This window comes from Sprattus sprattus (assembly GCF_963457725.1).
Source record: "Sprattus sprattus genome assembly, chromosome: 7".
Classification (NCBI taxonomy): Eukaryota; Metazoa; Chordata; class Actinopteri; order Clupeiformes; family Clupeidae; genus Sprattus; species Sprattus sprattus.
Window position 1 is genome coordinate 18496446 of NC_137926.1, and position 72089 is coordinate 18568534.

General features: G+C 43.3%; 4 protein-coding genes across 4 annotated transcripts; 2 read left to right on the plus strand and 2 right to left on the minus strand.

The window, feature by feature from the left end:
* Positions 1 to 22495: 22495 nt before the first annotated feature.
* Positions 22496 to 25399, minus strand: rxylt1 (ribitol xylosyltransferase 1). Its single transcript, XM_080842291.1, has 6 exons — positions 25242 to 25399; positions 24739 to 24936; positions 24473 to 24575; positions 23913 to 24227; positions 23305 to 23475; positions 22496 to 22906 (listed from the first exon to the last, which is right to left on the minus strand). Exons 1-6 carry the CDS (start codon positions 25381 to 25383, stop codon positions 22504 to 22506), a joined length of 1332 nt encoding a protein of 443 aa, XP_080698417.1. The 5' UTR covers positions 25384 to 25399; the 3' UTR covers positions 22496 to 22503.
* A 316-nt stretch (positions 25400 to 25715) lies between these two features.
* LOC308368346 (cytochrome b-c1 complex subunit Rieske, mitochondrial-like) lies at positions 25716 to 27925 on the plus strand. Its single transcript, XM_080842514.1, has 2 exons — positions 25716 to 25954; positions 27219 to 27925. Exons 1-2 carry the CDS (start codon positions 25792 to 25794, stop codon positions 27827 to 27829), a joined length of 774 nt encoding a protein of 257 aa, XP_080698640.1. The 5' UTR covers positions 25716 to 25791; the 3' UTR covers positions 27830 to 27925.
* Positions 27926 to 28133: 208 nt separating this feature from the next.
* Positions 28134 to 30261, minus strand: LOC308368347 (protein C19orf12 homolog). Its single transcript, XM_080842515.1, has 3 exons — positions 30126 to 30261; positions 29577 to 29737; positions 28134 to 29326 (listed from the first exon to the last, which is right to left on the minus strand). Exons 2-3 carry the CDS (start codon positions 29734 to 29736, stop codon positions 29061 to 29063), a joined length of 426 nt encoding a protein of 141 aa, XP_080698641.1. The 5' UTR covers position 29737; positions 30126 to 30261; the 3' UTR covers positions 28134 to 29060.
* A 378-nt stretch (positions 30262 to 30639) lies between these two features.
* On the plus strand, positions 30640 to 38599 carry uri1 (URI1 prefoldin like chaperone). Its single transcript, XM_080842698.1, has 11 exons — positions 30640 to 30991; positions 31802 to 31836; positions 32022 to 32100; positions 32353 to 32488; positions 33443 to 33534; positions 33794 to 33854; positions 34500 to 34710; positions 35100 to 35346; positions 35885 to 36030; positions 36470 to 36713; positions 37170 to 38599. The coding sequence occupies exons 1-11, from the start codon at positions 30920 to 30922 to the stop codon at positions 37350 to 37352; spliced, it is 1506 nt and encodes a 501-aa protein (XP_080698824.1). The 5' UTR covers positions 30640 to 30919; the 3' UTR covers positions 37353 to 38599.
* Positions 38600 to 72089: the final 33490 nt, after the last annotated feature.

The following is a 72089-nucleotide window of genomic DNA, read 5'->3' on the forward strand; positions in this document are numbered from 1 at the left end:
CCCAAACTGTCTCCCAAGCAACCATTGCCGGGGGCAATGTTGCATGGAGACGTAGCATGCCATGGCCCTTCTCCTTGTTAAACAGATGAGGCCAAGCCCATAACTGATTCTCCCATGAAGACAGAGCAGGCAAAATTACCACCACTGAGGCACTCCTCTCCTGATAAATATGACAAATGCCACACATTAAAGGCTTTATATTACACAGTTCATCTTCATAAACATGGGCCGTTAATTCCTCACAGAGGGGCAAACGAGAGGGGAAGCCATGCCAGAGAGGCTTGAGTCACTAATGCTCTTCGAGCCACTCGACAACACCAGGCACCCTTCCACCCCCCAGTGACTCTGGATTATGAGGCCCGAAAGTGAGTGCTTTGGGAGGGGAGGCCTGGAACAGATCCAGGCCCTATCCAACTGTAAACAATGACAATAATGCAACCCGACTGTCTACTTGTTGATTGTGTGCGTTTGCCATGCCCAGTCATTCGACAGAGCAACTGAGGGTAGCTCCGGTGGCCCTATCTGAGGAGGGTTGTGTGTGTGTGTGTGTGTGTGTGTGTGTGTGTGTGTTCATGGCAGCCCAACACACATCACTCAGTGTCATTTCACACTAACAAGCAGCAGGTGGAGATGAGACTGTTTCTGAACAGCACTGAGGGCACATCTAAAATTCCATATTCTGTCTATGTGTGTGTGTGTGTGTGTGTGTGTGTGTACAAAATGTGTGTGCTTACTATGTGTGTGTGTGTGTGTGTGCTTGTGTGTGTTTGCATGCATGTGTGTGTGCGTGTGTGCGTGTGTGTGTGTGTGTGTGTGCGCATGTGTTCTCAGTGTGAGCTGACAGGTCATCAGGCAGCTTCAAATGAAGGGCTGGTTGCAGAGGGACCCATCTGGTCTCCTCCATGAACTCGCCTCTCCCGAGACACTAATTTCCTGATGCAAGAAGACACGCGCCGAGCCAGAGAGAGTGACGTGCTGTCAGTTATTATCTTACCCTGTTGCATATCCTTAACCTAAAAATACATTGACAAACTTTGTTATATTTATATATAAGCACATACATACATGTGAAATGCAATATACTAGCCACACATTTCGTTTTTCTATGCATTTTATCATGTTACATCTCAGTGTCCATCACTTTAAAAGAATGGATGTGAACAGCAGCGTGCCAGCACATTTTCTAGGCGGGCATCTCCAGGAGGCAGCCAACTCTGGCTCACAATTGGTCCTCCATCAGGGCTAGATCCCCTCGGAGCCAGGAGGCACAGTCTGGGCTGTGGTGATGTGGTTTCATATTACTGTGTAAGGCTCCCCTGGTGTCCATTCTGGAAGAGATGTGTCTGACCCACAATGGAGTTGAGATGGACTGGCCAACAGACAAGACACGGGCTAAGCTACGTCTACTCTGAAAATGTCAGGCAGAGAGTACACAGAGCCACACTACATGTACATTTGCGAACACACTTACCCCACTAGAAAACTTACCTCTAAAATATACAATACATATTTTTCCAACATTTACTTCTGCTTTGCCTGCTTTTTCATTGCATTACTTTCCTTCCCCCCACATCCTCCTCCTTTTCTTTCCTGTCTCTCTCTCTCTCTCTCTCTCTCTCTCTCTCTCTTTCTCTTTCTTTCTCTCTGGCCTTGGAACTGAATGAGTGGTTACTATAGGCACTGAGTTCAGTCAGCAGCTGGGAGGAGGCAGATCCGGTGTGTGCCCCAGCACCAGCCCCACCCCCAGGCCCCCACAGAGCTACTGCTCTCCGTGAGGAGCGCACAGGCTCCGGCTAATGACAGGGCTGGGACAGAAGGGAAAGATGAGAGGGGCCCTTCGCTAGCAGGCCTCTCACTAATGGAACAGAATTAGCCGTCCCTCACTTCACTTCACTGAAGGAACTTTGTTGACAGAACGTCCCTTTTAGACCTTAATTTACAAGAATGTCCACAAAGTGTATACCTTAACCTTCTCCTAGAACACTTCCATTAACGGTTCTTCAGCAAACACATTTTTGGGCATAATTATTTCTTATAATTACACTACTTACCATTATCTATTCAGTAATGTCTAGTGCATGTCTCATTAGCTACATTCACAGTCTTCAACAAACATGCATGTGAAGGCAAAGTGATGACAATCAGGAAATGGCAGGTTGGCAAGAATGCCTTTAGGGGGTATGGCCTAATAAATCATAGTGTTCACAGAAGTTTCAAATGCCTGTCAAAGGACGCTCACAGTCTGGGTGGCCGTTAAAGTTTTGCATGTTTTGCATGGTCTAGAAAAGTTCCCCCAGGCCCTCACCACTGGACTGTTAACACACGGTAGTTCACAGCAGGAGAGGCTGTTAGACACACACACACATATACACAAACACAAACACACACACACACACACACACACACACACACACACACACACACACACACACAAAATCAAGTCTGCTCATGTCTATATCCTGTCTCAACAGCCAATAGAGTTTTCTGGGGCGTAGATGCTGAGTGTGTGTACAAAAGGCCCACACACATACACACACACACACACACACACATACAAACACACACATACAAACACAAGGGAATATCTCAGTCATATTCAAACCATTCTTTTTCTTAGTAAATCAGGAATGTTCTATTGTGGCTCTTGGTTTACAACTTCTAATCAGCGTCTTTGTAGGACCGGCTCACATTGTCACAAACCTCCACTATCCTCACACTCATCTATGCAAAAACAAAGTATATCCTCACATGACAAAGAGAGAGAGAGCAAGAGCGAGAGAGAAAAAGAGAGAGAGAGAGCGAGAGAGAGAGAGAGAGAGAGAGCGCTCATCCTCAGTGTTGTGGTGATGGGGTGAAGCCATCCCGGAGGAATCAGCAAGGACAGGGCCATAGAAGAAAAGCAGGTTGACGGGGGAGAAAAAAAAGGCCCAGCAAAGAGTTCTTATCTCAGGGCACAGATGGGCACAGGCACACAGAGGGAGCACAGCTGGACTCGCAAGAAACACACACAGAGACATCCACACACACACACAGACAGTGTAGCTTTACACACTGTTGTACGTATATTAAGGTGATCATGCCAGACTAGGTCTATAAAACTTTTTTTTAAAGTTGTCAAACTTTGTCTATCAGACTCTGAAGGGCGAACCTAATTTTCTGTGCACATGTGATGCGACCAGTAAGGGAACAGCATGGGTGACAGTACGCACAACATCTCCTTGAAAAAAGGAATTAAGAGACTCATCAAGATGGGAACATGTCTCTGGGGAGAGCGGGCAGCTGGCTGGGCCAAAGGCCAGCAACCCGTCCTCTCAACCAGCGTACCACCCCGAACCACAGATCGCCCTTTCAGAGAAGGCCAGCCCAGCGTCTGAGAGTGTGGATTATCAAAATAACACGTCAGCCCTCTGTTAGTTATTCCCCTTATCCCTGTACGAAAAACGAATGTGTCTCATGTGTCGTTTAGGTAACTGTAATCCCAGGTGAGACAACCCCCCACCCCACCTCCTCCTCCTCCTCCTCCTCCTCTCTTCCACTCATCTTTCTACCCATCCATTCCTCCCTTCTCATTAATCCTCCACTCCTCTGCCTCAGGCTTCAAGTCTCTGCTGTATCCTTTTCTTTCTCCTCTTACCCAGCGCCTCCTTTCTCAGAAGTCATATCCTGTGGCTTGAGAAGCTAGATGTATGGAACCAAATTCTCAGGAAGAAGACTTTGGTGTGAGAGGGTGTGTGTGTGTTAACAAAGGAGAGGAGAAGAGCAAAGTCTAGCTGATCACAAACACTGCTTTTGACTGAGAATGAGTATGAATCCTCCTAGATACACACACACCTTCGATTATACATGCCTGTGTGCACACACACACACACACACACACACACACACACACACACACAAACACTCTCTCACACACACACACACACACACACACACACACACACACACACACACACACACACGTGTTCTGTCATTCTTCCTGGGCTTCCATGGCTACTCATCGTAGAAACGAACAAGGAGGAAACGGCCAAAGCCACTCCCTCTCCTGTGTCTAGCGCCTGTCCCCTGAGGCCATTCTGCAGCCTTCCCTAAACAACAAAGACACACCAAACAATGCTGCCATAGGTCCTGCTCACTAATCCAGTGGTGTCAATAACAGTCACAAATACTGAAACCATGAAAACTATGGGACTAACTTAACTAACTTTTACTCCATCGCACCAGTTAAGAACAAACCTCACATATAGGGAGAGACAGATGAGTGTGTGTGTCTGTGTTTGTGGGTGTGTACCGGAAGCCGTACCCTGACCAGACAGTGCTCTCTATGAAAGCGGGCACAGCTAAGTCCTGCTACAGGTGTTGCTCTTACTGAGTTATCAGTCAACGCCATCGCAGGCCCAACACCACTACACTGCCCTCCAATCACACGCAAGACACTGTGGTAAGTCCAGCCATTCATCATGGCCAGATCGTGTCACGTGATTTATACAACCAATCGTGTCACAGCAGGAGATGACAGAGTGTTGAATTAGGTAGATTTAAAAAGTGAGGAACAGCTCTGGTGGAATCCATTGGTACACACACACACACACACACACACACACACACACACACAAAAAGGTCACAGGGAAAACATAGGGCAAGTCTCTGTGTATATGAATTCTGAATCATTATAACATACAGTACTGACAAGCACACAATGGTACATGGAGCGGCAGCAAGAGTTTTGTCTAGTTCCTGACTCTAATGTAAACACAACCACAATCAAAAGACACAGTGGTTCCTTAAGGCTTGTAGAACCTGATAATGTAATAATTTCCTGATAACGTAATAACCCTGATAATGTAATAAAAAATCCCTCATAAGTCCCTAAAAGATGTAATAAAACCTGATAATGTAATAATATCCCAATAATGTAATAAAGTGCATTTCCCAATAATGTAACAATCGCCATACCAATAATGTAATACAATGTTACATTAATTGGAAGTTATTACATTATCAGGTTAGCCTCAATTTTGCAGAACCTGATAATGTAATAAATTCCTGATATTGTAAAAACTTTGGTCAGTGCTGAAATGTTGGGACACCAGTTATTCAGACCAAGTAGTGATGCTGTGTAGACAACCACCCACTCTTGCTTTGCTCATATTTTGATCCCAATGGTATAGGCCTTTAGCCTTGCAAGCCAAACCTGTACAGCAAGAAGCTGTACAAGGGTCTGGCACAACACGATTTTCAGTGTGGGCGGGATTAACGGTTGTCTGTTAAGTTGCCTCTGCACGCAATGCCACGCAATAGGAATGGCGCTACAACCAATCCGAGCGACTGACGAATGACAAAAGATGATTTGATTGGCCTGGTACAGTTTGGATTTTCAGCCGCGAAAACGACGACAGTTGACCAGATGGTCCCTGGCGGCAAATTAAATTTGCTGCCGCTAGGGGCGTCTAGATTTCTAGGCTAATAGGCCCCCTCATGATTGCTTGCCATTATTATAGTGTAATTTTTAAGGGACATTGCCACACAAAATCAAAAGAGAATTTGATATAAATCAAATAGCGAAATGTCAGCTATTGATGATCAATGAGGACTTAGAAACTCAATGTTCTATGTGCCCATTAGCTGCCGGTCTTTAACATACCAAAATGTTCTTATTTCTTCTCTATTAGTTGATTACCACTGAATATCCCTTTCACCATTGTAAAAATTGTGCATTCGCAATCATATAAAATATAAACTGTATCTGCTAATAGTGAAGCAGCAGGTCTCTGGACAGCTTCACTGTTTGGACCTCTGAAACTGGAGACCTTATGCTACAGCACCAACCAAAGTTATTACAATATCAGGTAATTATTACATTATCAGGTTCTGCAAAATTATTGGGAAATGCACTTTATTACATTATCGGGGTATTATTACATTATCAGGTTTTATTACATGTTTTAGGGACTTATGAAGGAATTTGTATTACATTATCGGGAGTTATTACATTATCGGGAAATTATTACATTATCAGGTACTACAAGGCTCATTCATCATCACTCTTTCTTCATCATCCCTCTTTCAAGAAAACTTACCAGAGCAGGTCCTCCCTGCCCTAGGGAGATGAAAGCCTCTAAATGGGACATCATTTTAACATGGCAACTCATTATGCCATATAGACACGTAAGAGGACGACTGAATGGAATTAGACTCTCACCAAGCTCCAACATCAGGGCATCAGGGATGAAGTTGTGTGTTTTCCCCCCTAACTCTCTTGCTACCCCCACAAAAAAACAACACCCACCCTCCACACACACACACACACACACACACACACACACACACACACACACACACACACTCTCTGAGCGTCCGCTTCTCTCCAACCCAGCTGGGCTCTTATGTGGATATGTGTAAGCACAGAGGCACTCCAAACCAGAACTCGGAGTCAAGTGCAGGCTATTTTCAGACCTCTTCTCTCTGCTGCTCTTCTCTCTCCACATACACACACACACACACACACACACACACACACACGTCCTTGAGTGCTATCTCCAGTGTGGAGCAGATTGATCACGCCTGTGTTAGCTGCTAGCTCAGCTTCTCCATCAGGCCAGTATTACAGGAACAGGGCAGGTGCATCGGGAGGCTGAGGGTGCTGGAACAGCTAGTGTTGGTTAGTCTCGACAATATACAGGCCAGATGTGCAACATACCACATAACAACGACACAGGGTAGAATGGAATTATGAAATTTACACAACTGAAAAAGACTCTTAGAGAAGAGAGAAAGATAAACGGAGGAGGCAGACAGATGGAGAAGTCTGATGTGGAGGTAAGTTGAGGTCCAAAAAGAGACACGTGCCTGGGGCTGGCCTGGGGCTGTTCATGCAAAAGCAGTGGGTAATTACCCAACCTGACGTTAAGACAGGTAAACGAGAGATGAAGAAATGATTATTCAAGCAGGGTGGCCACAGGATGTTCCCCTTAACAAGAGATGGGATACACAGCAGGAGAATGAAAGAAAGTAAGAGGGCAAGAAAACACACAGGGCGAAAGAGAATTCACAAAAGAGTCTGTGGAAGAACGAGATCAATGTGCAAGAAAGAAAGGAAGAATTAAAGGAAGAAAGAAAGAAAGAATCCCAGAATGAGGAGAGAAAGGGAAGAAAAGAGAATGAGAGAAAGGCATCAAACCAAGAACAGATCCTTGTTCTGTGGCCTCTGCACCCTCTATGAGACTTGCATGTCTCCATAGGGCCCAACCTATTCCACATTAAACTCCCCAAACACCTACACAGCCATCACAGACAACACGGTGACATGGAGGGTCTGGAATGGAATAACATTTGATATCGGGAGTCATGCATCATGGCGGCCGGTCAAGACTCAGATGCAGTCATGTTTTAGATTGGAGATGATGTCACATCAGAGACGGAGGTCATGAGAGAAATGGATTCATTTGCAATGGAGTCACGCTTGGGCTCAGAGACAAGTCTCAGATGGGAGTCATATGCAAGATGGAGTCACGTTTCGCATGCAAGTTCTATCCCAGAGTCACACTCGGGTCCCAGCTGATGCTGCCATGTGCTAAGGCAAGCTTTTGAGCCTTTTCTCCCCATCTCCCCATTCCAGAGTTTATTGCGGAGAAATACAGATGCTTCAGTGCCGTATGAGGAATTTTTACAAGTCCTGTGAGGGTGTGTGACAGGCCTGGTGTGTGTGAGAAAATCTGTAGAGGGTCTGCAGCTTTTCTTCCGTTAGGACACTACAGAGGAATCAGACAAGAATGAAACAAAACTCAAATTGCAAATACTACTATGTCTTTCATGAGTGCCTTATTTATTGAAGAGTAAAAATTGCTTTGCTGAATGAACTCTCCCTGTTCCCCTTTTCCTTACATAAACAGACATAGTAAACAAGGCGTCTCACTTGGCATGCAATGGTCAGCGTCCTCATCCAAGCCAAAGGCGCCGTCACCACAGGAAATGACATCAGCAACACAAAGCACGCCCCCAAGGCGCGAGGTCGCCGTTTCTCCTTGTTGTGGCACAAAGGAACCAAGAGGTTTCCCCTCTAATAAGAATCATCTGGCTATGGCGGAACTCGTATTAAACAACACAAATCCTGACAAAATAAGCTCCATGTGCTGATGCCGTTAACGTCTCACACAAATCCAGACATGAACCTGCTTAATTTGTGTGTTTGTGTGTTTGTGTGTGTGTGTGTGTGTGTGTGTGTGTGTGTGCGTGTAAATAAGGTCAGGCTAATAGCTCACTTGTGTGAGAAAGACTTGGAGCGTGGAGCTGAGATCTCTGAATGAAAGGCCTTTTCTTGTTCCTCTCTCGATCTCTCTCCCTCACCTTCTCCCTCTTTGTCTTTCCCATTTTGCTTTTTTACTTTCCTTAAGTCTCTCTAAGCGTTCACCAGTGTCAGCTGTGCAGTTGATGGGATTTGCAAGGCAAGACAGTTGGCTTTTAGCTAGTTAGTTCACTTGTTCGACAAAAACACTCCTTGCTGCTGCTTTAACCTGGCCATCCTTGGTATGCAGTGAAATCCCTCAGGGTGCTGGGACTTTACAGCCAGTCTCAGACCGTCTTCCTGAAAATAATAAGACCATCACACCCCATATCCCCAAACTCACTCAAGTCTGAAACACACACACACACAGACACACACACACACACCTCAGCCCTAACCAAACTGCCACATAACCCCCCCACCCCCAACCATAACCCCACAGGAAACCCAGTAAGTACCCAGCACTGCACATCTGAACACAGCTGTCGTGACATGGCTTTGTGTAGTTGGTCTGTGTGTGTGTGTGTGAGTTGGGGGGGAATGTGCAGGGCCACGCCTTGGCCTCAAGTGATAATCAATCAAGCTTAAACAGACAAAGGAGCAGAGGCTTTTCTCCTGGCACTTGACTGACCACTGCTTAAAAAAAAGGATCAAATCAATCCCTCCCCTCTCTCTTTCCTCCCTTTCTCCCACTCTCTTGATTTCTCTCAACCATTTACACTCTCTCTCTCTCCCATTAACTCTCTGTCTCTCTCGCTCTCTCTCTCTCCCATTTACTCTCTGTGTGTGTCTCTCACTCCCATTTTCTCTCTCCCATTTACTCTCTCCGTCTGTCTCTGTCTCTCTCTCTCGCTCTCTCTCTCTCCCATTTACTTTGTGTGTGTGTCTCTCTCTCCCATTTACTTTCTGTGTCTTGCTCACCCTACCATTAACTCTCTCTTGGTCTCTCTCACTCCACCATTTACTCTCTCTCACTCTGCCATTTGCTCCCTCTCTCCACATCTTTACAGGCTGTCTCTCAGAAAGCTTGGCTACTAGCTATTGATCAAAGACATCACTTGAGGTCACCAGGTCAAGGTAGGAGGGGGATGGGAGTGTCAGAGGTTGCAATGGTAGTAAATGAATCTCCATTCCCTGGCGAAGGGGGTCATATACACACACAGACATGAGTTCAGATATAATGGCACACAGTTTAGTTAGCATCACATAATTAAAAACACAAACGTCCAAACTGGTATGATAACATTGCACATGAGTCATATGCAAAGTCACAGGCAAACACATGTACAAAGGCCTTGGGTTCCATGGGAGAAACACACGGCTCATATCCAGAGGCACATACAGATTCAACATGAGAACACCATTTTGAACTCTTCAGAAAATATAAAAACACCATGAAACATCGGATTAAAGCAGAGTTTCTGTGTGTGTGTGTGTGTGTGTGTGTGTGTGTGTGTGTGTGTGTGTGTGTGTGTGTGTGTGTTAGTGTTACAGCAAATGACACAGCTCAAAGCTAAACACCCAGCCAAATCCTCACTGCATCCAGACTGAAAACGGCATCAGAAAATCTCAGCCACTGACGCAGACAAATGATTTTCCTCTGTGCAGAAAAATAAAACCTCCACTATCTGGATTCCCCCAAGGGTAAGAAGAACACAAGCGTGAGAGAGAGAGAGAGAAAAAAAGAGAGAGAGAGTTTCAAACCCCTTTTTCCATGAGGTGGCCCTGGAAGCAGTGCTGGCACAGAGCGCACTCAGAGAAACTAGAAACGGAGTGAAATGATTACGGGAGCACAATGGCGCACATTCAGCGTCTCCTGGGCTCGGCCATTATGGCTGGGCTTTGTCTGTTGACTCAGGGAAATATGAGCGGGCGTTTGATGGGGGCAGACATGGCCTGACTCGTCGGCCCAGGGATAAAAAGGCTGCTCTGTTGTGGCCTGGGCCAAACATCTGATTGTTTGGAATTGCATTAATTTGAATGGGAGGCAGAGACAAGAAGAGTGGCTGGGCTGAGCGCCAGTGGCCCGTCCGACACGGAGGAAATGGCAGAGGGAAGGAAGGAAAAGAAAAAGAGAAAGACAGAAAGAAAGAAAGAAAACAAAGGCATAAAAGAAAGAAAGTAAGAAAACTGAAAAGACTAAAATGGTACACAGACAGACAGACACAAACAGACAAACAGACACACACACACAGACACACACACACACACACACACACAGACACACAGACACACAGACACACAGACACACACACACACACACAGACACACACACACACACACACACACACACAGATCCTGTGGTATGAATGCTATTGTGATAGCCAGGTGATCTCCTGACAACCTGATGCTGAGGCAAACCTCTCAACACTACACAAACATGAAACTCCAGTTGCTCTGCTTGAGTAGGTGTACACAATTTGCTAGCTTACTTAACTCAAAAACACAGGACGTCAAAAGATTAAAACCAATTATGGAAGCAGGTACATGAGACAACAATACATTATGGATGTATGGCTAACAGCCATTCCAGTTGCATAACAGTGCAACACATGTCATTTTTTTTTACTGGCAAAGAGACAGAGGGAGCAGGTGTTGATGTTTGGGGAGGGGGCCCTTATTACTCTTGCATCATGGGACATGTTATAAACAGAGTAGGGGAGGTGATGAGTGTGTTGTAACCATGGTGACATGCACAACAGCGCACACCTGCTTATCTTTTCCGGGAAGAGTGCCCTGATGGGACACAGAGCTGAGGTCCTAAAACCCCACACCTCAGGCTCCTTTTCCTTCTATCTGACTGGACCGGTGTGATGTTTATGTCACCACCAATCTCTTACAGTGTGCTGCGCTTTGAGTAGCACTCCAGAGTAGTAACACTCCAAAAACAGTGCATTGTGATTACAACACAGAAGTGAAGCACCTAGTCAACACAGAAAACCAAATTTAGACAAATCAACGAGTTATCGCCCTGTACCTGTAACTGATGTGATCGCTATGGGAGCTAAGCTTGAGCAGCTTATGACAAGGCCAAACAGCTAACTGGTGTTTCTGTGATGTTAATAACAAGCAGGTTGCCAGTGACTCCTTTTGTTTCTGCATTAGCTTGTCTCAAAAGCATTTAGCTAAGCGTTGACAATTCCTGAAAAATACGCTCAAGTCAATCATCTCTACCTTCAGATAATGGCTTTCCAGCTAGCGGTGTCATAATCATGACCAAGGGTGAGACTGTGTGGTACAAGCCAGAACTTGGGAGTAAAAAAACAAGGTGGAGAATGGAGGATTACCAGAAGAGCCATACACTAGGCAACACATTACACCACAGCTTTATTGGTTAATGTGGTACTGCCACACACACACACTAACATGAATGGGAGTTGCACCCGAACATGTACCAATCAGGCAAATCAAGAAGATGCTAAATAATTGATTGGAAGCATTTCTACTGCAATCCAATGCTCCGGTTTAAAAAGCCCACACAGAACCAGATGTCAATTTGTCTGCATGACTCATCACTGAGCTGATACTGGGCCTCATCCTCATGCACAGCGTCTCAGGCTGCAGCTGACGGCAGCGCGGAGCTGTGCCCGGTCCGGGCTGCAGGCGTTCCAGAGCCGAAGCCACTATCAGGGCAACATCTTCCAGTCTCAGCAGAGCTGCAGAGTAATAATACCCATTCAGAGATACGATCGCACTGACTCAGGAAGGCACAAGAGAGACAGGACAGATGCTCCGCAGTTTTCAGCCGATCCGAATCAGATGAGAGCCAATTAAAAAAAAAGCTGGAACATTTGCCTGTGTCTATGTGTCTAAGCAACACCATAGAGATACAACACAGAGATTTCAGTGATACACCCTTACTGTAGCCTTTCGACTGAAATTTCCTGCTGTATCCTTCAGGATCAGTGAAGTTTGTGGCAATCAATAAGTCAGGTCCTGGATCAGTCAAGTGTTGCAGAGCTACAATAGAGGTTAAAGCAGGACAAGAGGACCTGTGTGGACTGGACACACCGCCTAAGGAGGCCATGCCTCACGACTCATTGAGGCTAGTCAGGCTTGTAAAAATAGCAGGCAAGGCCATCCAGACAGATGTCACAGTGTTCATGCAAATAAACTAACTAACAGAAGAGGTGTGTGTTGATAGTTTGTCTTTCCAGGATGTTTACAGTCACCTTCCATTAGAAAACACAAACAAAGCTTGAGGGAGCTGCCCATGTGCTTGTGTGGGCTTGACACCAGTGCTGCCCAGGGGCTGAGGGAACAGGGGTGCTGTGAATGTGTGACCACGTGACCCCTGCCTACACCGCCCATCCCCTGAACATCCATTGCTTCCAGCTCAGTGCCACTCATCTGCTGTTGCCTCCATGTCTCTCTCCATCTCACACACACACACACACACACACACACACACACACACACACACACACACACACACACACACACACACACACACACACACACACACACACACACACACACACACACACACACACACACACACACACACGACTGTCCTTCTGTCCATCTGTTTCTTTCTTTGTGCCATTTCCTCTCTCGCGCTCTTTTTCTAGCCGTTCTTCCTGCTGCATGTGCTTGTTTTCATTCCCTCACCTAACCCCTCTCTCCACTCTCTGCCTGTACTTCCTCTCCCCCAGTCAGGTTTTTTCTACACCTTCTGCTTTGATTTGTTTTCATTCGCGCTGTGTCTTCCTTTCCCTTTACTCTTCTTTCTCCACTTCCCGTTGCGTTCTCTCCGCCTCCATATCTCCCTCTCTTTCCTTTCCTTTCTTTAACCTTCAAAGCACTTTGAGCGACACTCTCGCAGCAGCCCTCATGGTTAGCTGCACTCCTAAAGGATTCAGTTACCTGTCTGATGTAAATAAATATTTTCTTGTTTTGGTGTGATCTGGTTATTCTTTTGGTGCGACCTGTCACACTATTGCGTAGATGCGATTCAGCTGTGTCGGTGAGTTGCGGTTTGTGTGTCCTAGCATGTGTGTGCCACCCCCGCCCCGTGAGTGGCTAGTCCCAGTCACAGGCTTACAGCCTGCCTAATGGCCAGTCCTCTCCCCTGCAGGCCCCAGCTCCAACAATGGGATCTGAATTACGGTGGCGTTGTGTGGCTTTGTGTGGGGTGCCGGGGGTTGGGTCAGGGGCGCCGGGGTGGGTGCTGGCTTTTGTTGGGGCCACAGTGAAAAACACCGTGGGTGGGAAATGGCAGGTTTTTTTGGGGGGTAGTGGTAGTTTGAGAGAGGGGGGGGGGGAGGAGGTGTTAGCTGAGTTTATTAAACAGGAGAAACCAAGAGTGACCACAGATGGTCCTGTCAATAACGTTACACCCCTACTGCCTTCACTTCAACACACACACATACATACACACACACACACGCACACACACACACACACACACTTCCATGGCACCAGTAGGGAGAGCACCCGGCATGGGTTAGTCAAACAGATGGTATGTGTGTGTGTGTGAAAGAAAGAGGGAGAAAGAAAGACCGTAATATAGCCTATTAGGACACACAATAGGAAGAGGAAATAAGCATTAGTCCTTCAAAACCAAATACACCCAGTCAATACGCTCACTTTTTCGAAGGGCCAAACAAATTATGACTACAAATGCATCCAATATAATTAATGTCTGTCCCAGAATCGGGAAATTGTCACACAAGTTCAAATGGCAAACTGACATTTAACCATGACAAGACATTGCCATTAACCCAATCCCCAAAACAGTGCCATTCATTTCACACTGCAAAAGGCCTGACACAAACACCTCAATGACCTCCATTTCAAATTAATACACCCTCCCATGCCAATTCACGTCACATCACTGATTCATGCACCACTCGATGCGGCGTTGCCGTTAGCAACAGCATCAACATTATTGGAACCTCTGACCCGACCCAATTAGCACTTTCACAGAGTCGAGACAGTGAGGAGAGACAGCAGTGAGTCTATTAAGTACAGGAGGGGTAACTCAGCATTGTGTGATAAAACAACCTTTGCAGCTACCTCTGGCTTCTCTGATCGCCTCGTCCAAGCCGCCAGATCTAACCCTCAAGTACTGACAACGCTTTGACCTTAAAGTTTAGCAAACCTAAAGAAAATGTTGTCTGCTTAAAATACAAGGAGAAAATCAACTCATTTATGTTGTTTTCTTAAATGAATTTTCAATGGAGATTTGCCATGCACAATGTGGCCATTACATTACCTTCTGCTCATTGCCTTAAGATACATGCATGAAGTGTTTTAGCTTAAAAACAATAGACTCTGGTAAGAGGGTCTCTTCCCTAAGCCATTAGAGAGTGTGTCCTTGTCACACACACACACACACACACACACACACACACCAACCCAGCCAAATAAAACAGGCGGTTGATGGAAAAAAGATGCAACCCTGACATTCAGTTCAGGTTTTAGCCTCAGGGCAGAGAGAAGAGATGAAACTCCTTCTTTTCATGTGTCTCTCATTTCACAGAGAGAGAGAGACAGAAAGAGAATACTGACTACCAGCATTCCAATAAAGACGACAGACAGGCAAATGGTGTTCAGGCGCTTATATGGACATATTGAGCTATGTAATCCCCTCAGTCTATGCATGCATGGACATCCCGTACACACATGAGAGTGTATGTATGAGGAGTCACACCAACACCAAGTCATAGTCAAAATGACAGTCACACAGAAAAGATGGCAGATACGATTTTCATCTTGGTCTGAATGTTTGTGAGGAGAAAGAAAGTTGATTTGTGAGTGATGTGCTCAGATGGAGTTCAAACTCAGTGAACAGCCTAGCTAGTTATAGGCGATAGCGCCTAGCTCTGAACATGTGACTGAACAGAGACAGTGAAGCAGGTAAAATGGTTAACCTTTCACATGACTATTCGTATGATGGTCATCAAGCCCCTGTCTCACTGGCCACATGATACTTGATGTGGCAAATATTCATTGTTCTACAGCCTGTTCAGTAAGCTAACCACCTACTTGGTTTTTCCGTTGAATACTGCTGAGTATTCTGGCCAACAGACCAATGAGAGCTGGACACACTGCTCACAGGCACATCAGACACACTCCACACACTAGGAGCCTGGCAGATGGTGGGACACACACACACACACACACACACACACACACACACACACACACACACACACACACACACACGTCTGATAATGAACACACAGAAAGATGCATGTTACTCTATGGATGGGAGCGGGGTCATTGGGTCAAACTTTATGATGCTCAGGGACAGGAGGCCTGTCAGCAGCCTCTCCAGAGGGGGCCAGGGTGTCATGACACCCCACCCGAAAATGACAGGGGGGTGGGGGGGTCACAAAACACTTTAAAGGCACTGACCAAGTGAAAACAAGCAGAGTCATTTCTCCTTCAGCTGGCCAGAGGAGGGCAAAATAAAACAATAACAACTGTAGCCTCGCCCAGCCACCTGGCACCACACTCACACGATGAGTGGGAGAGCGAGGGTCAGAGACAAGGAAGAGGACTGACGCAGAGAGAGCAAGAAAGAGAAAAAGGCAGAGATTTGAGTGAGAAATAGCGAGATAAATAGATAAATAACTGATAAATAGAGATAAAGACAGGAGGCAGGAGTGGAGGTCAGAGGCAGAGAGAGTGCACGGTGCATGAGTACACGTGCCATGAAATTCTCTCTCAGCTGACGGCTGCCAAGGCCACTGTTTCCAGGACTCACTACCAGCTTAGTAAAAGAGGCATGCTGCCCGCGTCTGAACTGCACAGAGGTTGACAAGAATTTAAGTGAAGGTCAGAAAGACAGAGAGATAGAGAGAGGGAAAGATAGAATCACATGGAGGGGGGGGCATAGCAAAAACGTTGTGCCAGGTCGCCGGCACAGTTTCCCAAAGTTAGGAAATTGGGCCATTTCAAAGTTTGGTATCAGTGCTCCTCTTCAAAGCTGTTCTGTACCGTGGGAATAGCAAAATCCAGAACACAGCGTCAAGCCTTACAGAGTCAAGCTACCTTATAGAGCAGCACTTCCATTTAAATGCGCACACACACACGCCTTCAGTTTCTGAGGGGTTTATATCCAAGAAAAGTGCTAGGAGCTTAAGTAAGTTCTGAATGCTTGTGTCAGCTCCATTGGAAGATCGGCTGGCTGATTGCTGTCAGATAAAGGAAGGGAAACGGAAAAGAGAGGTGAAGAGAAAAGGGATAGAAGGAAAAGGAGAGCTAAAGGAGAGCTAAAAAGACTTATTTAAGACAGACAGAGAGAGAGGTGGGAGAAAGACACAGCAAGACTTTGTGAGAGCGATAGACAGAGAGAGACAGACAGACAGACAGACAGACAGAGAGAGGGGGAGAGAGAGGTTGGACAGAGACAGCAACACCAAGAGAGAGTGCAGTGGTAGAGAGAGCACAGAGCACACTGGAGAAAAAGAGACTGAGAGCTGCATGACATTTTATTTCCTCTGCCTATGTGTGTGGAGAAATCCCAGAGGTAGGGTGTGAGCGTGGCTGAGTGATGGGGCAGGCACGAGGGTTTCCTGAGGGGGCAGACGGAGAAGTAGGGGAGCTGGCACTGGCCCTTGAGTGTCAGGGCAGCATCACACACAAACGATCTGCGCTATCCCCCCCTGTCACCAGCTCTGCATCTCACTCTGCCTAACTGTTTTCTTCCCCATGATTTTAAAGGATATTTGTACTGGAACAAAAATAAGTTGCCATTACCAAACTAAGTCAAGTCAAAAAAATCGAAAGTGTCCTGTCCCCCGTCCCCCCGTCTTTCTGTCCATCCCTCTGGTCTCGTTGCATGAGTAGCCAGTGACTCACACTCATCTCTATGAGAACCACAACTATAAAACGTGTTTGGGGTTTTAAAGTGAACTGGCTGTCTGCCCTACTGATAGGACATTTGGGAGATGCTACACAGTAGCAACATGTAGACACTGGAGAGGAGCCAAAACTCTTAAGTGGCATATCATGGCCTTCAAACAAACCAGCACAATAATAACAAAGCCTGTTCAGCAGGAGAGCTTGTCTAAGTAGCCGAGAGGCTGTCGACCTTCCTCACACACGCACACAGACACATCTCAAGACCGCAAAACTGACAACGGAAGCCTCAACCAGCACAAGGACTGAGGCAGTTATGGCAGTGTTTTAAAACTCCACAGACTTTTACCAACAAAGGCTTAGGAGGACTAATTGGTTAGAAGGCCCTGAAATTCAGAGAATACAAACAATTAACACCAACAAACACACATAAACATACACACAAACAAACGTAATGTATGGCCATCACCCACACAGATATACACGGCCCTGCTAAGTGTAAGCTTATTAAAAGGGATTTCAACCTCTACCTAGAGTATCAGGGCTAGAATGCTGGTCACCATGAGGTCATCGATACCTGACATCCAGATTACTCAACCTTAATCCTGTGGCCCTACAGAGTAGTTAGGAAATGAGCCTGTTGGCCTTCTTCTCCGCAAAAGGCTCTTCATGTCCCTGCTTATAAACCGCTGATCCTTTCAGCTTGACATCAGATGCACCGTAGTGTTGCGTTTTGACCTCTAGGCCAGCAAAGGGTCTCTTCAGTAGGAGAAGGATTTATTAACACACATGGATTTTAAAGATCCCCCTTATTTGAAGATTCTTCTCTTTATTTACAGGACAGTGGGTTGAGGTCAATGGTATAAAAACATTACACTGTTGTGGAGGTGTTTACGTGTCAACTGAAAATGTTTTTTCTCAGAAATATGGTCACCTTATGCTGGACGGTACTCAATGCATTTTAACCTTTAACGTTTAGTTAACAGTTTCTGGTTACTGTGGTAACAATCACAGTGCATTGGGAACAGTCTGAAACCACTCAAAATGCGGACAAGCACAAGAGGATGAACGTTCCTCTCGTGGGATGTGTGCTGACCGTTAGACACTGCACATCCTCACTCAAATATACATAACTGTAAACAGTTTAACTATATAAAGATGATCGTCACCTGTCCAAACCATCGAATGGTCCAGAATAAATCATGATGGGACTGCTCTGCTAAGTGAAGCATCATTCAGATGTAGTGAGTGTCAAGTTATACATATCCTGGAACAAGCGCAGTAGGCCTAGGCCTACTTACCAGAATTTGAGGTGGCAACCACCAACGCAAACTTGATTGTTGATCTCAGCAATGTCCTTCTATTATTATAACTACCATGCCTCTTCCTCTCCCTGAACCCCAACAAGAAGTTTCCACCCGCCCCTACAATGACTGTGTGACCGTGCATCATAGTACTATTAAAGGCCTGAGTCATCGCAAGGGAGGGGGTCTGCACATTCCTGCCAAATGAAGGCCTCAGTCCAAGCATACACAAACTCAACTCTCTCCCTCTCTCAGCATGAATAAACAGTATTTCAATCTGAAACAACCATGGAGACGGTGTTCCCGGACACCAGCCAATCCCCGGGGTTACAACAGATCAGCAACGGCTTCAGGCATGAAAAGGTTAAAATAAGAAAGCGAAGGACAGAGAGGCAAGACAGCAGAAGTATTCTCAGTTTATGAAGGACGGAAAGGATCAGCGGGGAAGTTAGGAAAACGTTTGAGTGTTTACAGCTCCTTGCCGTCATCAGGAACTCTGCAACAACATTTCATTCTGTCCTGTCAGCTGACCGCAGACCCACTCTGATTCAGGCAGACAACAGTTCAAAAGCCAGGGGAGCTATTTAAGACCGCTTGGTGTTCTTCAGATGGATTAAGGCTTTAAATAAGGCACTGCGGTTTTCTAAAAGTCTGCGACACAGGGGGCAGCCAGTGACCACTGCGAGGCCTTTTACTTTTCAAATTAGAATTCTCTACTATATGGATATTTAAACAGGTCGAAATGGGGTTAAACATACAGGACATGGGTCCAGAACAATGATATGTGCTCAATTAAACATCGTTCGGTCAGGCTCAGGCTATAAGCTGTCAAGTCACCGAAAAATCAACTCTGCAGACATGTTTATGATTTGATTCCCCCGACAAGACTCCTTAATGCACTGCTGAAAATACAGACACATGTCCTCTGAGGATCTCTGTAACGTCCCCACAGGACACGACTGCAGAGTTCTGTAACCAGAATAATAGCTACCAGATGCAAGCTAGTTTGTTTAGATTTTTTTAAGACATTTTGCACAAATAAAAATACGATAAGCTGTCTCGCTGCTTCTTTAGCCTGGACAAACGTGTTTGAATGATTGAAAAAACATTCATTAGGCTACTGGATTCGTGTAAACGTTTCAAAGGTTCCAAATGGTAACTTACCTTTTACTTGACTCTCGTATTCCGCGATTATTTCTTTATCTTTCTTGAACTTCGGGGGATTAGACATTTTAAAGTCTTTTGTGAGCGCCAAAGAGCAGCTTAGTTATCTGGAGTTCAAAACTTGCCAACAATTCGCCCTGCTGCCCGCCTAGTAGAACAAGCGTTGCATCCCACCCGTAGAAAAGTGGCTACATGAAGAAAAAGGAAATTCGTGTTTGTCTCAATATTTTGAAACTAATACCAACAAACACGATGGCTACTGAAGTCCATTGTTTTCGAGGCACGTTTGATAAAGCCGTATGCACTCTCCGAGCCCCCAGAAATCTGCTATCAATGAAATCACGGAGAGAGCAGCAGCAGCCTGCAAGCAACAGCAGCAAACTGAGCAAGCCAGAGCCACAGAATCTCCAATTGGCACAACAACACTGTACACTCTCCAATCAGCCAACTGGTCCTTTCTGAAGTCAGAAGAGTTCTTCGTGGAAGGAAAAATGACGCATAGGCGCAACATTCATTGTGTAATATGTCGTACCAATGTAGCGATTAACGACTGTGGCGAGGCTAACATTTCCTCCCGTGCTCATAACCGCTGCCCCGTCCCACACTTCCCGTCTTTCGCCGTTATTGCTCAGTCGGTCTGCAGCGCAGCTGTCGGATTGTCCCTGGAAATGGGAGGGATTGGAGAGGCACTCGGCGGAAACATGGAATAGATTGACAACTTCTCTCACCAGTCGTTCTGAATAGGTCGTTGAATGAAACTCTCAAGGGGGTCTCCTAGAAATACTTCCCGTCTTACTGTTGGCTCAATTCACTTTAATTGTGGTATCCAAGTTTTATTTTTGTTCAGATGCAATAAACTGTAGTTTAACTTTAGGAACATCATAGCACTTGATATTCAACAATTAGGAAGGTAGGACTATGCTTAACTATGACTAAGTGTATTTTTAATTCCAGATAAGTGTGGCCCATGCACTAGCTACTTGTTGATTTGTCTCTAACACCAACAGCCAAAAACTGTGTTTGATTGATAGGAAGTTTGACTAAAAATATATCAGCCTCTGATTTTTTTAAAGCTGTGCTTGGATTTCAAGAAATGTTTTGTATAAAAGAAACCTATTTTAATCACGTTGCGTGCTTTAGTCTGTCTTGTTTGAATTCAGTTTAAGCTATTGATATATAAGGTAAAAGGTTTCATTCACGCTGCAGCGGGCATTTACTCTGCATGATGGAAAGAGTATAACGAGTGATACTGTGTAAACGCTCAATAATTATTCACATGATCTGACTCCGACCAGATTCTTACTATGCAAAGTAAACCTACAATCAGAGAACTTCAGCCGTGGTAGTAGCCTACAGCCATAATAAAACAGTGCATTGGTGACTCCTAGTGGCCTTTTTTTGAAAATACAAACCGCTTTAGCCGCATTGGTCGGATTTCATTAAAGATCAAGTTTGCGGTTCTTTCCAAAAGATTTTACGTGCACTTACTTAAGTACTTGCTCTCTTTTTCACATATTTCTGTGGTTAATGTCATTACCAGTAGCTCCCAGACATTCACCCTGTACAATTGCTTTAGGTGAATTATAGCTTTGAGAGTCTTTGAACAAAGTTTGTAGTTTGTAAATACAAATTTTACATTTCTTTAACTAATAAAAACAGGCACATTTATTTAGTATTAAAAAATAATAATTTAATGTGCTGCATTCCTTTCAATGCACTCTGCTATTCATATCAGCAATGACAACTTCCAAACACAGGAGTTGCTGCAAAACTTGGCACATGAAGGCAAATGAAAAGAACACGAATTTGAATTGATGACTGACACATTTTAAAATGTATGCATCAGGCCTTTCTTTGCTCATTACCTCCTCAGTGTGATATAGCCTTTGACTGAAATAAACCTTAATACAATATGAAAATGAATTTCATGTAGTGTTAATCACTCCCTAAAATACACAAACACACAAACACACACACACACACACACACACACACACACACACACACACACACACACATATATACACACACACACACACATATATATAAATATAAACAAACACAGCAGTGAGAAAACAACTACTCTTGCAGGAAATATAAACACTGATACAGCGGCTTTAAACTAAGAACAAAACCACAGTTGACTTTAAACACTAACACACAAAAAAAAACATTTACAGTAGTTATCACATTGTCAGAATTTACCCCTGTGCCTGTAACATACTTAGTACAAAATAACACAACTTTTTGACAATTTGCCAACACTGAGTATACTATAGTGGAAAGGTGCTTATTATGCATTGTTTGTGCTCTCAGTATTTGTGTGAAGTGCTGATGGAAATTGATGTACAATGCAAAATGTAAAGTAAGTTGATGAAATACGCAAAACCTGAAAAAGGTTTAATAAACAAATCATGCAAGCCATATGGACTAATCCTAGGATTGTTATCTTTAATAAAATGCTGGTTATATGTTTCTGTTGTTGTTGTTTTTTAATCATCACTATCTAAAGTGAGATTGTTCTACAATGTTGTTTGCTTTGGCATTGTGATGTCTCATAACTGTACCAGTTAGTACACACAAAATAACACAGATACCCATACAGTATCTGTGCAAGTTTCCTGGGTGTTTTATAATTGGACTGTGTTCCATTTTTGTTACTGTTTTCAGTAGAATCCTAGAGACTACTTCTCAGAGCAAATATTTGGGTGATATTTGTCAGAACACAAAGTCAGCTATTTGAGTTTTACAAAAGAAACAGTATGGTTTACAGCAGTTGCTATCATTTAAGAGCTATTAAGAATACGTTTACTACACTATTAAGTGTGTTTATCTTTAAGTACCTGGCATGCAATGGAAATAAAAGTAAAAAATTACAGATTCCCCACCTCAGTCCCTCTCTCCCAAGTGGACCAGTCCTCCCCCACAGTGCCCCCTAGCTGCTCAGCTGACTTTAAAGAAGGCGTCCTCCAGCACCTCAGTGAAGCGCTCCTTCATCTGTTGCCTGAAGCCACTGTACCACTCCAGCAGCCTCCTCCTCCTCTCCTCTCTCTGTGCCTGGCTCATGCCCCTCTCGCTCTGCAGGATGGCCGGCAGCTCCTTCCAGTCCTTCACGAAGATGAAGGGTGCACCAGCTTCCTTGAGGAGCCGGAGAGGGGAGCTGCGTCCCTCCGTGCATCTGCCTTTGGTCTGAACGTCCTCCACCACGGGCAGTGAGCCATACGCACAGGCCTCGTAGATTCGGTAGCACTCGGCATTCACACCCACCGGGCACAGGGTGAGCTCACTCTGCGCCAACGCTGACTGGTACTGACGGAGGGACTCTGTGGTCTCCTGGGGTAACCACCTAATAAGGAAGGAAAGGGCACAGAGCAGGGATGTATGAGTGAGTGAGAGGCTGTCACACCGAGCCTTTACATAATAATATAGTTATAAAGACAACAAGAGAGACACAGATTTCATGAGGAGATACAGAGACTGAGCAGGGCTGAAAGAATCTACAACTAGCAGTTTTCTCAGACATCGTTTCAAATTATCATCATTAATCATATCAAGAGATTAGCTTTACAGCACAACTGGACAGGGTGGCAGTTCTTAGCTCAGATAAATGCTAAATAAAGGTTGTAAACTATGCCTATATTCCATTTCTACTTCCTATAAAAAAAAAACTTAATTTGATGGAAATTTGAATTTGTTAAACTAGTAATGTTAGCACTTAAAAACCTTAAGCAATCGGAGACATACTTCTCTCGAGCATTGGTGATGCACTCCTTCTCCAGGTTATACTGTTTCAGTATGTTCATAAGGATCTCTCGAGAAGAGTTCTTGTAGACTGTGCCCAGAAAATTGCAGAGGTACGGCCTATTGGTGTTCACCAGCTGTGCGGTTGGCATAATGACAGGGAATTGTCTGTACCTAAAAAGCAGAACACAAAGTGAGAGGCTACATTAACTGACATAATGATAATGATAGCATCTTTGACTCATAACATGACAGGGGCTGTATGATTTTAAATAATGTTAATCTATATAAACAGTGACTAAACAAAGACTTTTCAGTATTTCCAAACTGGAAACTAATATCAACAGTAAATGCAAGTTCAATAATAATAACCATCATCATTTCAGCTAAGTTTAGAGCACTAGCATGTATACATATTGATGTGCAGAGGCAAGGAAGACTGAGTTCTGTGGTAGGAACCCTTAATTATCAACATTCAGAAAATGCACAAGCAATAAGGGTAATGTGCATAGCTATTTTGGCCTCATGTTACATCTTATGTGATGTCCCCATGACCCCAACTGCATGGTTTATATTGAAAACACAGACAGAGAAAAGCAAAGAGTCCTTACGTTGCCACTCCTAAGGGCCACTGAAACACATCCTTGTCATTGACCCACGGGCTGTCATACACCAAGAAGAGCACATCGACAAAACCGCCATGGCGTCTGAGGTAAGGACTGATCCAGTCATTGGTGCACTGCTCGCTTCCCAGCAGGACCACAGCCACATGGGTCACGGTGTGGGCTTGTACCAGGGCGTGTGCATGCTGCAGCCACTGCGTAGAGTATGAGATCTTCTGCTGCTCACGGCCATTTAAAACCAGTACCACACTGTCTGTGTCCACAGGAATGTGCCCCTGAACCACAGCAGGTCCAGTATAAAAGCTGTGAAAGAGAGTGGCGAGTAGGACACACTTATCCCTTTTTGGATGACATACTTAGCCCTTTTTGGATGACACTCTTTTTAAGCTGTGTACATAAATGAACATTCCCTCTAGCAGAGCACACAGGCTCTGATTAGTTGAGTTGCTATACAACATAATATCTATATACTGCAAGCAACGATAATTGAATGGAACACACAATCTTGGTGGAACATTAAAGGATGAGAGGTAGTAAACTGTTTATACCTGAAATTGATTTTTCCTGACAGGATCTCTCCTTCTCTCCACTGGCCTGTTTTATCAGTAGGGTTCAGAGGACCGTCTAAGATATGCTCCCATAAATACAGCCCTGTGCAAATAAAAGAAAACACATTTTCACCTACACAGGAATAGTGGGAACAGGATAAAAACAGGCCCACATGTCTAAATACTGACTCCAACTGAAGTATTGGGTTGGGCACAACATTGTTTCAGTATGCTTTGATCAATTTCACACAAGAGGCCAGTATTACCTATGGCTGCTTTGCCCCAGATCTGTACTTTGTATCTCTTGGTTCTGCCTTTGGCGATCAAGTCTAACTGCCCCTTGAAGGCATCTCCGCGTTTCTGCTGAATGTTGATTTCTTTTGCCAACTCCTCCTCCCAAGGATTCCACTCCTTTTCCACTGTGGATGGAGCCTGTGCATGCTTGGGGTCAAGTTTAGCATCGCCTGTACACAAATGAAAAAAATGTAATTTCAAAAATTGAGCAAGTATGTTATCATTTTCCAATCGATTGCATGTTTATGAAGGACATGAATGTTAACAAACGTGTCAATCTGTTTCGGAAGACAATTTGCGGTAACCAAATGAAATGACCCAGTGCGCCCTGACCATGCGAATGATTTATCGGTAACAATAACCATTACACTGCCGAGCTCATTGCAAATATAAGTATCGCATCAGGTATATTTTGCTCATAAGCATACATTTGTAAGCAAGCTCACGTTAGCTGCCTGTGTTTGCATGAACCTACCAGCAGAAATCTTTTTCACCACTCTGTGGACGCGAGACATAATCCTTTTACTGAAGAATACATTATATGCCGCATACAATGAAAAAGCGACGTATGCAGCTACAACGAGAGCCACGATTTTTCGACGAAGAACTCTCATCATCTCATGTAACCATCATGCATACTAATTGCTTACAGTGAATCTAATGTTTACAATTGTCTCTCAAATCCTACTGACATAGGACCCATCAGGACCAAATACGTCATCATTTTTAGTGCGGCCACTAAATATGCCTGCAAGAAATTCCACAAAATATCGTTTTAGGAAGACAAAGGAAGGAAATATCAAGGAGTTAGGATTATATATTTGTGTACTCATAGACCTTTACCCCAACATGCATTTTAAATGTATTAATACTTAAGGAAGCTTGCATTTTCCAGAGAGGCATTCCTTGGATATCAACATCCGTGGCTTCTCTCGGTGTAGCGCCTGTTGTCACAGAATTGAACGAAAGCGCACTACGAAGGTCGAAGTCAACAAATCTGTGATTTTTTCTTTTGCGTGGACAATATGATGTCCTTAGCGTGTCGTTCTGGGGCTTTGACCCCACAGTTAAAGGCGACCAACGTCGCTGTAAGCGGGACGTTAAAAGCTTTAACACCAGGGATCTTTAACACAAGTGAAAATGTGAAGAAAGCCCTCAATTCCAAGACGAGGCCATCATGCGTCACAGGTATGGGTCAGTTAAGGATACGCCACCTAGGCTAACTAAATATGTTAGCTAATCGTTAAATAATGCTGTATGTTTGCACTTTTCGTGTAGTTGGTAGATTGAGTAATGTCACGTACTGTGACCTGGACAAAGGCGACACGTAGTATAGTTAATGTTATCAATATTTGGCTCATATTACTGACCTTGTTTGATCTCGAACGTCAATGTAATCTCAACAAGAAGGCGTTTGAACTGTGGGTTGTTGGCACACGAATGTTCAGACTAAAATATTTCAGTCCACAAAATGTAATTAATGACGATGGTGTAAATACTCCTTATTGTCTTTTAGTCACATATAGCTGTCACAGATAGCTGTCCAGTATGTAACGCTACCTACCTGCATGTAACTAATGTCAACATTTAACTGTCATCTAGCAGTAACGTAGGCTTATTATGCTTATATTTATGCATAATGTATTAGTTGTGAAAATGTACCCAATATCTTGATGATGCTATGCTTAAGGAACAGAGAAACGATAATGAACCATTATATCCCTCATTATGCCTTGCCATTGCCAGTATTTTCTTCATGTAGTTTTATGCATTGAGCACAAACCAGATACAATATAATGTTTGACATTGGGGAACATGATGCACAGAAATATTGGGAAATGCGTTTTGTTAACCAAGCCATTGAAACTACAATACATTATGGTTACAATATGCTCAATTTGGGCAAAAGTACTCTGAATATCACATAAGTGAAGATGGATAAGGACCCATTAGGGAGATCCAAGTAAATTCTTACGAAATGGGTCGGACACAATAGTTTTAACCTCCTCAGCAGCATCCATATTGTAGGTGGTCTGGCTTTACACAGGCCTCTGTCATTGTCATTACTTCAATCAACCCACATAGCTCACTGATCTCCAGTACAAACATATACTTACATGTATTTTGAATACTCCAGAATGTTTGTAAAACAGGACAAAAATCCTTATCCAAATCTTATCTTTCCCTAATGTCCCTACTCTCGGTGGGCAGGTTTCAAAATGAAGTCCAAATTCTCTATCTGTGTTAGATTGTAGGAACTGTCGTCTTGGTCTACTCACTTCATTGGGAGTTGGTTTGTCTGTGTCCATAATTGGAAGGAGGCCTGAAACCAGTAGATTACTTTTGCAATTTGGCTGTCATGTCAAAGAAACTGTACATTTGAATTGCTTGGCAGTTTGAATTGTTTGATGTAGATTTGTCAGGCTTGATCAGATGTCTGTTGCTTTTGTAGGTTGCGCTGGAGTCCGATTTGCCCATACAGACATCAAGATCCCAGACTTCTCAGATTACCGCCGGCCAGATGTGATGGACCCAAACAAGTCCTCACAGGACAGCAGCGAATCCAGGCGGGTCTTCTCCTACGTGCTGACAGGCTCCACAGCCGTTGTGGGCGTCTACGCAGCCAAGACAGTGGTGACTCAGTTTATCACCTCCATGAGTGCTTCAGCTGACGTGTTGGCCTTGTCCCAGATCGAGATCAAGCTGGCCGACATCCCTGAGGGCAAGAACGTGACCTTTAAGTGGCGTGGGAAACCACTGTTTGTCCGCCACCGCACCGAAAAGGAGGTCGCCGCCGAGCTTGCTGTGGATCTGTCACAGCTTCGCGACCCAGAGCATGACAACGACCGTGTCCAGAATCCCTCCTGGGTCATCGTTCTCGGAGTCTGCACCCACCTGGGCTGTGTGCCTATTGCTAACGCTGGAGACTATGGCGGCTACTACTGCCCCTGCCATGGCTCCCACTACGACGCGTCAGGCCGCATCCGCAAGGGACCCGCACCCCTCAACCTGGAGGTGCCTTACTATCAGTTCCCAGATGAGGACACAGTAGTCGTGGGCTAGACAGGCTAAGGCGAAAGACTAATACTCCTTCTGTTTGTGTTCCGAGTTAATGTGTCCGGCCAAATATAAAGTATAATAAATATTATTTTAACACTCGCTGGTAATGCATCTTGTCATACTTTGTGCAGCAAATACATACACTTAGTCTTTGCTTAGAGCCTTTGAAATTAAGTTTCACCTTAAATTAAGTTGACCATGTAAGATTAAGCATTACTTTCATTGAAAAGTACACTTAGACCTGTGGTGTGTTGTGTGAATGGGGATAACCACAGATTAGTTTGGATTTACAACTCAAGAGTCCAGGTTTAAATATCTCAGTTGAGTTTATTTCATGGACAATACAGGTAAGTGGTTGGTGCCACCCCACAAGAGATCAAGATTTGTTGATGTCTCTTCGTTCCTTATGCGCATGATAAAAAAAAGACAGTGTTTCACAATCCAGTTCAATAATTTGAAACAATTTTCATTTGTCACTCTAAAAAATGCAGACAAATGACGGTGAACAATCATTCATGATTTATCCATTGTCCTAATTTGCTCTTGTGGTGAAACTGCATTTACCATGTATGGCATGGAGCCCCTTTCTGACAAGGCTCTGGGTTCATCACATTCTATCAAGTCAACAGACACAGGATTTCTGATACTTGGATTTCACCAGAATTGAAGTAATTCACTCAGGTTATTGCAACTTAAATGTATTAAAAACACCTCAAACCATAGGTCTCAAAAGTAGTAATTTTGTGATTCTACTCTTTCTGTACATGATATATGGTATATTATCCTCTAAAAGGACAACATGTATTAATCATAAATATCAAAGATATCATTAGGTTATTTGCACAGACTATTTCTGAGAGAGTCATTTAAACTCATGCTTCTACATGTGTACCCCAGTGGGAGTCTGTCCTGCTCTGATGAGGTTTGGATCTGAATCACGTGATCGGATAATGATCAAAGGTTCCCCTTTCCAGCATTTCCAGCGTAGATCACTCCACCTGATAGTCTTGGCACATCGGTTTTTGTATTCACATTTTAATGGCGAGTTGAGATGCCATCCATTAAGCCTCTTCATACGCAAACTTCTGATCCCGACCAATATATCAGTTTTGCAGCTTGGTAGAAAAACAGGAGACATGTATGCATTTTAAGCACACAAATGTGTACTCACAGAGGCCAAAGATACAAGCATGGATAAGCTGTGGCTAGTCATGACTGTGTCCCCAGCCCTTGCTCAGTCCACGTAGTGTATCTCTGCCTGAAGTTCTCGATGCACATAGTTCAGTAAGGCAGCAGTCACCTGCTGTTTGAGAGAGGTATTGGCCATAACCATTGCCGTTAGCTGGGCCACATCTGTCCACTGGATACTGCCCAAGATGGACATCACATCTACACAGAGCTTCTGCTGCTGGTCAGAGGTCATCTCCATGATGACCTGAGGAAGTGGTTTGAATTGTCCGTTAGTCATCCAGCATCCCAGAAGCCCACCAACGGCACCGCCTGTTACAAAGAGTAGAGAAGGAAGAGGTGTAGTTGACTCTGCTGTTACTGGAAGGAAAGCTCTGAACAAAGCTGTGGCTTTTTAGATGTGCAACACTCCAAGTAGAGTGGTGGAAAGAGGCAGAATTCTGCAAGGTTGTACAACACCTACACCACATTCTCAATAACATCTAATCACTCTGACACAATTATTTTATCTTACATTTGTGCATGTATCTCAATGCATCTAGTCTGAGAGGCTTCTACTCACCCACAGCAATACCAAGGGGACCTCCTAGCAATCCTCCCGCAAAGGCCAAGCCTCCAGCTGCAGCTGCACCCTTCCCAGAGTGTTTCACTGCAGTTTTTATCTGCTGATTAGCAGACAGTTCACAGCACAGTCTCATAACGTCTCCCACCCGTTCAGACATCCTGAAAGACGTTTCAAGAAAAGTATGCACACATTAATTGCGCTCCACCTTCCCCTACAATATTTCTCGATGCGAGATGGCCACCTGGTGGCCAATGAGGAGTATTGTAGTTGAATGATTTAAAAATAGACCAGTATGATGACTGGAAATAAAGGGAACCATGAACCAAGCCTAGGGGAAAAGACGCATTAAAGCAGCGTCTCCTGTTGTTTAAACCGACTTATATGAATCTAATACCAAAGGATACTTCAAGTCAACTATTTACACGTCCTCAATTCATGTGCTCTTTGACATAAATACAACGAAAGATGTTTGACTGAAGTCACACTAGTTATTCCATCTTTTGCCCATTAGAACAGTTGTCTAATCAACATTAGAAAATGACCTACCCTTAGATGAAATAGATCCTCCGTTACTTAGACTTAATGTTAGAGCGCCTTTTGAGGTTTACATAGATCGGGCATATCATCCTTATTATCCTCCATGCATCAAAACCCACATGATCCCTCTGCTTCTTGTCCTGTCATGCTCGCAAAGCTTCATGGGAGATATCTTCGCTCACTTCCTGTATTTTTTTTCTGGTAATGTTGTTGCAAGATTAACATCATTTTATGAACAATGTAAGACAGTGTTTTAACATTCACACCAACATTGCCTGTCCACTGCAGACCATGTTCTTTAAAGTATTTCAATTTGGTTTAAATGAGTTTTAGGCCAGTCATCTAAGTTTATAATGAAACATGCACATTTTTACACGAGTAGCCGATTTAAAGTCAGTGTTTGGTTTGGTCCATGGAGGTTTGGTTATGTCCTACAGGAGTGTGTGTGGGGCAGGAGACGAATCACGTGTTCCCAGCGTTGTTGTGGTTTGGTTTATTTACCCAGAGTACACCAGGAGCAAACAGACGGATATGGCGCAGCGACAGGGGCAACGCTGAACATCTAAGGGGATTTAATTCCGTGGAAGTTTCTGAAAAGGTGTCGGGATACTAAAATGCGTGTGTGAAATGGTCTCACTTTCGGGATCTTGGAAGACTACTGCATCATTGATGAATACAACGTGGCTGGGGTTAAGGAATACCTTCCATTGCATTCATAAACATTTCTTTAGGACTCACAACCCTTGAGTTGTCTGTGATTCAGATAAACAGCAACTAATTCATTTTGTTCAACGCATAATAAGATGGCTGGAAGAATAACAAGGAATAGCGATTTAGCGCTAGATGTTGGCAGACTTCGAGATGAACACAAAAAGGTAAAACAAGCTTGCCTTCTCAAACGAACTTGGAACTGCTAATATTCGCTAGCTAGCTACTCTGTAGCAACCAACGAAAACCTTCCACGCTGCACGCGTCCCGTGCCATGCCTGCAAAATATGTCACTGAAGTTCGAATTTTGGAAATGCTATTTTTTAGTGTGTAGTCGACGTATGCATATGCATATTAGCTATAGGCCTATGTGGTTATAATCAGAGAGCTAAGGGAATACACTCAGTTGGAAAGGTTGTGTTTCTAGAAACTTCCTCATCACATGCTGCTCGCTGTTTATCTTGGAATTGCCAAAAGAAGTACATTTCAGTCTTTGATACCTATCTAGGTTTACGTTAGCGTAAGTCTTAACGAGAGTCGGCATGTGGACTGTATGCGAGTAGTTAAGTTAAAGGCCACCCCTTGAATACAATTATGTTATTCCACTCTGTATATTTGGCACGATTGAGCAGAACTGGAAAAAAAAAAAAAAAGTGAAAGCAAATGCTACCTTTAAGTCTGGTCCTTTGACTTGCACGCTTCTTATTTATCATAAATCTTCGATATAGGGTTTAGGTTAATATAATTTTACAACGATGTATGTATCTATCCGTAGACATTATATAAATGTTGTGTTTTGATTCATGCAAATTCACTATAGAAAAACTTTTTCTTGGAGAGCTACGGCGCAAAGAAAACTTCCATAATGTAGGCCAACTTATGCAACTGGATAATGCCTTTCGATTCTGTCTCCACTCCCTAAGTATGAACCCAGGAAGCACACAGTAAGTAAATAACCTGTCACTGTTCCACAACAGGTGGTGAAAGGCTGTGAGGTCCAGATTGAACACTGGTAAGTGTCACACCAAATGGCTTATCGCCTTGCCCTACAGAGAGGCCATCTTTCTGGAAAACCTGCTTCTTTAGTTAGTGTTTTAAGTAAACAAGCAGTCAAAGAAGGAATCATTCATTAGAAGGGGGTGGAGTGTTGTTATGAGGACCTGTCAATGGGTTGACCGAATGTGCTCTCTCTCCTAGGCAAAAAGTTGAGCAGGACTACGATTCTCTTCAGGAGCGCCTCAAAACCCTCCCTGAACAGCTGTCATATGACATTATGGTATGTGTTCTCCAAAGCATGGGTTAAAAACACTGAGCTATTCTTTACATGCAGACTTTTTGTAATCTGTCAGCTGCCATCCACATACCTTTGTGTTTACACACCCTGCAGCCACTAAGACAGTTAAAGGCTTCCCTTGCCTCGCTAAGTTCAGCAGCACTACTTAACAGACGGACACATGGGAAGTCCTTTTGTCTGTCTCCATGTCTTAATGTTTTTTACCCATCCTCACATTCCCTCTGTCTCCCCCAGGTTCCGTTTGGGCCTTTGGCCTGCATGCCAGGAAAGCTGGTTCACACCAATGAGGTGACTGTTCTGTTGGGTGACAACTGGTTTGCCAAGTGCTCTGCCAAGCAAGCTCAAAACATAGTGGAACATAGAAAGAAACGTGAGTGTCAGTCTTCACATTACTTGTGTGTGCGCTGTGGTTTAGCTGCAGATAGCACTTTCACCCTCAGATTGAACCAGGCCAAGGGTGTGTTCTGGAGCAATAGTCAAATACAGCAAATATTGCTTTAATGAAACATTTGAAATGTACTGGAAAGGCCTCCTGGGAAAAAATCCTGGAAAGGACTCAACATTCAGCATGTTTTTGATGCTGTTTTGACCAGTTTACAGCCCTCCGAGGCTCTCACGTAGTGATAAGAATGCCTCTGAAATGTCAAAGGGCAGGGTGTGCGGGGAAGGTCTGCAGTGTGACATGTCCAGCAAGACACATCTCTGAAATTAGATACTTCTGGAATACTTAGTATGCATGCTACAGTATGGGTCAGATAGGCTAGACTTTCACAGCAAACACCGGCTACACCAGCTGCCTCAAAATAGATCTGTACAGTACTAATAGTCTACTACTACATGTAGTGATGGGGAAACATATTTGGATTAGACCTCTGGAGATTAGGCTCATCATCATAGACTCATTATGGATTAAAAAAGCTATCTGATGTTGTTGCCCACAGAGGAATATTCAGATCAGATCAAGCCTCTGTCTTGAGTACCTTAGTATGTATAATTACAATTAGTACAATCCATAATAGTAAGAATGTGGTTCCTTTTACTTTTGTATGTTTGCTTTCACGGTTTTGCTTGTTTTTATGCCCTTAGCATGAAAGTGAAACAATGACCGAGGTTGAGGTTTTGGCCTGTAGGCTGATGTGACATGTTTAGAAATGGACTGTCATTTTTATACACTCAGAGGATTGCCATTCACACATTTCTGGACTTCAGGATTCTGTGTTGTGTGTATTGCATTGCTACTTATTACAAATAGGGAACAGATATTAATCCACCAAGTTGTACCACTTATATCGTGACTGTTTCTTTTGACCTCCTTCTTTGACAGATGTGAAGCACACTCTTGATGACTTGCACAAAACGATGAAAAACTTTGAAAACAAAGCCAGCTTCACAAAAGACCTGCAGAAGATCTCAGGGGTAGGTTTCCTTCTCAAAATGAAAACAACTGTACAACAAGTGTATCCAAATTTAAAACACGATTACTATTATTATTCAGAGACTGTAATCTCCGTCAGTTGAGTACATACTTATCAAGTTCCATGATGATATCTATCTGTCTGGACAAAAGTAAGAGAGGAAATGGGCAGTACCCCACATTCACAGATGCCGCCATATACTCACTAACTACACGCTAAGATTGAGCCAGAGCTCACTGTGGTTCATTGTGTTTGTTCAGGGTAAAGGGGACTATGTGGACATCAGAGAGGAGGTGGTGAATGAGAAAGCGTTGACCAAAGGTAACATCTCTATATGTGTTTGCAGAGTTGCTTATCGCTTCACGTCTATGCAGAGTTGCTCAGGCGGTCAATGTACAGTTGTACTAGCAGGAACTGCAGTAGAGGCCAATACAGTTGTTCTCTCCCCGACATACTTAATATGTTAAATGTAAGGGTTAAATTGTTAATAAATGGATCGAGAGCAAAGTAAATCCATGTCTTTAGTACTGAAGTTCAGAGTGGATGGTGGAAGCATACCATATCAGGATAGATCAGTGCTGATAGAGTGAGAATGCAGAGTGAGATCAGTGTTCTTAGAATCTTTCCACATTTCACAATCCGAGATCAACCCACACACAGATTATTATAATCCTAACCCAAGATATTGGAATGATGCAACATGTGACATTTACTTTAGGACCCTTTGCATTTTGCAAGTGGGCTATGAATACATTAAATGTTGTCAGTGATTCAGTAATAAGCTTGTTAATTATGAAAGCATGAAGGGCCTAGGCGGGAACGCAGTCGGGATCTTTTGTGTCTGATCTTTTTTTATTCTTTCAAGGCAACTATCTATCAGTGAGCTTTGCTTGCCTGGGAAGCAGGTTGTTGTAAACTTTAGATATCAGTGATGTGTTATGAGTTGACGCAGTCTTCTTTCACCAGGAAAGCAGCGTGTGGCCCACAAGCCGCACACCAAGCCGAAGAACGAGCACTTGTTGACCCTGGATGAGGAGGAGGAGCTGAAGAACGGGGGCGAAGCAGGAGGAGAAGAAGAAGGTGGAGACAGTGGTATTGGCTTTTTGTCAGAAGAAGAGCTATGGGCTCGGTTAGACGCGCTCGAGGCTCAGGAGGAGCATCAGGATGAACGTGACCGGTAAGAGGCCACACACACACACATACACACACATACTCTGTCTCCTAGTCTCTAAGTCCTTACTCCTTACTCATCTAACATCTCAAAACACTGACTGCACAAGCCTGTACAGCTACACCCAAAACAAGTGAATCGCTCCCCTTTAAGGCATGAATACAACATCTAAGATAGATGTGATGGTGTTCTGTCTTATTGTCTGGGCTCTACCCTCGGAGTAATTTATGAGTGACCGAAGTGGATTTACAAGATTATTCACAAAGCACTGCGGTAATTGCCTGAAACCAGTCAAAACATGTTTTCTCTATACACAACTTTGTTCTGATAGTCATACCAGACGTGCTGAGACCTTTCTGATTGTGAAACTCTCTCTGCTTTCTTTCTTCTGACAGGACGTGCGACAGCACTGACACAAACGGGGAGGACACCTCATCTTCCTCAGAGGAGGAGAAGGAGAGAGAGGGCACGGGGCAGACTAATGGCTGCACTGAAGAAGACCATATGACATCAGACACACACATCAGCCGGGTCAACGGAGTCACACACACACACCATGAGGAGGAGGATGGAGATGAGGAAGAGGAGGATCCTGACGCTCTTCCCACCATCTACTTCTCTCACACCGTGGAGCTCAAGAAGGTGAGGAGATTTTAAAATGTGCTGTCATGCAAAATGACACGAGTGACAATGGGCTTGGTTAAAGGATATCCTCACGGCTGTGATTTGGCTGTAGGCATGACTAATTGAGTTTGAAGACACCTCAACCACACCAAATTGATTGAGAGAAGCTAGTTGTACACGTCAATTTGTACCCTCACCTGTCTTTCCATATTCCATTTAATTTGTACATCCCCCTACTTGGCTCAATTTCCTCACTCAGTAATTGTCAAATGTAACGTTATAAAATCGTTGCCTGCCTAAATCTACTCGGTCAAAGCAATGTGTGTATCACATCAATATCCCTTTGGAAAGTATTTGGGCCCTTTTGCCAACAGTGAAGTTAGTTTTGAATGACCGTGCCATTGTCTAAGTGGTACATTAAAGGGAGGGGATGCATAAATAGCTTGAACTCTGAGACTTTTTTTGTAGTTCAGTAACGACGTGTCTTCTCCAGGTCTTCCTTATCCTAAAAAGAAATGTTCTAAAGCGTTCTTGTTCCGTCAATTCTAACCCGCAGGTGCGGATCAACACAGGAAAGAACACTATGCTGAAGTTCAGTGAGAGAAAGGAGCAGAAGGAACAGGCCAAGAAGAAGAAGAAGAATGGCAAATCTAACGGCCTCCACGAGCACCACAAGATCACTACACCAGCTGACATTTACAGGTAACCCAGCCTTCTGACCTACATTGCCTTGTGCCCTCCTCCATTTGTCTTAGTGTCTCAATGCAGTGCTCTCCAAGGTGCTGTGTTCTATTAATGTCACGCCGAACACCTCACTTGTTAACCCTTTCTGAGACACCAGTCCTATCTGTGTCAGGTCATCTGGTCCAACGTTAGGCTTAAACCAGTGATCTTGGGAAGTGGAGGCAGGCATTCTGGCAATGAAACTAAAAGCCAGGGTTTGTGCCAGGGCAGCCAATGTAGGTGCTTGAGATCACCAGGGGTTTAGACAAGCCTTAGTAGCAGTACAATAACGGGGTTATGGATGTCCCTGTTACATTTTTAAGGAAGTGTACATTAATAGCGTGTCTGCTTGTGTGTGGGTGTGTTTTTTTGTTTTTGTTAAGCGATAACTTGCGTGTGTGTGTTTGTACGATCTCAGGTTGTTTGTGGACGTGGTGAACGGCGAGCTCATCCCACGGAAGTCCATCCTCAAGTCTCGGAGCCGGGAGAACAGCGTGTGCAGCGACACAAGCGAGAGCAGCGCCGCCGACTTCGAGGAGCGCCGCTCAACCCTGGGCCGCATGCTCAGCCACGACGACACCACACACAGCGACACCAGCGACTGCGTCACCGAGGAGGACAGCCCCCCAGGGATCCCACTGCATCCGGGGAGCCGCTTCGAGGTATGAGGATGGGGGGGAGGGGAGCTGTAGATGTAGATAGATGGTTCTCCTCTGTAGGAAGAGAACACAGTTATGTTTAAGTTATATTTTACATTTAGGGTGGAAACTTCAGGACCTCCTTAAGAATAGATCTTCTCCTCTCTCTTTGTTTGTTTTGAAGTACAGTAAATGCCTTGTATATTGAAATGCTGTACACAATATGCATTCATTGCTTGTACAGATAGTGGCTATGCTCCCTGTATACATGCAACACATTGGGGTACCCTTACTAGCCAGGGGGAAAATCGGCTTGGCTTGCTGTCAACTGTGTCTCTTTATTTATGCTTTCAAAGCATCGTCCAACAGATTAGTACCATACAGTAGCCATGGTGCAGCATAATGAGAAAGTAATCACTCATGTAATCAACAAACTCATGTAACTCAAGTAATCACTACATTGTTTGCATGTATTTCCAGGCGTTCTCTGGCACAGTGGTAGAGAAAGACCCCCTGCCCTCCTCTATGCCCCACCTGACCATTGCCCAACCCGCTTTACCCACAATCCTTGAGCGCAAGTCGGAGGAGTTGTGCACTGAGACGCCTCAGGAGCCGCCTAAGAGGGTGTCCAAATTCAAAGCTGCCCGGCTGCAGCAAAAATGAGGAGAGCTACACACACACACAATACTCTCTCACTTAAACACATTCTCTTACACACACACGCACACACTTTGACAACCCACACCTTTTTTTACGTAGCACTTCGCCCCCTGTCCTCCGGCTCTAAGACCAGTCTTCGATCCTTGTTTTCCACCTCACAAAGGCCCCTTTTCTTCACCTGCCTCACAGCCTTTTGTCATGTTCATCCTCCCAGATCATGTGAGCAGCCATGTTGCTGACTACCCAGACATATAGCAGACATATAGATGTTTCCAGTCTTATATTCTGATGCTCTGCTCCATCAGTTGCCTTGTAAGAGAGAGCGCAGTAACAAGGCAACAATGGTCAACGCCTCCCCACCACCCTCTCTCCCTCCTAATCTCCTTATAAAGTCCAACACTCCACATTTTATGATCACTGACCTCTATTGCTATTTTACTGCTCTGGCTCATAGTCTAATCTCTGGACCAGTGCATGCCTCCATCATTATCCAAATTACGATACTCTTATGTCATAATTCAATTCTGCGTTTGTGATCCCATGTTCAGAGAATGCGAGGAGCTGCGAATTAATTATTATCATTTGCCATCAGCCCCACAATCAGCCACTGGTTGTTCTCCTCAGGTGTGAAGCTTACAGAGGAAAAAAGTCTGCCTGGCCTCCTCGTAACTACCACCATCATTTTCTAAGGGCCTCTGTGTGTGTGAGAGAGAGCAGTGGTAGAAGACAGTAATGGTCTGCCTGTCAACCCCCCAAATCCTCTGCTTACAGCTTTTGTAGCTCTTCATGCAGCTTCTGTGCTAGTGACTGACATATGCAATGTGCTGCTTTCGCCTCGCTGCTACGCCCCCTGCCTTTTCAGCTCCTTATTTATATGGCCCTACTGTCTCTCCCAGCTAAAGAAGAGAAGGAGCTATTTTTGTATAGGTACCTATTTTTGTGCCCTGAAGTACTGAACCAGTATATTTACAATAAAAGCCAGAGGCCGATTATGAATTGGTCAAGCCACGGGATTTGTTAAACAATTTTGTTAGTTTGATTTAGATTCACAGTTTTGTTTTGTTGTTTGCTGCTGTTTTCCTTTTCTACACTACCTTTCTGCTGCAGGATTAGACAGTGGCTTCGACAGCAAACAGCCTCTTTGCACCCCTCTCTGCTTTCTCCGGGTCTTACTTTGTCATTTTGAATGTACTGTACACTGTTATGACTGAAAAAAATTGTTGCTGTGAACTGGAGAAGGACAGAAAATAAATCGGTTGTTCTTGCAAGATGATTTGATGGTTTTCATTTAAAGCAAAGCTACATGTAAACAATAGTGGAACTGCTGTTCAATTGTACAATTAGGGTTTATGAATTATGTTAAACAGTGACATGAACATCAGTTAGCAAAGATCGGATGCTAAGCAACGGCATTAAATAATTGGCTACTTAATGAGATGAATGACCAGTTGATGCATCAGTACATTAAGGATATTTGTCTGCTTGATAGCATGTGAGTAACGGTCACAAAAACGGTTGAACAATATCTTCCGAGATATCTTACAGAATGGTGCATGGTTTGTTTTTTGGCTCTCCTAGACCTAGTTAATGCTTAATTGTAATCTCATTCTTGTCAGTTCACTTTTGTTAATTACGCTGCAGTACATTTTAAAGACCACATGAGGGAGTTTGGAGATGGTAATATTTGAGAATGACAGAAAATGATACACATTAGCTAATTCATCGTTTTGCGAAACGCCTCCCGTGCTCCTCGCAAGAACGGCCAGAAGTTGAACATCATACAGTCCGTGAAAGAGGCCGGTGTCTGGCGTCGGAGATCTTCAGCCGGGATTTAGAGAATACACCAAATGAAAACTTGAAATTGTGAAATGTTTTGTCAGGAGCATCACTTTAAATTTCATTCGCAAGGTGAGTCTTGGACGACACGGACCAGTCTTTTTTCAAGTTCTGACGAAGTTTAAAGGAGCAGAAACAGACTTCCTTAGAGACGATCAATTTGAATAGATATGAAATGTATAGGAATGGGGATTTTTATGAAATGATGTTAGGTGGATATGGATCTGTATAATAGAGAACGCAGTATGCTCATTGTATACAGCATCTTGCTATTTTGACGAAAGAAATGCATGCACAATATCTGAATTACGCACTAGCCAATATTATGTATGGGATTAGGTTAGGTGTCCTTTGTAGTTGTAAAAGAAAGTATAACATCCTGTTGGTTGCAGGTATTGTATATCCTCAGTCAATGCTGTTCAACAAAAACAGATATGTTGATAGGTGTAGAATATAAAAAAAATAATAACATTCAATAATCGTATCAATCTGAGTTGAGTACATTGCAATATTAAGAAAGCTGTGAAGGTATGGTAGCCTAAATAAGTAAACTATTTAGTTTGAACTATTATTTTTTAACCTGAGACAAGGACAAAAGCAAGCTAAAAGCCAAAAACCATGATTCAACTATCACATAATAGTCATTAAACAGAAATGACATGCTATATCGCCATAAACGTCACACGTTTTGGGTACAGAAACTTGGGCTAATTGTTAACAACTATGAAAAGTACAATCTGTCCGATCAGCGTCTTCTTATCAATTTAATGATACTAAATGAAATCCTAGTTAAGAGTACTTTTCATTATACAGGGGTTGGTTGTCTAAAGCAGTGCGATCTGCTAGATAATGGATGATCTTTAGGGGTGTCATTAGGCATACCTTTCTTTCTCTCCATGACTGCTTGCAGGATTGGTTGTTGCGCATTGTTGTCCTTGGTTTTCATAAAGTCCGCATACTAATTACGATGGCGCTTTTAAGAAAAATTGCTGGTATTCAAATCTGACTCTGTGCTCTCTAAACCTTTTATGCATGGTGTCCACATATATATTTTAACTCTGTTTTGTTTTAGTTTTTTATGATCTCCAAAGGACTTAGGGGCAGAATCAGTAGATCTATAGCAATACAAAACAGTTACTTGTAAGTATAATGATTTGATTGCTGACACTCAATCCAAGATGGCGGACTGTGGTAGTCATACAAGAAATGCTTCAGTCAGACATATCTGTCAAAATCTATTCTTCTATTCAAAAAGGTCAACTCAGGTAAAAACAATAAATTAAAAAAAGCACAGAGTGTTTTGTAAATTGTAAGTAAAATGTAGTCTCTATACCAAACCAATATCCCATGCGTATGGACATCATGCAATAGTGGACTCTATAAGTCTTGTTTGTGTAATCTGCTATTATATCCATTATTTATTTCAAACATGATTTTTAAAAATGTCATATTATAATTAAACAAACAAATAACAACAATGATCATACGGAATAACACAGTATTCCATATAATTCCAACTTGACTCATGCATACTCAGACACATTTACAATTTACAATAACATGACATTCCTTACTGTAAACTGTGAATTTATAGCCTACTATTTACTCCTTTGTTGCATGGTGCCCACATGTGGACAGTTAAGCAACTTAGGAATTTTGAAGAAGAAAAAAATTAAATGGATTCAAATTTTAGCACAATTTTCAATAATAGTTAACTGTTTTGTCCTAATTCATGCTTGATCGAAGGCTTTTGCTGACAATGTTTTGACAACTCTGTGTTTTTATTTGTCGGAAATAACACGTTCGGGTAATTGAACAGTAGGTAAGATAGCTCATTGTTCAGGCAGTTGGTTTTTAGTCTGAGAGAATTCTCTATTCTGGCATGCAGTTTGGTTGCTACCTGACATGGTAGAAAAACTTTTTTCAATTGTATTCCTATCATGGTAGGCTATTGGTCCCTACACCTAGTATTTGTACAGAGTGTCTGGGTATATGAGTATCAGCTTATACCAGAAATGGTAGCTCACTTGTCGCACACATAAACAAGGAATGGGCTACAAATGGGTTACACCAAAACTATGTGGGCCTACTTCCTATGTCAACCAGGGCCTGCCAGTCTGCATCATGAATATATATATAAAAAAAAAACATTTTTAAAGCAGGTGGCAAAGCGGTGGGAGGGCATAAGAATAGAGGGGAACATCATTCTCCCGCTGTTCCTTCAGAATTACAAACAATTCGAGTGGATCTAGAGGCTTTGTTATTTTCTGGCAACATAACATAGCTAGTAAACAGAAACAGTTGAAATCCAAACAGATTTGAACTACTTTGTCTTTTATTTTGGGTTAAATCCACACGTAGACATCTGAACAACAAATTTTCTTTTGCCAACACAGCGGTTCCTTTCTATGATCATCTTAATGCACATTGAGCTGGCATCAGTTGTGTTAGACATGTTGCCATCAGCTGGATATAAGGAATAGCTATCCTTCCAGAATGTGGCAGAATAAGCTGTTCTGTTTACTGACATGAAATAGGTATCTTGTGTGACAGTCACAGTCTCTCTCTTCGGCCATTCTAGAATTTTGCTTTTGTGGGGAAAAAAATAGTTTTTTTATTTTTTTGTGTTGTGTTTATACGGGCCCACTCTCATCCACTGTTTCACTGTTTCCACGTGGGATGTACAGAAGGAGTGGAGTTGGAGTGGAGTCCCCTTGGGACGTCTGGGCTCTCTCGGTGCCTTTTCCTTTCACTTAAGTCAGAGCACAAAAGGACACTTGTGTGTGAACAGATGTTGCAACAACCTCAAAACACATGTAATGTGAAGATAGCTTGTCGTTTTCAGTGATGTGTCACAAACAGAGATGTGTAATTACTCAGGTTAAGTGATTTTGGCACAATGGTAAAGCAAGTAGGCTACTTCTGTACTTACACATTCTTTCTGTGTTCTGTGTTTTCATTCATGGAGTACCCCAATAAGCGGATTTAGAGCCAGGTGAGGAAACGATAAGCAACTCTCCGTCCCAGTGTGTGTGTGTGTGTGTGGGGGGGGGTGTGTGTGTTTGTGTTTGTGTTTGTGTGTGTGTGTGTGTGTGTGTGTGTGTGTGTGTGTGTGTGTGTGTGTGTGTGTGTGTGTGTGTGTGTGTGTGTGTGTGTGTGTGCCTGTGTGACCAAGCATCTGCACCTGTGCCAGTAATTACTCTGTATTTCTGTGAACCTGTGAACCTTTCGCCCCAACCTGATAATGGCATTTCAGCGAATAGCTCCTCAGAGAGTCTTTGGTGAGGTAGTATCAGAGCTATGCCAGTCCTGTTCTAGAGGGCTCCTGTTCTTTTGGCTCTGGGTACAGCCTGTTCTACCAAATAGTTTCATTCCAGAGTAGGACTCCTTCCGGAGTCATTTGCACATAGGTCTAGAGGACTGCTAAAAGGTCCTTAATGAATGCTAAACAAGCTATTAATTGCTTTGCAGGTTAGGATGCTACCAGGAATACCTCCTCAAAGTAGTACAGTGTTTAAAAAGAGACATCAGAAAGGATTTATTTGTAAAACAAATTCAAACAATACAAATCATCTGATCTGCTTAAGATACTATTTGATTCAGTTAATCTGTGCAAGGTCACAACAGTAAACACATTATCAAACCAACTTGTTTGACCTTTCTCATGTGACGACAATTGCTTTGTTTTCTCTGTGTTAGGCCTCAAAGTCAAATCATAAGTATGTGTAGAATGGAAATAATTACTCTTGGCAAGCTGGTTGCCTAGGTTTTTGTGCAAGTAAGGGAATCTCTAAATACAAAATTCTGATTTATGTTTCTTTCGATGTTAATTGTCAACCCTGCACACAATTATGTATGTTTCCGCTTATAAAGTCACAGAGCGTAGCCTCATTTTACATTTAGTCATAGCAGACACTTTTATCCAAAGCGACTTACAAGGATGTATAGACAATTAACATTTACACTTAGGAGCAATTCGGGGTTCAGTGTCTTGCTAAGGACGCTTTGACTAGCAACCTTCTGATTACTAAACGACTTCTCTACCTCCTGTACCACTGTCGCCCCGCAAAGTCTATAGACTTATAGAAGTCTAAATAGTCTTTCTGTCTCTACAAATCATCCAACCCACACTGAATATTTTCCATTGGTGTCATGACATCACGTTTGATGACCATAGCAACTGAGATTGTAGAGAAAGATATAAGAAAATTAGCAGAGGAGAATGACTGAGTCCCCACTCTGCCTGAAGCACAATGACACATGCCACTGTACTTTAATAGATTCCATATATAGATTAGTGTCAATGGCTATGTATCACCCCGTCTCTTAGTCCCATGGTGTAAGCCTACTGCATTCCTAAAACAGCTATTCCAAGGGAACACAGGTAGATATACCAGCATATTTCTCATAGATGTTTCTAAATGTATAAAACTGGTTTGGTCAGATAACAACAATAGACTTGTTTGTACAAGCGAGCAAAGAAGACTTATTTAAGGAACAATCTTCTAATTCCTTCCTTGGTACCTTGCTTTGGTGAAATGTTGATGACCTCAGGCTGAATAGATAACACTGCAGTGATGAACCTTTCTATGAATCTTTCTACCTTGTTTTGTTGTCATTCAAATGTAATATTTAAACACTGTCATGTTATACCAAACCTGCTGTGTGTTTTGGAAAGCAACTGTGCATTTGTTTTTTTTTTGGGGGGGGGGGGGGGGGGGGGGCAGCTCATCATTGTACCCACTGTTCCAGGAGAGTTTGCTCTGACATGCTTAGAACGTTGGTTACATGACATAAAAAATATTAAAGCAGCCTTCCAGTTGGTTTAATTTTTCCTAACTACTGACCTTCATAAAGAGAGGATGGGTTTAACTCAGAGATGATATGGGAACAGCGGAAATTTGTGGCTGTGCACATTCATCATGAGTGTTGAGTAAACATAAGGTCTACTCATTTGTGATTTTTTTGGTCCATTCATTTCCTGATATACACACAGTAATGTCGATACATCTCGGGCCCCAAGGTGGAGGCAGGAATCCAGATGATCTTGTAACGTAACACTTTGTTTATTCGGCTATTTTGCCCTGAATGTAAGGCTTCTTTGTTGAAGACAGTCACGGATAATAGATAAAACTCTGTGATCAGAGAGAAACAGTACTGAGTGGTGGGTTTGTACAGTTTGTGTGTGGTCTCTCAGAGCAGGGATTATAATCATACAAAGAGATGCTTGGATAAAACCCTTCGCCTGAGAGGAGGAGAACATACTTAATCTCGACTTGTGACAATAAACATCTGGTTGAAAGCAATACATCACAACAGACAGTGGATTTAAAGTGGATATGATATCTAAAGAATATTTAAAAGGGCTTTTACACCAGATGGAAATAATATTAGCTAGAGAGAGAAAGAAGGAAGGAGAGAAAGAATGAGAGTGAGAGAAACGGAGGACACTGAAACAAAGGCAGATGAATCAATCTGGTGGTGGTGTAATTGGGTTTCCATGTGTGAGACGGGAGTTGGTGAGTTTCCTGCAGTGATATGCCTATGCTGACAAGAGGAGCAGAATCTAATCAAAGCTCCATAATGAGCTGATTGGATGGAGAGAAGGGGAAACAAATTAGTGATGCCTAAGTCATATTTCTCAATTTCTCACTGATAGTCACTTAAATCTGTCACATTTGTCAGCACGTGAGGTGATAATGCATATCATTCCCCATCTAGACAAGAGTGTGGGTTTGCAACACATACACAAACCCGGGTAGAGGCTCACTTTACCTCATCTAGGCCAGAGTGTGGGCTTACAGTGCATTTAGCACAACTGCTAAAACACATAAATGCTAACATGTACACAACCCGGGTAGAAGCTCACTCTGGGAATGGATTCAGCTTTTTTTTTTCTGTGAAATCACTTAGTGTTTTTCATGTGTCTTCAGAAATCAATCAAGTTATTTAACTCCACTACCCTTGGTGACGTACCAGGACAAGTCAAAAATCAGTCAAAAATCTGAAAAACAGTATCAGCCTTCCGTTTACAAAACTATATGAATTAGGTGACACCATTGCGTGCACATGTGTAGAACAAAATAAAATAGTCTGGTAATCATCAAAGCATGCTAATAATAATCATTTTATAAAACTTGAAGTGGCGCTGACATTTAAATTAAATGAGGAAGGTCCCTGGCTGTACTGTTCAGAGCATTCGGCTGACAAGCAGCTCAAAGCACGGGGGCAGAATCAGCCCATGATTGAGATGCCGCAGCTCTCAAATGAGATGTGCTGCTGCTCTCAAAGTCATCAGGGAGTCGACTGGGGAGGATTAAATTGGGGCACACCTGCCTTTGACAGAGGATTACTCTCACCCACTGCTGTACCACCGGATCACACCGAGAACGAACACAGGCTTTGAGGGAACAGCTGCCTGATTTACCAAGGCTAACTAATATGGCTACATAATGTTAATGTAGGTGAAGTCCATGTACACTGACAGAGTAGGATCTCTGTAGTGTTCAACAGAGACAAAGTGGTGTCTGAATCTGATCTGAGGGCAAGGCTTGAAGAAAGAGGACTTGACTACAGAAGTTAGTTATTGTGTGGCAAATTTGCTGAAAACATTTGGTACCATATTTTTTTAGTGTTCTTATTACAGTGCTCCTACATACAATCAATATCTACAGTATGTAACTAACCCTAAGCCTAACCATAAGTTCTAGAATATGTAGTAACAAGATGTCCTAATGTACAAAAAAGTATTGTAGTTGCATATGCATATACTATGTGAAACAGATGCAGAGTTTTGTACTCTGTCTGGTTGCAGTCTGTGTCTCCTTCCCTCTAAATGACAGTAGAGAAGTATGATAGAAGGCAGGTAGAGACTGTAGACTACACTATAGAGACTGACCCCTGTCCAGAGAACTACAGCTATACTTAGAAGTTTAATAGAGGAACGCAGTGACCCTTTTCTGCTTTTATCAGGACCCATGAGATAATAATCCATTTATACACTCCCCCTCTTTCTCCTCCTTTTCACTCTCCCTCCTCCACCCTTTCTGTATCTCTCTTTCCTGTTAGTTTAGTTCATCTCATATTTCTGGCCTGATATGTGCTTTATACTTCAAACCCAAAGCAGTTCAGGGTGTAAGACCTTAAGATAATTATGATCAAAGCTCTTTGTATGATAAAGGAAAAGAAAAGAAAACAACTTCAAGAGGTTTCCAAATAGGGAGAAGAATGAGGATATTGGGTTTGTCTTTGCATGCCGATGTGTGTGTGAGTGGATGGGCCTGTATTCCAGCGAGTACTAGGTCACCTGTTTACCCACAGCAGGTGTCAAGCAGAGGCAAACTGCAGTGCTACACCATAATGTTCTTCAAACCCATCTTTGCTGTCTAAATTGTTAAATTGTCAATAGAGTATTTATCGCAAATATATCCCTTTACATTTGCTGGTAAAAAGTACATCTCTTTATTTTTATTTTGCTGGTGTTGCTTTCCCTTTCTGGACTGTTTCATATTATGTCTACCACATTCTTTTGCCAGCATTCTCTTGACACTTTCACACATTCTTCGTATCCTCTGTTTCTACTCTTCACTCTCAATCTTTATCACTGTCTCTGTTTCTCCTCTCTCTCTCTCTCTCTCTCTCTCTCTCTCTCTCTCTCTCTCTCTCCCTCTCTTTCTCTCTCTCTCTCTCTCTCTCTCTCCCTCTCTCTCTCCCTCTCTCTCTCTCTCGCTCTCTGTCATTATAAAGTTTAGAAGCCTCCAGCTGCATGAATACGGGTGATTTCATGGCCTCATCATAATCATAGTGAGAGTGGAGGGGTATGGCTGTGAGAGAGGCAGGTGGTCTAGTGCTGATTAACACAGAATCATTGCTGTACTGCACGAGCAAAGAGGCAGATATGATTCTGTGGCATGCCCTGTGTCACACACACCTGCACAAAGGATAAACCACTGAAAAGTCACAAAGGGCCAGTAAGATTTTTGGGGACTGGTTTGTCATTGAATGCAGTGTGACAACGTTTTAGGAAGTCTCCACCCATGAGGCGACAGCAGGGATTTTTTTTTTTTCAAAGCTCGAACCTTGAGTAATATAGAGTGATTTAATGTCCTTCATTGTTTGAAGCTTTGTCTCTGAATACTTGTGTCTCTGATTCTGTGGTACACAAATGTAAACACTGTGATAGATATATAAATAGATGGGTTTAAAATCAGACTATATCCTCCTCTGATTTGAATCACTTACCTCTTATTACATGCTTGACTTTGAGGTGATGGGGCTGAGGAGACAGTGGGCAGAGTCATTTCTTGATATTAATACTCTGATGTTTGCTGTCCCATTGCCTTTCTTTTCAGGATGGAGGAGTTGGGCATGTACATTGTTGAGACTTCCCCAATGAACCAAACTGTTTCCATTTCATCAGTCAGTGGAAACCCTCCTGCAATCATAAAGACGGACCCGTTCACCATCCTGGCCAGCCAACTCCACCCTAGCACATATAATAGGCCATCGCTCACAGAGGAAAAGAGAGGTTCACCATTGGATGGGAAAACTTGTTCACCTCAGACAAGTCAGCCAATCAACATCCAGATGGCACTTTTTGCCAATCACTTGAGTTCTGACAATGTGGGTACAAAGACATCGGAGACCTTTGGCAGGAAGCTCGAGTCACAACACAACTTGGGAGACGGACAACATCAAATGACTTCAGGAAGAAGCCAAGATTGCGATGACTCCCTGAGAAACAGGAAGTACCCTTGCCCTTTATGTGGGAAGCGCTTCCGGTTCAACAGTATCCTGTCCTTACACATGCGCACCCACACTGGAGAGAAGCCCTTCAAATGCCCATATTGTGACCACCGGGCAGCACAAAAAGGAAACTTAAAGATCCACCTGCGCACTCACAGGCTGGCTATCCAGGCTAAGAGCTTAGGCCGCAGTGGGGAAGAGAGCCATCTTCTCCATGAGCTAGAGCAACTCGCTATCATCAGAGAGAAGCAAGCAAACAGTACAAGCCCACCCAGCACTGACTCAAACTACATCTCCCAGAATTCTCTGCGAGTGCCCTGCGATGGCCTATCACAGCCCAGTTCAGAATTAGCTATGCCAGTCCAGGAACAGCCACACAACCTAATCCAGCAGCAGAGCTTTCGCTGTGGGTTTTGCAAGGGCAAGTTCCGGAAGAAGGAGGAGCTGGACCGGCACATCCGGATCCTGCACAAGCCTTACAAGTGCACCCTCTGTGAGTTCGCCGCTGCCTTGGAGCAAGACCTGCTTCAGCACGTGGGGAAGGTCCACGTCACCTCTGCATCCCCCCAAGTGGTACAAAAGGATCCTAGCAAGGAGCAGAGGCCCAATGCACCCTTCAAGTGTGAGGTGTGCGGACAGGTGTTCAAGCAGTCCTGGTTCCTCAAGGGTCACATGAGGAAGCACAAGGACTCATATGAGCACGGCTGTGGCGTCTGTGGCCGCCGCTTCAAGGAGTCCTGGTTCCTGAAGAACCATATGAAGGTGCACATCAATAAACTGGCTGTGAGAGGAACCCAGCTGGGCCATGGTCGAATGCATGCCACAAACAACAGCATCAGCCAAGAGATCCCCAGCAAACTACAGTCCCAGTTCATCTCTAGGCTGCACAACGAGGTTCTCCTAGCGGTTTTATCTGAGAGGCAGAAGGTTCTTGCAGAGGCTGGGATTGAACTTAACAGCAAAAAGGTGCTGGAGAAGCTGCTGTTGCCAGTGGCTGGACAGTACCACAGTGTAACGGCAGAGGGAATGCAGCTTTTAGCCACTGACAAAGCAGCAGAGAATTCCTCACACACACAACCTCCACACAACATGGACATTGGCAGTACACAGGGAGAGGAACAAGCACTAGGGTTATATTCATATGCAGAAAAGCTAAATGTGTTGCGCTGCCAAGCAAAAGACTCTGTAAACAATCAGATAGTGAATGGAAGCCCCAGTCCCGACAAAAGCAGCCGCAACACAGGCTTCAGGGGAGTGCTGTCTTATCACAGCTCTGGCCTTGAAGTTAATTATGCCCGCTGGACGGGGAGACCCAGCGAGTGCCCAGACTGCGGCCGAGTCTTCAGGACATACCACCAGCTGGTCCTCCATTCACGGGTACACAGGAAGCAACGACAGCTCAGGGGACAAGAGATGCCCTCTGCCTGGAAACCGAATGGAAGTGTTCATCCCCAAGACTACCCACACCTCCTGTCTGCCTTCAGCAGGCCAGGTGAATCCCAAGTGTGTAGCACAACAGAACCTAACCTCCCTACAGCAGACAAATCCAGCCAGGCTTCACCTCAGTCCTCCATACTATATTCAGGTAAATATCGCCACGTCTGATAGCTTGCCTGCAAATAATTTAGCAGTCATGAACCCATTTTGTATGAGAGATAACTTTTCAAAACCTGCTGGGGTAGCAAATCAATGACATTACTGTTACCGTATTCCATAGAAATGAAATTTATGGCCACGGTTGATGTGGGTATAACGGATCTGTGATGAGTGATGATGATATTGATTAATGTGTGCATGGCACAGGGATGCATATTTGTCAACCCTGAGGGAAATTCACTGCAGAAATTCCAGGCGGTCTGTGCTGTGAAACTAATTATCCATCTGCTTGTTTAGCACATAACTCAAACACACACACAAACACACACACACACACACATATATAAACGCACTAGCAGTTCAACACAGACATGACCATGAAAAACTATCTCCGTCTGAATGGCACAGCTGAGACGTTTCATCCCAGAGGACTTAGCATTTACTCTGTGCCATGCAGACTGCACTACGCTCCTTATGCTACAGGATATTATATTACACCTTCCATAGGAGTTTGGCTGTTTTTTTCTTCATTATCACGTCCCAATGATTTAGTTTTCCAGCAGTGATATGTACGTTATTGAATTGACCTTGACTGAAATCCCCACAGTATGCATTATGAGTGCCAGTGGGGGTCTCTGTAAGCACGTAATCCGTTAGCACCATCACCGTCAGGTAATCACTTCGAGGCTAGCAGTCCATTGCCTCCTCCACCTCTTGCTCACGGGCACAGCACTCGGCTAATGCTCCATCTGTTCCCCTGCTTTCACAGAATTGACAGGAGCCACCTGGTGATTGCTGTAATTGTTTGACTCGTACCACCTGGAGGTCCTTTAAATGATCATATTCTTCTGTCTCTTGTAGCGCCATGCTGGACACGCTCTGATTCTCACTCTTTTTCTGAGTTGCATTCTGTCCTGAAACTGATTTGGGGGTTAAAGGCCCCCACACCAAGGATGTATCAAAGGATGCTCAAATGTAGAAGGACTACTTACTTGATTTTAAAGATGTCACAGATGTATTTAACCTTTTGTGTACACCTTGTTCATTCAGTAAGCATTTGTAGCAATTGAGAATAAGTAAAAAAAAATGCATATACAAAAAACTAAAATCATACATGTCCATATGGTGTTTTTTATATGATACACAACATATCATGAACCAAATAAGCAGTCAACGCCATGGCTGAGTATTTCTGTTTTGGAACTGCAGTGTCCCAATGGCTCAAAAACTCAAAAACATGGAATCAGACAGCCTGGATTTCATATGTCACAAACCTAGGAAACCAATCCTTTAAACTTGTCTGTCAGGAGGGAGGGGTATCATAGGCCTACATATACTGTACATATAGTACGATATTACTTATGAGGAACTAGATGGCTTTATTCAGAGACTTTATATGGTGTACCAGATGTTTCTACCTAACAGCACATCAGGTTATTTATCATTTCAATCTAGCTAGGTCAGAGCTGGTGACCGGGACCCAACGTTTATTTACATTATTAACTGTTTGATAATGTAGTCAAGCCGAAGGCAAATAGGTTGATGCAGGGCTAATTTACATATTCATAGATCCGCGAATACTAAATGAGGCAAAGGTGAGCTTCATCCAAGCCATTTAAAGGCCACGAAGGGATTGCTTTCATCAAAAGAATTTATAAATATGTAATTCTGAGAAACAGAGATGAGTTTAGGGATTTGATCAATTCCAGGAGAAAAACATATATTTGTTGTTGGTGTTTGTGTGTGCGTGTCTGAGTGTGTTTCTGGCAAAGAGGGTAGAGGTCAAAACTTTGAGGGATTGAGTTAATTGAGACTTATAGAGGGGATGTCTTACCTATTACCATAAAAAGGGGTGATAGTCCCCCAACCTCAAGGGAAAAAAACTGAAGACACAGACACCATAAACCCTATTCATGCGCTGGCAAAACAAATACCCTCTGCAAAACCACTAATCCTAGAGAAAATGTGGTGAAAATGATAGCATCCTAAAGCTGAGGGGTGGCACCTACCCTGGAGAGGTAGGGATGGTTATGGATCACAAGTGGATCTCAGTGTAGCATTGTTTAGAATTAGCTGCTCAGTAATCCATGCCAGGATAGGATCACTTCAGCTGATCCCTCAATCAGAACGCACAATCCAAGCCGTCCACTTCCAAATAATGATTTGGGAAAATGATGCTAGACCGAGCATGCTTGTTTGATTTCTGTGTTATTTGATTAGTGTGTTATTAGTTAGATGCTCATGAACTTGTTTATAGTCAGCCGTCATGGATGAACCAGTAATCTGGTCTTTATTTGCTTGTTTTGGGCTTTTATTGGAAAGTTTCAGCTATTCATATTATTTGGAAATATTCTTTTTTAAGTACTGTGACATTTTGAGTTCTCTACTTACCCATCCTATCGAACCTGCTTTAGACTGTGATTTTTGAAACTGTGTGGATTTTCCACCTTATTTCTCTCCCTCTGTTATGGGTTTTTATTTCCCTTTTCTGAGCTGATCATGTCAAAGAGAGCACAAGTTAACTGACCGAAAAGGTTCCTGGGAAAAGGAACCTTTTGTTTCACTAAAATGTTCAGACTGGTGCACTCTGAAAGGGTTTGGTTGTATTCAAGGAACCCGAGCCACTAATTTCAGCGAGGTTGTTTTTTGCTTGTGCAAATGTTGTGCTTTGGGGAGTAGCAAACAACACCTGGCTTGAAACGTTATTTCATCATCTCCCGAATGTCATTTGCCTTAATTGACTTGGAGTCGGCCCAAATGCAGCTCCAAATGCGTAGTCTAATTAAAATAAATAATATACGCCATTATTAACATCAAAGAACATCTGGCACTCTGGTTCTGTATGCAAGCCTTGCATGTGACATACTTTGAAGTTGTTTTATCTCGTGGCAAGAAGTTGTCCACCATCACCCACTTGCTTTGTCCTTGCGGTTGTTGAAGTGGAAATATCCAGGTTTACCTTTGACGTTTGATGTTGAAACTAAGCCATAGGTGTCTTTTGCATTCTGCTTAACCTGTGTGTGCATGTGTGTTTGTGTTTGTGTTTGTGTGTGTGTATCTGTGTGTGTTTGCACGTGTGTGTGTGTGTCAGTTGAAGGTATTTAGTGTGCATCAGAGTAACCCCTGCATTATCAATCACTGCAAGCCTAATGTAACTCAAGAGCTTTGTGTCAAACAAAAAGGGCGTGGATAAAGTTTGATCGATCATATACACACATTACGAAATCACATTACTGCCAGTGCTAACGGCATACCATACTTTTCCCTGCAGTGAAACTGAATCTCTCGATGATTAGCTTGAATGAAGCAGCCATTCACAAAGATGGCACCCATCCAAGCAGAGAATAAAGAGAGAGCACCATCAGCCTGGGTAATAAGCCAGGCCCTGAGCATTGGGATCAGAGCATGTATGCCCATCTAAAAGTCTAATATCTCCAGATTACATCACATATGTGTCCAGGGAGGCTTAATATGCTCAACGAGTGCAATGAGAACAAGAGAGATGTATAGAGTTACTACACAATCTTCCTGGGAGATAGATGTATTGTTCGAATGTCATGCAGTTCATTAGATGTGGAGTAGAGTGGGATTTGGTGCTCTGTGTCATGTGCAAAAGTATGGGCATACATTTGTATTTGTTGATGAATATTTTATAGTGTACAAATGCAAACGCCATCCCCTCATATAGACACAGACACACAGTCACACACACAAACACACACTCACGTGTTTTCTGCTTCTTTCATTTAGAAATTGATCCTATTCAGCTCAGATCTGTTTATCTGTGCTCTGGGGGTCTTAATGCACTGATCAAATTGATGGTCATGCTCTGTCTTAGTGATGAATGAGCAAGGCTCGGCAGTCGGCACCATATGCTCTGCGCTGTTTTTAAACATGTTTGTGCCACATCTGCAGATGGGCCCACATTTAAACCAATATGGTTCCTCAGTATGAGAAAACGGGAGGTGGAGAACTTCCATTTTCTCCAAAAGCAGTGAACTGTCTGAAAACTGTTGTTTTTTGGGGGATTTTTTGCGGGTGAATTGGATGATTTAGCACCAAACATTTCACAATACGCTATATTTAAAAGGGAAAGACAAAAACAGAGAGTTCATTGTCGCTGGCAAATAAAAGAGTGCCCTCCTCAATATGATTTAAAAAAAAAAAAGAGAGATGCAAATGAGCCCATTTTTTACACTTATAATGTGCACTTAAGACTCACTCTAATTTGGAGTAGTTCTGCTCCTCTGAGTACCTTGAGCATTAAACCCCCTGCACCTGGCCTTCATGAATCATTCTGCTGTTGTATTCTTTTCATTGAGCAAGAACAAGAGCTCATTAGCATGCACTGGATTAAATTAATGTGCCCCGGTTTTATCTCATGCTCCCAGACACCTCCCTAAAAAACTGGGTGTAATATACAGCCTGACCTTCAAATGCCACGTGTGTGTTGTGCAGTAAAGCGCCATTATGTGTGGATAGTCTCCCCCGCATGACTTTTACTGTAATTGGAATGGCAGAGGAACAGCTGGCCTGATTAAGAACCAAACTCACAATAGTACCCCCTTTCCCTCTTTCTTTTCTTTCTGCCTTTCTTCTTCTCTGCCCTTCTCTCCCCCCCTTCTCCCTCTCCCTGTCTCTGCCTCCCCCCTCTCTCTCTATCTGTCTTGCTCCGTCTTTCTCTCCATCCTTGACATTCAAGAGGATTTAAATGGTTGGACTCGGTTCAAGACATGTATCTCAGATGACCTCTAGCACAATAGGCATAAACATGTCACAGCACGTCACAGCACGTCACATCTGAGACAGCTCTTGTCAGTGTGTGAAAAATGGCCTGGCCCACTGCTCTCCTTACACAATATACTCAAGGAGAGAAAAACTCTCAACAAGTAATGAATGCAAGGTGGAAGTCATCATGGAGGGGGAACTGGTGCTGTCTGAAAATGTGGCATACAGATTTGTTGGGCTAGATCCCGGTGCAAAACATTCAAGTACACAAACAGTCGACATTTTACATACCTCTTGGTGTATGTCAACTTATGTGTGTTGCTGAGCCACTTTGACCTTCATTAACTGTAGTGACTAGATGCCACCTCTCCCTTAATGACAAAGACCATCAGGGAAAACACTGACATGGTTCAGCTTGGGGGCCTTCATCAGAACCTATGAATACCTGTCTGGACGTACACTGAATACACAGTATGAAGACATAAGACACATCTCATGTAGTGGGAGAGACACTGGGTTGAAGGTTGTAAGGTAAGGTAAGACCCAGGGCTGAGGAGACCACAACAATGTACCTAGCCTTTATGGTCAGCAGTCACTCAGCTTCTTGTAGTTTATGGATAAATTAGGATAATTTTTTGTTCCAGTATACATAACATTTACATTTACATTTAGTCATTTAGCAGATGCTTTTATCCAAAACGACGAAACGAGGAGAAAACAATCAAGCTACAAGCAATTGAGACCTAGTGTAACAATACATACTACTTTACAGTAAACGACTGTTGGTGTAAAACATATGTATTTGTCCATCTGTTCCAGGGTAGTCAGCGTTCAGCAGGAGAAGGTCCTTGACATTTATGTGTGGTCCTCAACTCACCCCCTCTTCTGTGTATTTTGTGACACTATACATGGATATCAGCCCCATGTGTGTTCACATAAAACATTTGTTTGTTTGACATACAGGTGCTTAGAGGATCCTTTTGGGACATAGGGGAGAGGGAGACAAGACAAAATTAGGACAAGAATAAGAGATCATGGGAGAAGTTCCCTCTAAGCAGTTTGTCTGTCTGTCTGTGAGTGTGTGTGTGTGTGTGTGTGTGTGTGTGTGTGTGTGTGTGTGTGTGTGTGTGTGTGTGTGTGTGTGTGTGTGTGTGTGTGTGTGTGTGTGTGTGTGTGTGTGTGTGTGTGTGTGTGTGTTTGTGTGTGTGTGTGTGTGCGTGTGTGTGTGTGTGTGTGTGTGTGTGTGTGTGTGACAGATGGTCACCAGGTGTGGTCCTGGTGAACAATTTAATTTCATTTAGATTTTTGTTCTACTAGATCAAAGATAATTTGGATTTCCACCTCCTCTGTGGCTAGTTTGGCCTGTGGCTCTCTTGAGTAACCACATAAACGTGTCTGCATGCTTGTCTGTAAAAATATGAAAGTTTCCAGAGATTTCCGACTTACAGTACAGTTAAAACTCACTGAGCTTCCCTTGGCTTGAGTTCAGTCACTGGTGTGATGGCATATTCCCCATGGCCCTCTATGAGTTGGGTTCTTTTCTTTTCCAGGAATCTTTCCCTGCTGCTGTCAGACAAAGCTGTTTTGTTGAAAGCACTGTTATGACATTTTCTTTTCGTTTCAAATGTGCTGCAATGGCAGATCTGAATTGGTTTCTTTTACAGTTTTTGTAACTGCTTACACACGTTTTCTGAAACTTGGTCTGATTTTTTAAAACTCTACACACAGTTCACATAGCTACACACACAAAATGCAGAACATCTCATACCTCCTGCAAAATGAAATACAGCATCCCAAACTCAATCCCTTATCAAAATCAAATGTTTGCGTCAAACGGTAAACACAGCTATGCATATGGTAAGACTTTTTGGATCACTAAATATAAACTAGTGTGATTAATCTAAAACACCCCCATCTTTGTTAGGCTTATGCCTTTTATAAATTGTGTGATGTAAAAAAAAAAAAAAAAAAGCAGTTTTAAAAAACTATAAAATATTTTTTAGGTGTATGTCACCAGCCCAGCATGATCACCGGTTGTAAGGAGTGCTCAGTGTGTGGGAAGAGTTTTCGCACGACCCAACGCCTTAAGGTCCACAGCCGGATCCACACAGGTGAGAAAGGTCAGATGGGGCATGTAACAGTTCCTCCATTGGAGAGTTTGTGAGTTGATGTGTGATGTGTGTGATTCCTTATATCATATCATATGATCTGTGTCATATCCTTCATGATACATACTCTATAAATTCCTACTCTGTTGTATCCAATGTCTTCTGTAATATCCCACCCAACTGCCAATCACAAGGAGAGACCATGAGTAACAAAGTGAACCAGAAAGTGTGGTTGCTGTCATGACAAGCTCCCTCTGCATGGTCAGTCAGACAACCATAATGGAAATAGGATTTGTTTGTTTTATTGGTTTTAAATACATATTATTGTCTCTACTACCATTAACGTTTTCTAATAGTCCCTCCTAAATAAGGGGAAATAGGGCGTAATTCAAAAAGAAAAAACTACCTGTTTTCACAGTATGTCTCACAGTTTCCTGCTCACACTCTATCTGTACTTACAGTTGTATTCTTCTTTCAATCACATGTGTCATCAGTTACAAGTGGTTCATTTCGGTATGATAGTACTGCACCACAATCATTTTAGTCTTTAGTGACCACAATTAGTCACTTTTTGACTTTTTCTGTCTTCATTATTGTCAGTATGATTTGCAATTGCAACCATTTTGTATGACTTCCGCAAAGGGTTATTACTCCTTAAGAAGGTTAATGTCAAAACACTCTTGAGATGGATGCGTGAATGTGTATTATTTGGATGCTGGTATTGCAAACAGTGGTAAATTTAATTTAGTAGAATTGCATTAGCTAATGGTATCCATGATGTATGACAGAATTCTATGATTACCACTGAAAGCCTCTGAGGCAATTCGTTCAAGCACAGAAATGGATTCCATATGAATCTGTTAAACCTATCCCATGATGATATTTTATGTGTTTGTGATAAATGTCTTCTTTATCCTATTTAAAACACACAGGCATAAACACAAGCACAAACTCACACACACACACACAACCCTCATAGCCTCCATTGTCTGTGTGTGTCCCTCTGTGTGTGTGTGTGTGTGTGTGTGTGTGTGTGTGTGTGTGTGTGTGTGTGTGTGCGAGAGAGAGAGAGTAGGCGTAGATATTTTTTGTACTGGATATTTTTAAGTATGCATGTTAAATGTTTATATTCAACGTTTATCCTTATGCTCTACAATAATTTAGTATTTGTTCAATGTCTGGAGCTATATGTTCTAATGCATTAGTCTATTGAGAGGGAGAACTAAGAAATGAAGAAAGGCGTGTTATTGTTTATGTGATGCACATTTAATTAACATAATAAAACTCCACTGATAGTTATTAACAAAGTACCTCTAATTCTCACTCTGGCTTTAATTATCTTTCCTTGTTAGGTGAGAAACCATACAAGTGTCCTTTCTGTGAGTACGCCGGCAGTCAGTTCACCTCCCTCAAGTATCACCTGCAACGCCACCACAATCAGCTGCCAACCCCCCATGGAGATGACCCCTGTAAACCCTGGGCACCAGGGTCAGTCAGGGGATGTGATGAAGACCCGCCCCTGGAACCACAGCAGGAACCCCTGGACCTGTCCATCAAAGTGGAGGGCGGGACTGAGACTGATAGAACCCGACCAGCCTCTCGCAGCCTGCAGCTCTCCACCTCCTCAGCCTCCTCCTCCTCTCCACTCCGAGGCTCATCTTCACTTGCCTCTGCTCCTATCAGTTTCTCCACCTTCTCCTCCCTCCCCTGCTCCTCTACGACCTCTCTCACAACCCCTTCCAACTCCTCCTCCTCAGCAAACACCAGCTCTCCATTCAGTGCCTCTTCTTTGGTGTCATCCTCTCTTTTCAACCAATCAGCTCGTGTTCCTGCTGGGTTCCACCTGAGTTCCTGCTCTCCATTCGCCCCCTCTCTTATGTCCTCCTCTTCTTTCCCTTCTCTCTATGCTTCCCCTCCTTTAAGTGTCTCGTCTGTTGTGTCGTCGCCTCCTTTCTCTCCTCTCTATCCTAACTCTCCCTGCACTCTCTCAAACATCACTTCCTCCTCCTTTAGCAGTTTCTCACTCTTGCCTAACTCCTCGGTCATCACCTCCCACACAACAGCTGCTTCCTCAGCCTGTGACTCCTGGTCCGATGTCCCTTCCTCTGTCTGTACGCCCTCTCTCTGTACCCCCAACCAAACCAGCGCCCCCTCCTCTCTCTCTATCTCCCCCAAAATCAGCACCTTTTCCTCTCTTTCCACCTCCCCCCCAATCAGAACCTCTTCATCCCTCTCTGCCTTCACTCAGTTCAGCACCCCTTTCTCTGTGTGCGCCTCCTCTCCTGGTTTCACCTCCTCTTCCACTTACCTCTCCCTCTGCACCTCCTCAGTGGATCAGGAGGAGGTAAATGGGTATTGTGATCCTAAGATGGTGAAGATGGGCAGTGAGCGGGGGGGAATGGGGTACCTGAACACAGAGGAGAAAGAGGAATACAGCCTTTTAGAATTAATAAAGAGAGCTGCTGCTGGGTCTTCTACATGGCATCCTGAACTAGAGGCAAGCTCGTACTATGTCAAAGAAGCTGACCTGGAGCAACCAGGGAAGGAGGAAGATGTTGCTCGGTCCAGATGCAGAGAACTTGGCACAGTGGGGTTGTTTTCACAGAAGGCTGGCCAAAGCCTTCTGCCCTTCACTAATGTGGGAAGTCATGCTGTTGGGGTGATAGTCTCCACCCCTGGAGAGGCAGCTCCACTACAACACTGACACACCAAATGTGTATTCCGATCGAAAAAACTGAAGTCTGCAGGTACTTGTGAGAGTATACAGACATTACAGTGATGATGAAGTGTATGTTTATTATTACATTGATGATTATGAGGATTATGGTTGATGATGTTATGATACTGGTTGTACATAAGGTATTGATAGATAAGATATCTGGATAAAGGGTACACAACAACTCAAAGGCAAGAGATTCCAGAGACCAGCATGGCTATCAGGTAAAATGGTCACAGTGTCCCTCCTTTGTTTTGCAAATCAGAACCAGACAACCACTGGATGACTGTTTATAGACAAACTTGAGGCTTGTGATTGTGTATTTAATTTCTGCATAGATTTTGATGTGGGCATCGGTGCTTATATACTGTAAATGAGAGAAGACTGTGGCTTCTGTTCTGTGTTTATCAAGCTCAATAAAGAATTTCTGTGGGTGTTGCTCTGACTGTCTCCTGTATGTTTTTAAAGACTAGTCATATCCTCCATGTAAAGATGCGTAACAGACTGTTCTACGAAAGTATGTGGGCATTCTAAAAACATGAGACAACATTTCAAAGAACTTGAAGAACTTGCTACGCTTCCGATTCAAAGAATTTGACAACTATCCGACAGGGTATATACTGTATATGGCTCGCTCTGCCATTGTGAAACTACAGGGCAGTTTTCAGAGACCAGCACTGTCTTATAGATTCGGATAAAACCCAGCTGCTGTTCAGACACGTCTCTGGAACAGCAAGTAAACCACCACAAGAGTCCAGACATCAGACATTGAACAAGATTAAGCACATTTCAAGTGATTTAGATTAAGTACATTTCATACTCTAATATTCTCAGTGCAGTCAGTCAGTTAAACCTCCCTGCCAAGAAGCCCCTGTACCACCACCACTTATACATCCTGTTTGTTTGTGAAAAATATGGTATTATAAAATAAATATTTTTTGCATAAGTGTTGTTACAATTCATGATACAAATGCACAGAGAAATATACAATTACTGACAGATATTAAAAAAAAAAAAAATCATATATGTACCTATGAATTTTAAATCGGGTTATGAATTAAGGTTTGTTAACCTTTGAGAAATATGCTCATAGACCCATTACTATGAAGTGACAGTACACTGCCTCCTGGTGGACATAACATTTTCAAATGGGGGGGTGTGTGTGACCCCCTGAAACTCTTTGCCCTTTGTTAGAGCTCCGATGTCTTTCAGCCCACACCCATATGAACCCAGTGTGCTCTGACTGATCGGCAATAAAGATTGTGTTACCAGATTGCATCATCTTGTAACAAAGAAGGCTGGAATTGCAACCAGGCGTATCAGGCAGCGAGGAAAAAGTGGTTTATGTGGGAGAGAGTTACTCCCTCTGGAGTGTACTTTGGGCTTTGTAACTTTGCAGGCTGTTTACATCATAGATATATAGAATTACTATATATCTATGGTTTACATGACAAAAAAGCTATATAACACATTAAAGGAAAGGGAAAAACAGAAACCTTGTAGGTCCTATTTACTTTTATGTTTTTAGGTTCTGCCCTGAATCTAGCCCTTTGCACAATATCAGTATTTACTCTGACATAGAAATCTTATAAAATCAACTCAGGCCTCTATGTCTTCCAAACCGACCACTGCCAAAGTGTCTTCCTCAGTGAAGACTCAATGAGGTTGAATTGAGAGGCAGGCTGCACTACTTCAAATTACTAGTAGTTTCTTATTTGGACAGACTTGGATAGACTTCAGTAAGGGTGCTGACATTTTTCATCCTTGGCGTTTCACCTCCAGATTCACAGCAGAGTGAAGTGTGTGTGTATGTGAGGGTTGAGTCTGTGTAGTTAAGGTAGTAAATATATGAGTGTGTGTTTCTGTGTGTGTGTGTGTGCGTGCGTGCGTGCGTGTGTGCGTGCGTGTTTGCGTGCGTACGTGTGTGTGTGTATGTGTGTATGTGTGTGTGTGTGTGTGTGTGTGTGTGTTTGTGTGTGTGTGTGTGTGTGTGTGAGAGTGGGGGTGCCAGCATGTGTATGGCAGCACCAGCTGGTGACCTCTGGCTGAACCTCTCCCATGGACAGCCTTTCTTCTCTATTGCAATCTTTATGATCACCTGTACTGCTCATCAATGAACACTAGAGGTCGCCATATACCTAATCAAGAATCACATCTTTTGGCTTGGTAAAAGCTGTAACTGCTTTCGCCTTTACTGTTGGATGGACATAGATGGACATACTTGTTGTAACACCGTGTTCTATCACTATTTCTTTATTTCAGGTTATTTCAATTGAATTCAATAACATTTATTTTTTGTATCGTGCCAATAACAATTGTCTCAAGGCGCTTAACAGAGCATGCACCCCTAGAGCAAGCACTAAGGTTACGGTGGCACACCGTAGGTTACACACAATATTGACAGTGGATGGCAATGGAGAGAGAGCCAGAATTCAAAGCATTGGTTGTAGCATAGCTTAGTGGGTATACCGTATGCTCTTAATGTTACTATTGTCAGGATATGAAGCTGAAAATCAGTGATGGATGATGACGTTCGTTTATTACGGGTAAATAAGCCGGCACACAATACCTACATAACATGTATCGTAAAAAGAGTCAAAATTGCGCTGTCCGATGGAAATGGGAAACTGTAAGCAGATGGTTTCTGCACGTGAAAACCAAAATGTATCTCATCTATCTCATTTCTTGCATCTGTTTGTGTTCACATACAGGATGGTTCGTATGATTCTGTACTCTCATCTTAAACAAAGTCGACTGAACATCTAAATGGCAAAAGAAGGGTAAGAAACCCAGTGTCTGCGACGTAACGTTGACAGCATTAATTATTAAGCAGCACGGACGCCTGTTTTCAGACTGACGACGGGGTATTGAGTATCATTCAAATCAGACCGCGGCCTCTCTCATCAATCGCCCTGCCTGTCCGCCTGCTCATTGGCTGGGTGTCTCTGATTGCCGTTATAAATCAGCTGGATCACACATTGGCATCTCAGCACCTCTCTAAGCAGCCCAGCTTTCCCTACAGCTCTATGTGGCTGTATGCTGTCTGTCTGGCATGTTCACACAGGCCGCTTTCCTACAGGTAATGTCCATTAGACGGTAACAAAGCCTTGGTCTGTTGCATTTGTCCATAGTGTTCTAATCTGTTACCAGAGCATTGTTTTCTTCAAGAGATTGGTTCACTAAAAAGGTGGTGCCCTAATGTTTTTTGACACCATAACAAAAAAGTGACCTAAAACCTCTGTCATCTAAAAGGCCATAAAAAGAGACAAAGTGTCTGGTCAGTCACCTTGTTTCCTTCACTGTTTGAAATAGTGCCCAATGATGGAACCTCTCGATGTAGCATAATGGCGTCCGAGCAGATAGCTCAGCAGCCTTCTCAAGATGGCTGAGAACTTGATGGCCTGTGCACAGCTTTGGAAAAAAGATCAAGATCTCACGCAGCTTATCCTCACTCTCTCTAATATCCATCCATTCATTCATGCCTCAAACAATATTCTACTCTGTCAACCGTGTTGAACCTTCTAAATATTGTGTTAGGGGGCTGCATGAGTTCACCCCCACCCTAACCCCCTTCTCTCATCCCTCTCACTCTTGGATGTGGCTGTCAGTGGGATGCTGATTTCCTTAAATGATCCCACACACCCAGAGGACATGTTGTTGTGTGTCTGCGTGTGTGTGTGTGTCTGTGTGTGTGTGTGTCTGTGTGTGTGTGTGTGTGAGGCAGAGCGCCAGTCTGATCACTCAGCTCCATCATCCACATCAGCACATGGAAGTGCTTAACATCTGTGGGCCCCAGCAGTGGAACTGTCACACTTATAAACACACAGATGTGGACATACATTAAAAACACTTCTTACACACACAGCAACATACATGGTTTCTCATACATACACATCCATACATAAACAGCGATTCACATATACTGTACATGCACCCATTCACACAAAATCTTCACAATCGGTGATCCTGGGGTTCAGATCCTGAAACACACTAAGCTATTCTCCTCACAGATTTGTATTTGATAGTGCCATCTCTCAGCCATCAACAAACCATATAAATGTAATTATAAACCCGTAAGCTGAGTGTGTTTCACACACTGAACCGGGACAGATGGAGATATTCAGCTCAATTACTAATGAGGGTGCATCTGTTTATTAATTCATACTGCTTCAAGAAGAGGTGGTGTTGACAGTGATGTGGTTGTATGTGCAATAAGCCAGCATCAATAATGTCTTCCTTTCAGACAGCAAGTTAAGGAAAATATGCCCTTTGTAAGTGAACAGCTATGCCTTAGGTTTAGCTGCTTTCTTCCTCCACAGCGGGGATTTGGCAGGGCACCAGTGTGCGTGCTTAACCCCCTTTCCTGCATGTGAGCCTGAATGAGAGATCACCTTGGGCAGCTGTGCAGTCTGTTCTGTTTCCACGGCGCTGTGGAGCTGATTGACAGTCAACCTGACAACTCCATTCAGCCACCACCTGCTATCTGTCAATCAGACGAGTCATCCTGGGGCTATTGACAGTGCTGTCAGTTTGGTTGAGACGTGTCTGTCAGAACCGCCGCACACACACAGGGCAGCCAGACTCCACATCCCTCGTTCCACTGACTTCTTTCCCTTTTGTTTTCACCTGTAAAACTTTCTCATCCGTGAGAAAATGGAAGCAGCGGTAAGAGTACAGTTGTTCAACTGTATTTCTCAAGCTCAGAAACAGTTCAAAGTTGCCACATGTTTAAGGAAAATAGAAAAATGAAATAGAAATAAAGAAAGAGACTAAGAAAGAAAGAAACCAGAATAGAAGATTACACAGATCTAAGTGAAATAGTACTGCCATACAACAACAAGCAAACAAGTGTTCTTCAACTTTATAGTAAGTTATAGTAACACTACATATTACAGTCTCCTTGTTGCTGTGTCCTTATACCATTACAGTGTAATGCACTAAGAAGCAGAGTGTGATGTAGTGACTTTGTACTTTCATTATGTAACTGTGTGGACCTACTGGGTCTTAGTACATGTGTTACTTATTACAGTACTCTGCCAGGTTGAAGAAGCAGGAGGAAACACTTGATATGCTTAATCTACTGTACCAAATTGTAGCCGTGTAGAATATGTCAAAGGTCAGATATTCCCATTAGGTCTCACTAAAGCATTGTTAAATGTTGAACATGAATTACCCAACTAATTTGCTGAACGGTGTGTGACAACATAAATGCACCAAATCGTCTGGTTAATTTGCTGATGAAAAAGCCAAAAAGCCAATCAAAAAGTCACCACTTTTAAAGAAAGAATAGTAAAACAATGTTTTATTACACTTCATCCAGACCTGCTCTCTTGCACCCGTGGCTTCTGTAAGGCATTTTTAAGGCAGGCCCGAGAGGCCAAAGGGTGTCCATAGGCGTCCAGTCTGCAGAATGTCTATCTCTGCCAAAACGGTGCAACTGCACTTTAGAGGCTGTGTTAGGGCCTTGAGAACCAGCCGGGCCTTGTGGCAGGACGGGAGCTCAGCAGACTCCATAGTGAGACGCTCAGGCTCTTCTGTCTGGAGATGTTGTCATTGGAGAGTGCATGCCAACCACAACATGTGCCTCCCAGAATTACAAGGGTACCTTAGAGAGGCGTGTCAGGTCCTCCATTATAATCTTTTAAGCTTTGTCTGTTGAGTCTGTACCTAGTACCCACTGCTGTGTGTGTGATAGCGGAGCCCAGTGCAGGGTTCAGATACCCTGAGAGCATCAGGCACTGTAATAGATGGAGCCAAACACCTAGGGAATATGCAGAGCGAACACTTAGAACGGATTCAACAGATGACTCAGCACTGTAAGAGCAATGCAGTTAAACGCATGTCAACAACCATTTACCTGATTTTAAAGAATGTGTTCATCCTCATTAAACAGAATCAGTATTGTCATTTATCTACGCCCATATCACACTCTCTCTCTTTCACCTAGACACACACACCCACATAGACAAACACACTCACATAGACAAACACACTCACATAGACACACACACTCACATAGTTCCATCACCTCAGCTCCTGAGAATTTGACCTGCGTCAGCTACTGCAACGATAGACAATATCTGTTATTGATCTGATCAGCTGCACTTCGTTCTGGGCTCTAAGGGCTTAATTTTGGTAAAACACTGCTTGGTCTGTTGGGCTGATTGCATAGTCTTTCCAATGACATTTGTTGTCATACCAGAAATCTGGGACTTGTATTGTGATGATCAGCAGTAAGCCTCAGAAGGGCCATTAGTGTTAAGTGTTAAATGTTAATATTAGTGTTAAGTACTGTAGCTATAGTGTTCTTCTCCGATCCTATTGGTAGCAAAGATATGTGCACACTCATCCATACCTTCTTTTGTTCCTATTGTACTATTGAACTATTGTACACTCTGAAGTCTCACCTGTGAGGATCCTAATGAAACAACAGAGGCTTAAGTCATGAAAGACACTTTCGGAGGAGGACAGTGAGTATGTCAGTGTGCAGAGGGAACCGGTTTCTGTAGAACATATTCATGAAAGCATAGATCAGCTGACAGGAATGCAACCTCATGAGAAAGATAAAACCACGTGCTGAAAACTGTTTCCCTTGTTCAAATTCACAATGGCATACTGTACATATATGGAGAAATTAATAATTTCCACCAGAAATTGTACAACATTTTCTCAACGTTTTGCTCTATAAGGTTATTCACTATTTCAAAACACACACACTGACGGACAGTCCGAACTGAAAAAAAACAGGTTTGGATATACAGCCGCGGAAAAAATTAAGAGACCACTTCAAAATTATCAGTTTCTCTGGTTTTACTATTTATTGGTATGTGTTGAAGTAAAATGTACATTTTTGTTTTATTCTATAACCTACTGGCAACATTCCTACCAAATTTCAAATAAAAATATTGTCATTTAGATCATTTATTTGCAGAAAAATGACAATTGGTCAAAATAGCAAAAAAGATGCAGTGTCTTCAGATCTCGAATAATGCAAAGAAAACAAGCTCATATTCATTTTTATTCATTTTTATTCAATACGGGCTTGCAGCCTGATGGCAGTTGGTGTTTGTGTGATGACGATGGGGTGTGATGTGATAAGACAGTTCACCTCCGATCCATTAACGGTCTTTGCCCTTACACGCACAACTACTTCAAGTCATAGGGTTACAGACAGGGGTTGTTTCATCCAAATTAATGTATTACACAATATTCACATAAAGCAACTACTTTACCAGAGCAAAACGTACTAAAGATTACTGGCACAGGCTTTGTGAAAGTGGAACAGAGGGGGGATATAGATGTCTGTATAGTCATGCTGCTTTCATTCTGTCATTTTCTTTTCACACTTTCTCTCTCACACATCTTCTTTGTTAACTTTGTTACAGTTTCTATTGCTCTGTCCCTCTCTCTTTCTCTTTCTCTTTCTCTCTCTGTAGGTCTGTGTGTGTGCGTGTGTGTGTGTGTGTATGCGTGTTTCAATCTACTTCTGCCTGACAGGTGACTCGATCCAGCCCAGTGGGTGACTGGATAATCAAAGTGCTGTCAACCCTGTCAATATCCTGCTGTCACAGCAACAGCAGATGTGATTGATTTGAACTGAAGGTAAGGGATGGGTTTGGATGGGTGTCTCTAAATAAACACTGTGAATCACATGGACACACACACACAGACACACACACACACACAGACACACACACACACACACACACACACACACACACACACACACACATTTAAATTCACAATATATATACGTATATATATATATTACCCACCCTGCTCGTCCTGCGAAACTTTTCTATGTTCCAAATCAGAACTTATAGTAATAGTACAGAGTGAAATCCTTTTGATATATCCATTTATATTGTGGTATGGGGACAATGAAAGCGTTTGTTTGCCTTAACTGATCAGTAAATGAAGGCGGATGAGTTCAGGCTCCAGAGAGAAAGACAGAGAACTAGGCACACACACACACACACACACACACACACACACACACACACACACACACACACACACACACACACACACACACACACACACACACACACTCACACACACACACACGTATCAAAAGCTATACTGTGTATCAGAAACTGAGTCACAAGAGTATCACACACATTAAGGGAAGCTCTGCATGACGTGTTTGTTGCCTTTGCCCATGGTCAATGGCTGGGGCAACACAAGAGTCACGCTCATCTGTACCACCATGGATAGCAGCATTTATCTGCACTTAGATAGATGATCCTCCTCTCTCAAGATGATCATCAAGACTAAAGCTTTTCTCCCGCACTAAATCTCTTCTTGACTGACATTGGTCCCCAGCACTACTGTTGATCGTCTTCAGCACTAGAGCTGTTTGTCTCAACCCCCCGAGTCAGTCTTCTAGATTGAAGCTGTTCTTTTTGCCTTTCAAGCTATTTATCTCAACGAAGACTATTCATCAACAGACCATTTATCAGCGCCAAACTGACCTGTTATTTGTTACTTTTATACTACTATAAGATAATGCAGAATGGTGTCTAGTACAGGAAGGTATTTTGAAAAGAGCTAGCAAAATCAGCTTTTTTATAATAACAGATTGTTCAATTATATTATAGTCATTATATAAAAAAGACTTTGGCAGCATTTTTGCTGAATAAACTATGATAGATATATCAACAGTAAAAGACCACAACATCCAGCTGTCAAACGTGGCCTCCTCCCTCTCACCTGTGCCCTGAACCAGCGGCGCTCTGACAGAAAGTTGTTCTCCTGTGTTTAACCTCCAGCTGTCCTTCATGCTCTCCTGGTCGAGCGGGGAACTCTTGTGTTTCCTCTCATTCCTCAACACGCGTAGCGTCTGATGGGAAGAGACAGGCCCCATCCCTGACAAGTACACCTGTCACTGGGTCAAACTGGATCACGCCATCCGTCGCGTCACACAAACTCAGCTCCCTGTCACCACCCGGACATGTCAGGAACATGACAGAATGCAGGAAAAAAAGTAAATGATTTTGCTCAGTTCTGCATCTACCCCTTAAGCATAAGATGTTTATTTTTTTTGCCATTTTATTTTGATAACACATTGTGTTACCAGAGTTATCCAAATGTATCTGTTTACCCAGGTGAATGGGAACATGAAACTGATGCACAGCTCAAACTGACTGCTTTTGTCCTCCATTGACCATCGGAGTTCTACTAGCTCTCTCATACCTTGTGACATGACAACACTCTCTCTTCCTTCCTTCCTTCCTCCCTCCCTCCCTCTCTCTTTCTCTTTCTCTCTCTCTCTCTCTATCGCTCTCTCTCACATACAGACACACACACACACACACACACACACACACACACACACACACACACACACACACACACACACACACACACACACACACACACACACACACACACACACACACACACACACACACACACACACACATACACACACACACACACACACATACACACACACACACACACATACACACACACACACACACACACACAGACATTCTGTCTTTCTCTGTCTTCCTTTCTTGTTCTCTCCAATTAAACTCTGCAGGTGAGGCAGGGGGAGCATCCCATCCGGCACACACATCATCCACGCTTAATCTGTCATTACTGATGGCTTCATCGGCAGGCGGTAGGAATTAGATTCTGAGATCACCACTCTCTGTGCTATTGTAAACAGCAATGGACAAAATAGGTGCACACCCTTCACGAGAGACAGATTTTTATTTTATTTTAAGAGCATCAAATAATATTATTAATAAGTGTTGTTATTAATTGTTAATTGATCTAGCTTAATGATACACTGTAACAGTTTTACAAAGCAAATTGAACAAGGCAAACCTAAATAAATAATGTTGTAGAAGAGTGTGACAACCTGAGGGAATACATGGGCGTAAAACCTGAACATCATCGTAAAGCTCTCTAACAGAATACAAAAGACGGCTACTCCAATACTTCTACAACAGACTTGGACTCCTTGAAGGCTGAACTGGAGAAGCAGGGCTCTCTCCTTGGATATCACTATTGGTAGGTGGCTGAAGTTAACCAGGGACTGTTTTCTGTAGCGTAGACATTACAGAATCTTACCTCTCAGTTTAAGCAGCTTCAGGTCACCATCACACCTCCCAACCCACCACCGGCTGCTCCTGTGGCTCCGTCCTCTTCCTGTCAATCACGCCTTCCAGCTCAACAAGCGACGAACCAGGTACCTGTTGGTCGCTCCTGTCCCAGCGTACTCACTCAATGGAGCTACAAACATCTTCTTTTCCATCTGAATACTACTTACTTATGTTATCATTTTACTTACAGGAAGAGGTCCTGGATGGGGAACAGCAGCATGGGATACCAATGCTCAGTGTTGCTCTAGTTTCAAAGATTTTTTATGAGGAGATGCTCAGAGAAGATGCTTTGATCACTCTCCCCGGGGCAGGGAGGCAGCAAGAGAATTCATTAGACTGAGTCAGGAAAATCGATCTGTTAATGATTTTACTATTGAGGTTCACACAATTGCTGCAGCAGTCCATTTAAATCCCAGTGCTCTTTTTAACTGATGTGTGTTGGATAAAATGGCTTCTAAAGATCTCTCAGATGACCTGTATGGACTGACAGGATAAGTGAACTCTGGCTACATTTGAGGAGAGAAGACGACTTTGTGAAACCAACTCTTGCTTCTACTGTGGCAGGTCAGGCCATTTTTCTTCTCATTGCCCATTTAAGAGAGCCAGTAGTTGCAGGGGTGTAGGTGGTCGTCATGGGACACTCTTTCCGTGCTGAAAGTACCTTGGTGTTTGTTAGGCTGGTGCTTTGTGACAGATTCCACTTCATTCAGGATCTCTGACTCAGGGGTGGACTAGAACTTCAGTCAGACTTCAGAATTGGGAATTTATTTGCGTGAACTAAAGATCTTTCTAGTCACTAGAGCTTTAAATATCACCCAGCTTAGTTCTACTTCTCTTGTTACTGAGCACGTTACCTTGAGAGTGTTGGGGAATCATGTTGAGACAATGCCGTGATTTGTCATGGATAATTCTTGTGTGCCCCTTGTCTTCCCTGGATTTGTTTGCATGATCAATAGGAGTGACGGTACCATTCTTTCCTAGAGTGCTCACTGTTTAGCCAGTCCCTCAAGTTCTAGACCTGGACAGATATTCAGATTTCTCCAATGTTCCCCTGGAGTACCTGGATCTTCTTCTGTCTTCAGTAAGGCTCGAGCCACCTCTCTCCCACCACACTGACCATATGACTGTGCTATTGACCTGGCACCACAACACCCAAGGGTCGCATTTATTCCCTCTCTCCCCCGGAAAGGAAGGCCATGGATAAATACAATACTGAGTCCCTAGCAGCTGGCGTAATCTGCCCCTCTTCATCCCCAGCTGTGGCAGGGTTTTTTGTTGAGAACTACTAGCCTGCCATCTGGGAACTCCATCCTAAAGCAACGATTCTGGTGGCCCACGATACCATAAAAAAATCTAGATACCTGATGGCCTGCGATACCTGTACCAGGAATAAGACGAGAAACTGGCAGGGATTTTGATTTTTTGATTTGACATGTTTTTAGATTTGTCATGGTTTACCTACTGATATTGTGCCTGCTCATCTATGCCTTTGCCATTGACAATTGTGCAGTGGTGGTGAGATAAAGCTTCATGAAGCCTTGAAGCTTTCCAGCCAGGTGTGTTGAATGCACTGCAAGGAACAAGGGACACCTGCTGGTCAATGAAAAAAAGTCTTGGCACAGTGAACGTACCATAATGTGTGCTATACATGGTACGCAAAGGCCAGTTACATGAACTGAGTCCCTAGCAGCTGGCGTCATCTGCCCCTCTTCATCCTCAGCTGGGGCAGGGTGAAAGAAAGACACTCCATCCCTGTATGGATTACTGTGGCTTAAACGAGGCTACTCTCGAGAACCGTTACCCTCTTGCCCAATGTGTTTGAATTGTCACAAGGGGCTCAGATCGAACAGTCTTGCTATGCCTCTCTGTGTGTGAACACAGGTGCTTGAGTGGGGACAAACTTCCGTACTAGCCTGCCATCTGGGAACTCCTTCCTAAAGCAACGATTCTGGTGGCCCGCGATACAACAAAACATCCGAGCTCTGTGGCGGCCTGCGATACCTGTACCAGGAATAAGACGAGAAACTGCTCCCGTCTGCCTGGGAAACTTTTGATTTAACATGTTTTTAGATTTGTCATGGTTTACCTACTGATATTGTGCCTGCTCATCTGTGCCTCGCCATTGACAGATTTTTGCAGTGGTGGAGAGATTAAGCTTTATGAAGCCTTGAAAAAAAAATTCTTGGGACAGTGACCGTACCAAAATGTGTCCTATACATGGTGGGCAAAGGCTTCATATATGAACATGCATCAACACAAAAGTGTGGTTAAATAAATAGTCGAAGGAGCGAAATTGACTGAAAGAACTGAGGGCAGTGAAGCATCTTTTGTACAACTGGTCAGTGCTTTTGTAAAAGAAAATGCTAGTGAAAGTGCTCCTGTAAATGGTCAATGATTTTGTTAAACAGGGGCAGTGAAAGTACTTTTGTACAACTGTTCAGTACTGTTGTAAACATTGGGCAGTAATGGGATTTTTCAGATTGGATAAAGTGGGATGAAAGGGATTTTGTTGGATTTGACAGAAGGCAGTGGATGTGTAATGTGAGCTTGTGCAATGAGAGAGAGAAACTTTAATTGCAGTCAAAAATAGCATCTGCTCCACCACTGTCTGGCTTGAGCGGTTCCTTTTTCTCGTCCAGCCTTAGAAAACACCTGCTCGCAAGGAACACATGATGTTGGTGATGTGTGCAAGCACCTTCAAGTTTGGGTACAGAGATTTTTGTGTTGCCCAGTATTGCAGTGGACCGTCTGATCTTGGAATATGTGGCTAAGCCAACCTCCACCATGGCATATGCAGAGGAATTTTGTGATTTTTGTTGTCAGCTGGACACCGGCATTTAAATGGCGCCACAGTATTCCTCAGAAAAAAAAGTTATTAAATGTACAAATTAAATGT

What these genes read in the sequence shown, in the direction of transcription:
- rxylt1 (XM_080842291.1), bottom strand. Translation starts at nt 25,383, where the DNA reads ATGATGAGAGTTCTTCGTCGAAAAATCGTGGCTCTCGTTGTAGCTGCA. An exon ending in GGTGAAAAAGATTTCTGCTG is followed by an intron (nt 24,937 to 25,241) that starts GTAGGTTCATGC and finishes ATTTGTGTACAG; the next exon opens with GCGATGCTAAACTTGACCCC. An exon ending in TGGCCCTTAGGAGTGGCAAC is followed by an intron (nt 23,476 to 23,912) that starts GTAAGGACTCTT and finishes TCTGCTTTTTAG; the next exon opens with GTACAGACAATTCCCTGTCA.
- LOC308368346 (XM_080842514.1), top strand. Translation starts at nt 25,792, where the DNA reads ATGATGTCCTTAGCGTGTCGTTCTGGGGCTTTGACCCCACAGTTAAAG. An exon ending in GAGGCCATCATGCGTCACAG is followed by an intron (nt 25,955 to 27,218) that starts GTATGGGTCAGT and finishes TTGCTTTTGTAG; the next exon opens with GTTGCGCTGGAGTCCGATTT.
- LOC308368347 (XM_080842515.1), bottom strand. Translation starts at nt 29,736, where the DNA reads ATGTCTGAACGGGTGGGAGACGTTATGAGACTGTGCTGTGAACTGTCT. An exon ending in TCCCCTTGGTATTGCTGTGG is followed by an intron (nt 29,327 to 29,576) that starts GTGAGTAGAAGC and finishes TCTTTGTAACAG; the next exon opens with GCGGTGCCGTTGGTGGGCTT.
- uri1 (XM_080842698.1), top strand. Translation starts at nt 30,920, where the DNA reads ATGGCTGGAAGAATAACAAGGAATAGCGATTTAGCGCTAGATGTTGGC. An exon ending in TTCGAGATGAACACAAAAAG is followed by an intron (nt 30,992 to 31,801) that starts GTAAAACAAGCT and finishes GTTCCACAACAG; the next exon opens with GTGGTGAAAGGCTGTGAGGT. An exon ending in AGCTGTCATATGACATTATG is followed by an intron (nt 32,101 to 32,352) that starts GTATGTGTTCTC and finishes TGTCTCCCCCAG; the next exon opens with GTTCCGTTTGGGCCTTTGGC.